Source organism: Pongo abelii, chromosome 4, assembly GCF_028885655.2.
Source record: "Pongo abelii isolate AG06213 chromosome 4, NHGRI_mPonAbe1-v2.0_pri, whole genome shotgun sequence".
Classification (NCBI taxonomy): domain Eukaryota; kingdom Metazoa; phylum Chordata; class Mammalia; order Primates; family Hominidae; genus Pongo; species Pongo abelii.
The window spans coordinates 6,735,492-6,806,010 of NC_071989.2; the positions used below are offsets into that span (position 1 = coordinate 6,735,492).

The 70,519-nt window shown below is 49.1% G+C and overlaps 1 protein-coding gene across 2 annotated transcripts; it reads left to right on the forward strand.

Moving 5' to 3' along the window:
* The first annotated feature begins 10,017 nt into the window (after positions 1 to 10,017).
* TENT4A (terminal nucleotidyltransferase 4A) lies at positions 10,018 to 53,528 on the forward strand. 2 transcript variants are annotated; one of them, XM_024247335.2, is made up of 13 exons: positions 10,018 to 11,269; positions 34,038 to 34,161; positions 35,212 to 35,258; positions 36,261 to 36,381; positions 38,969 to 39,076; positions 40,234 to 40,362; positions 42,716 to 42,929; positions 44,950 to 45,076; positions 46,044 to 46,144; positions 46,814 to 46,986; positions 47,525 to 47,683; positions 49,358 to 49,522; positions 51,234 to 53,528. In XM_024247335.2, exons 1-13 carry the CDS (start codon positions 10,557 to 10,559, stop codon positions 51,426 to 51,428), a joined length of 2,376 nt encoding a protein of 791 aa, XP_024103103.2. In that variant the 5' UTR covers positions 10,018 to 10,556; the 3' UTR covers positions 51,429 to 53,528. The 2 variants fall into 2 exon arrangements, with proteins under 2 accessions (XP_024103103.2, XP_054411370.1); XM_054555395.1 differs by having other exon boundaries at positions 51,237 to 53,528.
* The last annotated feature ends 16,991 nt before the right edge of the window (positions 53,529 to 70,519 follow it).

Below are 70,519 nucleotides of genomic sequence, written 5' to 3' on the forward strand. Positions count from 1 at the left end.
TGGCCAGCATGGTGAAACCCCGTCTCTACTAAAAATACAAAAATATTAGTCAGGAGTGGTGGTATGCACCTGTAATCCCAGCTACTCAGGAGGCTGAGGCAGGAGAATCACTTGAACCCGGGAGGCGGGGGTTGCAGTGAGCCGAGATTGCGCCACTGCACTCCAGCCTGGGTGACAGAGTGCGACTCTGTCTCAAAAAAAAAAAAACAAAACAAAAACAAAACAAAAAAAGAAAAAAGTGACCCTCCATCTCAGCCTCTGTGCCTGGCCTAAGACAGGTTGCCAAGATCACTACCAGTATGTGCTGTCCTTTCTCAAGGTGTCTTCAAGGAGAAGTAAGTACACTGTGGACAGCTCCCTGGCAGTAACACACCTCCTGCAAGCCTCTTTGTGTAGCAGGATTCGTTCTCCTGGCCTCTCCTTCCAATACCAACGCCTTGAATTACAGTTGTAAAGCAGAGTCCGGACCTAGGGTTGAGGTCCTCAAATACTCTCATGGAAGAGACCACGTTCTCCCAGCTGCATGGAGGCATTTCACAGCTAAAACCACTCTTCCAATTCAAGGAAGTAAATGAATGGACAACAGCTGTGAATAATGTCTTCTGTGTTTTTCCCTAAACATTGGTTTTGTGGTCATGTCTTTGCTGGTGTTGAAACTCTTTTTCACAACCAATGATTATGTATGTGATTAAAACCTCGGAAATGGATTGCCTCGGTCACTCACTCATTTTCAGGGATGCCACCACCATGTCTAGAATGTGGCTGTCCCATGCTTCTCCCCACCCTTGCCCCTGGCCTTTGTGCTTCTGTGCCCTTTGTGATTTTAGCCGTCATCCGGGTAATGGCTAAAATTCAGAAGGAAAGTAAAATTACAAGCAGCATTTTTCTCAACAAACAGCCCACTGGTGAGGGCACCAGCCATTGCCTATGCCTGTCCTTCTGGTGGCACAGAATTCACTGGAAAGTTCTCGGCCAGCCAGGCTCTGTGTCCAGCCTCTGTCTGTGTCTCTAAGGGGGGCCTGCACCTCCCGGGCTGCCTGGCAGGGCCTGTGAGGCCTCACTGTCATGAGAAAAGAATCCACAGGTCTGTAAACTTGCTATTTTTAGGCCTCAGTGGACTTGCGCCAGTTTCCTGAGTGTAGTAATTACCCAGATATTTTATTGAATAGGGCCTTGAAAACTTACAACACAAACCTCAAACCTACTCAGAAATTTAAACAGGTTTAAAATGCCATGCAGCGAATTCTCAAAGACAAATGACAAGCCCACATCTCCGTCCACCTCCCCCCACACCCTCAGGCTGCTCTTACCCTGCTTCTCTGTGCTTTCCACACCCATCCCCACCCGGGTGAGCTCACCCCATGCAGCTCTGCTACATGCCAGCCAGGCAGGGCTTGCTCTGTGACGGCCCTTTCCAGACTGGCTTCTCTTCTAAATGCAAGCCTCTGTGTCCAACTGTCTCCTGGGGATGTACGAGGGACATCTCCAACCTAGCGTTTCCTAAAGAGGGATGCTTCCTGCTCCGCCCAGTGTCCCCCATCTCAGGAAATAAGACTTTCATCCATGGCTGAGGCCACCAACCCGAACGGATGCTTTGTTCACTGTTTGCCTCCCTCCCCACTCGCTCCCCATGGCTGGCTCTACTTCAATATCCATGCTGCATCCAAATCTATGCTGCTTCCCATTCAACCCCCACCCCCAGAATCTCCTGCGGGACTGCCATAGCCTCCTAACTGAGCCCCTGTCCCAGTGGGTCCCCTGCCCAGTACTGTTCCACACGGCATGTAATCTTCTAGAGTATGTCAATTTGACCTTGATCGCCTGACTCACAAATTGACAAGTCTTCACCTTCTTACCATGGGAGAAGGAAAGCCTGGCCTGCGAAGAAGGCGCACAAGCCTGTGGGTGGTTTCCTTTCCGAGGCCCATGAGGCTGCACTTCCTTCTGGTTGTTGAGTGTGACGTATAGAAGATAATGACTCAAGTGCCTGGATTAGCAATTATGGGGACTAGCAATGCCCCCAGCCTACCCTCAAAGTCCGGGCTTGAACAATAGAACAAAACAGACACCCAGAGGGTTTGGCAGGGAATAGAGAATGATTAGAGAAATAGAAAAATTAATTAGTTCATTAGAGCTGGGAGCAGGAGAGCCATTCTCTTCCATTAATGGGGAAGTTGGAGCCCGAACCAAGAGCAGAAAGCATGGAGCAGAAGCCATGGACTGATTCTTCCTTCAGTTAGAGGAAGCAACAGGAGAAGCAGAAGACTGAAAGAAAACTCCAGCTTCTTCAAGAACCACGGAGAAGGAACAGTGGATGAGTAGGACGCACAGAATAGGTACGCTGCGCTGGTCCCTCTTGTAAGCACTTCACGGACATGCCTGCTTTTCATCTTCACATAATCCCAAGCATGAGTTACAACAATTTTCCCCATTCTGAGGACAGTAAGTTTAATCAGTTTGCCTGAGGCCACACAGCTAGGAAATGGCAGAATGACAGCAAAGTCAGGCAAATTCGTTCCACAGCCCCTGTTCTTAACAAAAACAGAAATCTAAACTTGAGAACGGGCTGTATGCCCTGTTGAAAGACTCTTAAAACAGGGAGAAAATCCAGCAAACTTACCCTGAGATGAATGGTCTAGGTTTCTTCCCATTTCCTAGAACTGCTTACCTGTGCGGAGCCATGCTTACTAACCCGTTGCCCTTGATGCCAGTGAGGCTTGGTGCTGGGCTGCCAATGATCTCAGTTATGGGCATGGCAAACTTGGTGACTTTAGCTGCAGGCAGTGTCTGGGGCGGCGGTGCCTGCAGTCTGGTGTGCTGTAATGTAAACACCCAGGAAGGCTTCTGGTTGTTGCTTTAGGCCCAAGGCAGGGAGCCAGGAGAAATAGAGAAGGGAAGGGGTCTTCATTAGATGAGAAACGAATATTGAAAAGTGAGGATTTTTCTGTTTCACTTTCATTTTATTTGAACTTTTACATTGTAAATTATATTCATTTAAAAAAATAAAGAAAAAGAAACATTTCTCCAATAAATGGAATGCAGGACACATGTTAAAACAGGCAGTGAGTGTTAAGCTACACAGTGATTTTAAAATGAACGCACCATCTTACTTGCTCAGGCAGTGGCTCCTGTGTTCATGATCTGAGGCATCCTGTTCTGACCTCCTTGATGGAAACCTGGAAGCTCTCTGAACTTCCTCTGTCTTTCTTCCATGTTGAATCAATTACAGAGCCCCAAAGATTTTACCTCCTAAACATGTTGTGGCAAACTCAGTGTGCTGTGTTTGCCAGACCCAGTTCCTTTTTGTTCTGGGCTCTCAGCTGGACTATATATTCCAGCCTCCCTCAACTTAGATGTGGCCAGTGTCTGAGTTCTGGCTACCAAAATATGCGTGTGAGTGATGTGCTGGCCACCCCCCAGACCTGGAGCCTAAACCTCCTGCAGGATGCTCCATCCTATTTCTTCCCCTCACCCCTTTGCTGGCCCTCTGCAGAGAGCTAGCTGAAAACTCCAGGACCCAAGGGAATGGCAGAACTTCTGCATGAAAGAGCCAGGATTCCTGAATGACTGTGTGGAGCAGAGTTCTCCTTCCCCATACCCCAGGCCCTATGCAGGCCCACAGTGGACTGGGAAGTGAATAAGAAATAAACTCTTAACATGTCATGCCACTCTGATTTGAGATCGTTTCTTATAGCAACTACAATGACTGACCCTAATTTATTTTCTCCTAAATAATCCTTTCCATACCTAATACTGTGCCCATTACTGATTTTCTATTTCTCTCAACAGGCAATGCCCCCAACCTTTACCTCCATCTTCAATCTTGGTCTCTCATAATTCCATCGTTAAGACAAAGTGAACTTTTCTTAAAACGCAAGTTAGACCATACCCCTCTTCGGGGTACATCTTTAAAAGTGCTGTCCATGGCACACCCTTCCTGTGCCTGGCCTTGGCCAACAGCCTCACATTGGATTTCTGCTGCCGTGCTTGGCCCCTGGCCACTGAGAGCCCTGGGGAATTTCTGTCCTCAGGGCTGTATCTCCGGACATTTCTCATCCTGGAATGTCCTCCCTCTGTTAGGCTAATACTCTGTATCTTCTAGGATCAGTCCGGCAACACCTCTGGGTTCCCTTGCCATGTCTCCCACTAGTACCCTGCACATGTGTGTACATCACACACATCTCCGTTTGTTGAGCTGAGAGCTTCTTCGGGCCCTCACTCAGAGACGGAATTTGTCATCTGTATGTGCTTGATGCTGGGGCCCAGCAACTACCCCTAGTCATGACAATCCAAAGTGTCTCCAGACGTGGCCACACGTCCCATGGGAGACACAGTCAGCTCTGGTTGACAACCTGCTCTAGAGTGGTTGGAAAGAAGAGGCATTTCTTGTGGGTTGTATTCTCTTGGTGGGGCTACTCTATTCAAGGACAAAAACTAGACTTCATCAGAACATTCAAGCCTCTGTAGCAGGCCAAAAAGTGTCCTCCCAAAACTCACGTTCACCCAGAACCTCAGAACAAGACCTTATTTGGAAATAGGGTCTTTGCAGGCTCTCAGAAACAGACTTGTATGGACTGAATTCAGAAGAGATTGCAGGTGGCAGACACTGGCAGGACATGAGACCCACTTCCTGCTTCTTTACTAACAGACCCAGTTTTTTTCAACATGGTCATAAGTCCACCACAAACAATGGCTCACGATTGGTTTAGGTCATTCATGATCATTCTGTGTCTCATCCTGTGTCTTAATTTCCCAGACTCTCTTGCAGTTGGGGTGGCCTTATAACCAGCTCTAATCAACAAGATTTGAGGACAAATCTAACACGAGGTTTCTTGGAAAAAGTTTGCTTTTCTGATACAAAGGGTCACAGACAGCAGACACTGTCCTTCTTCCCCCACCTCCTTCCTGTGGACATGAGGGCTGGAGCCAGAGCAGCCTTTAGGTAAAGGCCAGGGGAATGTCAGACAGGTCAGCTCGGACATCCTGGGGCACTGGGCCACCATGCCAATGGCCCTTTCTTGCTGGATTTCTTATTGCAGGAGTAAAATAACTTTCTTGTTTTATTTAAGCCTCTGTAGTAGGTTGCAAAGTGGTCTTCCCAAAATTCTGGGTGAATTTTGGGAGGACACTATGCAACTTCCTAGTGTCTGCCCAGAATGTCGGAACAAGACCTTATCTGGAAATAGGGTCTTTGGCGGTATAATCAGTTAAGAATCTTCAGATGAAATCATCCTGGATTTAGAGTGGGCCCCAAATCCAATGACTGATGTCCTTACAAGAAGAGAAGGCATAGAGAGATACACAGGGGAGGATGTCATGTGATAACAGAGGTAGAGGTTAGCATAATTCACCCCCCATTCTCCCCCTTCCAGTGCCCCACACCCCTTGCAATGTGATGCAGCTCCTTCCATCAAGAGGTGGAGGCTTCTTTCCCACTCCTTGACTTGTCAAGTCCTCGCCACTTGCTTTGTCTCACAGAATGGTAAGGAAGTGATGGCATGCCAGTTCTGAGCCTCCTGCATGTCTGCTTGCACTCCTGAAACCCTGTTCAGCCACCTGAGAACAAGCCTGAGTCAGCCTGTTGGATAACAAGAGACTGATGGTCCTTGTCAACTCTGTCAACTCTGGTGCCCCAGCTGCCAGCCAGGCTACTCTAGCCCAGCCAGCCTTCAGCTGATTGGCCAGCTGAGTGGAGCAAGATCAGCTGTGTTTGACCCAGAGCAGCAAAACCACCTAGTTGATTTGTAGACTTGTGAGCAATACCAAACACTTATTTTAAGCCACTAAGCTTGGGGTGGTTTCTTACCCAGCAGTAGCTGACTAATACCTACACACTTTCAGTTACTTGGCACCTGTGAGCAATTGAATTTGGGAACCCCGTTTTAGGTAGAGGTTTTCAGAGTTCACTGTGTTTTAGAATTACTCAGAAAATTTACTTAAAATAGAGATTCCTGGGCTTGCTCCTAGAGAGTTTCGGTAGATTGGGTGAGCTCTAGGTATCTGCATTTTGACCAGCATTGCTAATTCTGGCATGGGTAGTCCATGGAATACACTTTATAAACCATTTTTTTCATGGGAACAAATCACTAAAATCGTGGTGTAATCTCTAATATTATTCCTCTTCCAATATCCGAAGAGAGAGAGGAGAGGGTTTCGGCCCCAAACGGGAATGGGCTGCACTTCTCTGTAGAAATTGATAAAGAGAAAGATCTCCCTTGCCCAGCATCTCAAAAACTGCATTTTACATTCAGTATTGTTTCTTGATTGCATTAAGAAATACACTGCAGCCGGGCACGGTGGCTCATGCCTGTAATCCCAGCACTTTGGGAGGCTGAGGTGGGTGGATCATTGGAGGTCAGGGGTTCAAGGCTAGCCTGGCCAACACAGTGAAACCCCATCTCTACTAAAAATACAAACATTAGCCAGGTGCGGTGGCACACACCTGTAACCCCAGCTACTCAGGAGGCTGAGGCATGAGAATCACTTTAAACTCTGGAGGCGGAAGTTGCAGTGAGCCAGGATTGCGTCACTGCACTCTAGCCTGGGCGACAGAGTGAGACTCTCTCTCTCTTTCTCTCTCTAAACACACACACACACACACACACACACACACACGTATATGTGTATATATACATATATATACTGCTTTTAATTTACATAAAAATATGATCATATATAAATAACAAAACCTTGGTTTTAATTACAAAATGTTGTTTGGTGGCTGGTGGATCAAATTAAGGAGGATTAGCTAGAGGCAAACTGCAAAGACAGAGTATGAGGCAATCAAGAAAAACTTAAAATACCTAAACAATGACAACCTGTGTAACAGATCCTGGAAGCTGGACAAGGGCAACTGCCCGTGTCCATTCCTGCTGGGCCAATCAATCAGCTGCCAGTCATTCTGCCAATGTTCACCGAGGACTGATGTGTCAGACAATCCTTCAGCTGGTGCACAGCAGGGACAGGCCAGTCCTATCCTCTCTTCACGGAGCATGCATTCCAATGGGGTGGGGGACACAGATGATAAATGAGATAAAATATATATGAGGTGGTATAGTGTCCCCCAAAAAGATATGTTCAAGTCCCAACCCTGGGTGCCTGCGAACATGACCTTATTTGGAAACTCTTTGCAGATGTAATCAGGTTAGGAGGAAGACACTAGGGTGGCCCTAATCCAATGCCACTGGTGTCTTTCTGAGAAGAGACACGGACACAGGGAAAATGCCATGCGATGATGATGACAGAGAGTGGAGCGATGCATCCGCAAGTCAAGGACCCAGGGAAACGTCATGCGATGACGTGTCAGAGAGTGGGGTGATGCACCAACAAGCCAAGGAATGCCACGGTTTGCCAGCAACACCAGAAGCTGAGAGGAGAGCATGGGCAGACTCCCTTACAGCCTTCAGAGGATACACGGCCTTGATGACAACTTGATTTTGGACGTTCAGCCTCTAGGACTGTGAGAGCATGCGTTTGTTGTTTTAAGCCACGCAGTTTGTGATATTTTCTTACACAGCTCCAGGAAACTAAGGGAGAAAAAGCAAACAGGGAAGGGAAACAGCGGATGCTGAGGGTTATGTTTGCAGTTTAGACTAAAGAGCCACTCGGACGTCCTCACTAAGATGGGGAGGAGGGAACGCGTGCCAGGCAGATGGAACAGCAAGTGCAAAGGCCCTAAGGCAGGAGTGTGCCAGCTGTGCTTTTGGCTGGTATTGTTTGGGCTAGGGAAAGCACTGGGAGGTGAGGGCGGGGGAAGAGGGGAAGGACCAAGGAATAAGGGACTTGCAGGTCATAGCAAGGTTGTTCCATTTTGCTGAGTGAGAAAGAAAGCCACTGGAGGGTTTTGAGCAGAAGAGTGGCATGAACTGAATTTTTTAAAATGTCAATTTTTAATTCTGGGATACACGTGCAAGACGTGCACGTTTGTTACATAGGTAAATGTGTGCTATGGTGGTTTGCTGCACTTGTGAACCCATCACCTAGGCATCAAGCCCTGCATGCATTAGCTATTTATCCTGATGCTCTCCCTTCCCCTAACCCCCCACAGGTCCCGGTGTGTGTTGTTCCCCTCCCTGTGTCGATGCGTTCTCATTGTTCAGCTCCCACTTATTACTGAGAACATGCGGTGTTTCGTTTTCTGTTCCTGTGTTAGTTTGCTGAGGATAGCGGCTTCCACCTCCATTCATGTGCCCACAAAGGACATGATCTCATTCCTTTTTACGGCTGCATAGTATTCTCAGAGTGGCATGAGCTGATTTTCAATAGTAACATCTTTTTTCTTTTTTAAAAAGGATCACACGAGCAGCTGTGCGGAATGTGGGAAACCAGCTAGAAGGCACTGCTTTAAAATGGACGGGTGACGGGAAGGAGAGTAAACAGGGGTGGAGGGAGGAGGAGGAGGGGTAGCAGTTGGGTTCTGGATGTTTCGGGCAGTGGAACCAAGAGGATGTGTTCATTGTGGACAGAGAGAGGAGCCAGGCATGACCAAGGATTTTGGACTGAGCCATTGGAAGCAAAGAGCTCCAGAATAACGGCTGTTTGATTTGTGTGTGATTTTCTGTTTACTGAATGCACGTTCTAATCCTTGGTCATGATTTCCACATGTACAATATGAAGGCATTTGAAAACGTCTGAAACATTCATTTTTATTACTAAACACCACCACTTGCCCCAAAGCCTCTGTATGGAACACACGGACCTTTCCTGTTGGAGCGACGTTTGGAAGGTCAAGTGCTTACTAATGTCTACTCATCTGTGCTAGAGACGAGGGGGTAGCATTTACAACACGCCGGTAGGAAGGCCAGGTCCCGTTCTACTTAAAAGGCTTGGAGCCCGGGCGCCACTGGGCAGCTTCAGGGCCCTGGCCCCGGCAGTGCACTTGCGGGGACTCCCCCTGAAGACAGGTCGGCAGCCGCGGGGCCTCACGTCGCCCAGGCTCGCGGGGCACAGCGATGATCGACAACGACACTGGCGTTTGCTTTGGACCTCACAGGATGTGTGGTTGGCGCTGTATTCCAAACAGTGCCACTGTCAACCCGGCTTCCATCGCGCTCGGGACACCGGGATGGCAAACGGCAGGCTGTGGATGGCGGGCGGTTTCCCACTGACTCCTGCCCGCTCGGTGCAGCTGGAAAAATCGAAGCCGGCGGCCGGACGCGCCGCCCACCAGCCGTTCCTCGGCTAGCACTGCCCATTTTGCCCAGGGAATTAACTTGGAAGTTTTCACTTCACTTTGCGCACACAAAATCATTTTAAAAAGCAAACCAAACGCCTGTAGGCAGACCCGCTAGGCAGCAGGACTCCGCCGCGCGTCCTTCCCGGCTCCGGAGCGGCGGAGCCAGCCACCCGGCACCGCACGCTGGCTGCTCACCCCGCGAGGTGCAGTGAGCACGTGGGCCGACGCGCGGACCCCAGAGAGCGCAGCGTGACCTGCTGCACGGACCCTCGAATGAGAGACCTGGGGCGGGATCTGCGACCGGGGCCCGCCCTTACGTCAGGAGGGAGGGCCGGCCGGCGGGGGAAGCGCCTGCGGTGGCGTTCGCTGCCCCTGCCCGGCTGCTCGGAAACTTCCACCGGTGGCGGTGGCGCTGACGGCCACGCTGCCTTGCGCACGCGCAGCGTGGCTCAGGCGGCAGCCCGGCGACACCGGCCCTAGCGCGCATGTCTGCACGCCCCGGTCTGCGTGCCGCGACGGGCCGAGGGCGGCGTGCGGGCCTTCCAGCGGCTGCCCATTCCACCCAAACCCGGCCTAGTCTGGAAGGGCTCAACGCCGCCGCCTCTCCCTCCAGCCCCTCCCAGTCGCGTAGCTTCTGACGCCGTCCTCACCCCGCCCGCGCCGACTGGGCCCCAACGCGCAGGCGCGGTAACCACGGCGGCGGTGTCTAGTGAGGATTTGAAATCGGTCGCGCGTGCGCACCGGCGACACGGCCCGGCGACCGAGGCCGCGCTTCCTCCTGCCGCCCCCGTCCCCGCCCCCTCCCCCGCCCCTCATTGGAGCGGAGGCGGTGGCGGTCCCCTCCTTCCCCCGCGCTGTCGCCGCCGAGAGTGTCTTTTCACCGCCGCCGCCACCGCAGGAGCGCCGAGCCAGCGGCGCGAGCGTGACTGAGGGCTAGGCGCACGGGCGGCGGCGCCTCCCGCGGGTCCCTCAGCCGCGCGGCGCCTGGGCCCGCCCCCTCGGCCCCGCCGCCCGCCCCTCTCCGATGGCCTCTCCCCGCGGCCCGAGTGGAACGCCGCCGCCGCCGCGGCCCCCGCGCCCGCCCCGCGCCGCGTGAAACAGGAGCCCCGAGACCGCAGCCGCCCGCTGGGACGCGCCAAGCGCCGGAGCCGCCCGCCGCGGCCTGCCCAGGGCCATCACCGCCGCCGCCGCCCCACGCCGGAGCCCGACGGGAGCGCGGCTCGAGCAGGAGGCCGGGACTCGGCCCGCCCGCCGCCGCCGCCACCGGCCCAGGCCCGTCCGTCCGTCCGTCCGTGCGCGCGCGGCCGGGCCTCGGGGCGCGGCGGGGGCGGGGCCGCGTCGGGGCGGGCGGGCGCGCGGGCCCCGCGGGGGCGGCGCGTGGATGGATCCGCGCGTGGCCTGGATCCAGCCCGAGCAGAAGGGGCCGGCCAATGCCCTGTGGATGCAGATCTGGGAGACCTCGCAGGGCGTGGGCCGCGGCGGCTCGGGCTTCGCGTCCTATTTCTGCCTCAACTCGCCGGCGCTGGACACGGCCTCCGCGGCGGGGGCGGCCGGGCGGGGCGGTGGCGGCCTGGGCACCGCGCTGCCCGCCGCGTCGCCCCCGCCGCCGGGCCCCGCCGCGGCCGCCGCGCTGCCCCCCGCGCTGCTGACGGCGCTGGGGCCCGCGGCCGAGGGCGCGCGGCGCTTGCACAAGTCGCCGTCGCTGTCGTCCTCGTCGTCGTCCTCGTCCAACGCGGAGTCGGGCACCGAGAGCCCCGGCTGCTCGTCGTCGTCCTCCAGCAGCGCCTCGCTGGGCCGGCCGGGCGGCGGCCGCGGCGGCGCCTTCTTCAACTTCGCCGACGGCGCGCCCAGCGCCCCCGGCACAGCCAACGGGCACCCCGGGCCGCGCGGCCCCGCGCCCGCCGGCTCCCCGTCGCAGCACCAGTTCCACCCGGGTCGCCGGAAACGCGAGAACAAGGCCAGCACCTACGGCCTCAACTACCTGCTGTCCGGCAGCCGCGCGGCCGCTCTCAGCGGAGGGGGCGGCCCCGGGGCCCAGGCGCCGCGGCCCGGCACCCCGTGGAAGAGCCGCGCGTACAGCCCGGGCATCCAGGGGTGAGTGCGCGGGGAGGCCGCGGGGGCGGGGACGGGGACCATGGTCCTGGCCGGCGCCCGTGGTGCAGACACCCGTCCCAGGCGCCCAGGCTATTGGAGGATGGATGTTGAAGGCGAAGGCCAAGGCCCTACTCTGCACTGAAAGTTTTTTTTTTTAAATGTCAAACTCATTTATAGTGGAGTGACTTGCCCAGATCCTACAAGTAACGGTGCAAGAAAGGGGTTGCTGAGTAGGACCTGCAGGTATTTGTCTTTTTTACTCTTGAGATTGGAACGGGAAATCGACTCTCTCCCCCTCCACCCCGCCTCCAGGCAAGTGAGGAACCCCTTGTCAAAGTGGGGCGTAGATAAGCGTGGAATTTCATGTAAGTTAAGTTGCAGAATAATTTAGTATTGCCAGGAACTCAAATCACGTCGAAGGTAAATATTAACCTTTTTAATTTCATTTTTTAAAAAAATTTAACTGTCAAGTTAGAGGTGATTCATGTTTTGGGGGGTGTTGGGTGCTTTAATTTCGTGCTGCAATTAACATAAGCATCGCCTATGGTTTATAATCATTGGCTTAATTCAAAGAAAAAACAGATTTGTCATATGTGTCTATTCTTTGGAAGATGCTATTTTTATTTTAAATATTTCTACATCCGCCTAGAGGGAATTAGAGGCTCTACTTAAGTTTAGTGCACTTACAGACTGCAAGGAATGAAACGAAAGGTGGTGTGTGTGTCGGGGTTGGAATTGTCCCAGGTGAGGCTGTTCAGGTGTGATGCTGTTGACGCAGCCCCTTTGCCATTTTGGGCTTTTCTGAGCGTCTGGAAGTAATTTATGTGTAGATTGTATGTCAGTATTTTAAGACTTAAATGATAATTTTTCCTTGCACAATTTTTTCCCCCAATTTAAAAAACAATTAAGGATTTTCCGGGGTATGAGGGTTGTTGCATGCAGTAGAGTCCTACAAATAACCACAATTGCTAGGTGTTGGGAGTGCTTACAGTGAACTTTTTCTTGTAACTCTGTTTCTCATTTGAAGTATGTTGGGAAACACGAGTTGATACTTCTTTAAAGCGTGTGATACACTGTAATAGCTGCATGTTCTGTAACTTATTTCACCTGGCTTGGGCTACAAGCGATACCTTCTAAATTCCCCGAAGTGTAAACAGGCAGTGCAGACGCTGGCGGGAGCGCAGACTCCTCTCCTCTCCCTCCAGTTCTAACCTGTAGAACTTTCTGAGAGCAGGTGGTTGGGAGCAGTTTCTTCTTGATGAATAGCAATATATACCTAAGGGCTCGCTTGGGGAGGACCTTTAGGTTTCCAGCCTGTTATGTAACTGGAATGGACTCCGTTTCTCTTAGCACTAGAAAAAACAGGAAGACACGTGGTTTTTGCCAGTCTTGGGTTGTACCTCTGCTCTTAGAAAGCGGTAGCGCATCAGGCCCCGTGCACCTCACTTGGGCTCCCCGAGCTGTTTCCTCCTGGTAACTCTAGTCAGGCTCAGTAGGTAGTGTTGCTTTTGTTAGTGAATGAACCCACTAGGGTCAGGTGCTGTGCTAGGATCTGGGGATCTGGGGCAGGGACGGCATGGGAGACACAATCTCATGATCTTGACCCACCCTGAAACCTGCCTGCAAGTGCCCCCTGCCTAGAGCACAAGAGTACCCTGCTCAGTTGTGCAGGTCCCCTCTCACGCTCTTCGTCACCCACGTCCAGTCTCTCATCACATGCTGTTTGTTTGGCCCTTTTAATCTCTCCACCCCTCATCCTCCCTCATGCAGGCCTTGTTACCTCTGTGGAGATTGCTCAAGCAGCCGGAGGTGCCTTTGATGCACTCTGGTCGGTCCTGCTTGAGTCCTTTCCCATCACGGCTAATGGGGCAATCTTCTCTGCCAGCAGGTCTGGTCAGATTCCCCTTCACCCTGTGATGTCACCTCCCCCATCTCCAATCCCCCACATTAAAGACTAAAGCCTAAAACTCAGCAACACCTCCAGGGCTCTTCTGCTCAGATGGCCCTGGGTCCTGGCTCCTGGCCCCACCCCTTGCCAACCTGTTAGAACGTATCTGTAAGGCAGTATGGTGTAGGGCATGAGAGGGCTCTGAAGCCCGCCAGGAGGTCTGGTTTGATACTGCAGTCATGCTCTTGGAACTTTCCTTTTCCCCTTTGCTGGAGACCTCTCCTTGCCTGTCTCTGGGTGGTGTGTACCATGCCTCCAGTATGGCCTTGGGTGCATCCGCTTCCTGCCGTCTCTGCCCAAAAGGGCCTGTGAGGACCACCTGCTATGTGCCCAGAAGGGCACGGTGACCTCTGCTTGGGCTGCTACTCCTAGAGCTACTCTTTCAGAAGTAAATCTAAGCGGTGGTAGAGTTGGGCCTGTGGCTAGAGGAGGTAAGGTCCCCCCGGTGATCATTTCCACATGGCCCCTTGGTCCTATATGAACTAACCTTTTTGTATGAAGAAATAGTTCTGTCTAGAACTTGCTTCTGGCCATCAGCTTACCCAGAGTGTTGAGAAAGGACACCAAAAAGTCTTTCAGTTGTGGCTTAGCTAAGGAAATAACTGAGTTTTAAAGGCACACCTGGGCTGGCCAATAGTAAAGGACCTTGTTGCTGAGAAGCTGCCTGGGGTTGTGATATAGTCCCAGGACGTGCACTTCTGAAAATGCAGTGTGCATTCCTCATGGGAGGATGAGCCTGCTGTGGAGCATTGACTGAACCCAGTTGGGTCTTTGCCTGGTAGCCCATGTGGCAACCCGCACTATTTGTCCTTTTCTAGGGAGGAGTTTTCTGCCCTTGGACACTTTGCCTGGTGGCTTGGCCTTGTGAGACTGCCAGTCTGCCTTCTGCCTCAAGTAGGATGAAGAAAAAGCAGGTGAAAGAGGACAGGGTTTGGTGCAAGAACCTTCAGAGGAGAGGAGGTGAAATGCTCCTTTTGGCTCTGGTTCTTATTCCATTGTTTGATTGAAATCCCAAGCCTTTGTTTTGGGAATGGTGTGCTTAGCGTGAGCTGTGCTGTCTACCTGGGCTTCTGACCTAGAGATGTTGGTCAGGTGTGTGGACGGGCCCTGGGCCCTTTGCATCCCAGCCTCTGGCTGCTGTCACTTGGAAGTGCTCTCATCCCCTGACCCAGCAGGGCTTTGGGCTGTTGTTACTTTGTCATGGTCGTTCTAGCAGCTTTGGAAACCTCTTCAGGTTAAAAGTCTTGCATAAGTGAGAGTGGGAGCATAGCCCTCAGATATTTGGCCACATCCTTACTGGTGTGTTACAGAGACCCAGGAAGAATGGAGTTGAACGAAGACACGTGCAGGTGTCCCGGGCCCTGAACAGCTTCTATTCAGTTTGGCCTTTCGAGGGCTGTGCCATCTCAGGTGTGCCTGCAGTGTACAGCAGGTGTATGCAACTTCCTCTCTGCAGGTTTCTTGGTATTTAATCTCATCTTTTGATATCTTCTATTAACTCAAAGGAAATTCTGTTCTTAGTTTGAAGTCTGAGAGAGACCGACCACTGTCGGCGTAGGACATGGTCAGCCATGCCCCACAAGGTCCCTGGTGAGAGTCGTTTCCAACTTGGTGCATGTTTTTCTCAATTCTTTCTTGTGAAGGAGTCAGAGCTTGGAGGCGCAACCAGGATCCCCCCTCTCCCTCTAGCCTGACCTCACTGACATAAAGTAGAACAGGTGTGACCTGTCCGGAACATCCTTGTGATGCTCAGCAGGGCCTGCTGCAGAGCACGGGAGACATCACTCTAGGGGTCTTTCCCTCCCGTACTTTCCTGTGAGTGTCCAGGATGCATGAGAGAGGTTGTTGTGAGACCTGCGTTAAAGGGTGGCGGTGGCATTTGTGGACCTTGCTTTCTGAGTTTCACTCTCTGAGTCCCAGAGGTATAAGCTTGTGAAGAAAAGCGTGCATGATCACACTAAGCAGATACTTGCTCCTGCACTGTTGCAGGAGGAAGAGGAGTTAATTTCATCCATCAGCTCTTCCAACACTCCTTCCATTTAGTAATAGCATCACTTGTTCCTGTCTTTTGTTCCATGGCCAAGCTCCACGAGGTGAAATTGAAAATCGACTGCAAGACACTGGCTGTGCTGGAGTTGAGGAAAGTTTTGCTGGAGAACTGCTTGCACCGTATGTCCAGTCACTGATAGGCGAGGACTGGCCAGGTCAGGACAGCTGACACTTGGAGAAGGGGCTGCCCAGGAGGGCATGACAGACTCTGGAAAAGGAGGGTCGGAGTATTAAACTGGCTGGGAATGAGAGGCCTCCAATCTTTTAGCAGAAAAAAAAAAAAGGCTTAATGCTCGTGCTGTGGAAGTCAGAATGAAGCAAAGTGGGTTCTGTCTTGCTGCTGTGAGCGTGTGATGGAACAATAGTGTCATTTGCTTTTTCTCAGAAATATTTAATGCATGTTTGTGACATAATTTTTCAAAGTAATTTTAAGTAAATATTTTAAAGTAAAAAGTTCTAAGATTTGTGTCTCAAGGTAAAGTCTCAAACGTTCTTTGGTCACTATTTAATATGAGATTTTGTCCTCATTTTAAATGGATTCATGTAAGCGTCCTGTGGAAGAAGAGTTAATAGTTATCCTTGGAAAATAAGAACTTTTTATGCCTCAGTTAGGTCATATGGTTTAGGATCTGATTTTGTAATTGTGGAGTAAAAAAGGTTAAGAAGAAAAAAAAACAGTAAACCTTGAGATTCAAATTCAGAAACTTGATTTTTGAGGATGCAACCAGAATTTGGACTAAAGGTACAGAGGGGTGGCAGAGTCAGACCACCCAGACTTGCAGAAGATTGAAGAAGCCGCAGTGCTGCCGTGGAGAGGCCCTTTTTAGGAGGTGTGGCTGGCTTGTCAGTGCTTCCTCTTCTTTGCAGTGAATTGGATGGCAAGCCTCACCCTCTTTGAAAGCTGCCACTCTGAACCTGCCTTGAGAAGCACCTCAGGGAGGGCAGGCAGGTGGTCTCAGTCAGCACTGACAGGTGTCCAAGTTACCTGACCTGTTGTGGACATGTGCTTGAGTGAGGTGGCCAGGATGCCTTTTCTCCCAACACTGGGGATGCACACTCATGCAGCATCCTATTTTTGAGATTTCTATGTTGTGGTAGTTCTCTGTTGCTGTGTAGCAAATTAGCATAAACTCAGAGGCTTAGAAGAACACTCACTTATGGTCTGGCGGATTCTGTGTGTCAGATCAGGGATGGCGGGGCTGGGTTCTCTGCTCAGGCTTTTGCAAGGCTGAAGTCAAGATGTTGGCGAGCTGTGCTCTCAGCTGGCACTCAGGGTCCTCTTACCAGCACATTCCTGTTATTGTCAGAATTCAGTTCCTTGCAGGATGGAAGTCCTTGATTGCTTGCTAGCTGCCAGCAGGGAAGTTGGGTAGGGCGCTGTCAGCTTCTTAAGGCCACCTGCATTCCATCTGCAAAGCAAGGTACTTTGAATTTCTCTGACGTTTCCCGCCAGCTGGAGGAAGCCCCCTGCTTCTATGGGCTTGTGTGATTGAGTCAGGCTGCTGCAGATAACCTGCCTACCTGAAGGTCATATAGTAGTACAACATGATCATGGTGTGATAACCTCATCAGAGCCACAGGTTCCAAGGAGTAGGGTGTAGGACCTTGAGGGGAGGAGGTTCTTTTGTGGGTAGACTTCCCCTGGCGTGGAATCGGTTGATGAGGATGTTGTGGTTCTTCTTGTCCAACACTTTTCCCCTGACTGGACTCCAGCCCATCGCAATGACTCTTGCAGATTGCCGGTTCCGTCCTCTGGCTTGGTGGTTACTACTGAACTCAGGCAGCCATCATAACCAGGAGAACCTTTCTGTGCTGCACTTAGATGGACATTCTTTAAAATACGTCATTTAAGAAAAGTTTGCAGGACTACTCGGGAGGCAGAGGCAGGAGAATCCCTTGAACCAGGGAGTTGGAGGTTGCAGTGAGCCGAGATCGCGCCACAGCACTCTAGCCTGGTGACAGAGCGAGACTCTGTCTCAAAATAAATAAATTAAATAAATAAATAAATAAATAAATAAATAAAAGTTTGCAGGAAAGCTGTGTGAATATATGAAAATACGGTGATTGAAAAGTCCTGTTCACAAGGTGTCCTGCATTGGCTAGCTTAGGAAAGGGGTCTTTCCTATGCAGGTGGGTGTTGATGACTTACCCAAGAGTCACCTCTGGAACCCAGTTCTCTTAAGTTGATAACAGTCCATCTTTGCTTTGCAGAAGATGTGGGGAACACTTGTCCTGCAAGCCCAGGTTCGTAGGAATGTTGGCTTCCCCAGAACCTTGGCTTCAGAGCACCGTGCCTCCTTTAGGAGGCACAAGAAAACTCCCACACGGTTCTTTCCTCTGTCCCTTCCTGAGCCCCCTCTGAGTGTTTGGCTCTTGTGGAGTTGCTGCTATTGCAAAGCTGACCCCACTGCCCTCCTGAGTCTCCTCAGGGAAGGCGGGGCTGTATTGTAGCCCGCATTCTTAGTGCCAAGCACACGGTAGCCACTAAGTAAGTATCTCCCAAGAAAGAAGAGCAGGAGGAGGATCTGCCAACTCAGGAGAGCAGGTGGGGGATGGCAAGTCTTCGGAGTATTAATAAACCAAATGCTAAGGGAAACTTTTGTTGTTTGTCTTAGAATTTTAAAAAAGTCTGTTGCAGTTTATCTGCTTTCCTTCCTGGAGAGTGGCTAAACTAGTGTTCTGTTTTACAGTGTAGAATGCAAAAGCAGAAAACAGTCAAGAAAATTCTATACTGTATTTGAAAAACGTCATCATTTAGTTTTAACTGCTCTTTCTTTCTTATTATAAAAATTAATACCTAACTATGAAAAGTTAGAAAGCCTGGAGAAGTATGGAGATGAGTTGTCCACTATTGGGCCACTAGAGAGTGCCCTATGAGCCTGTCCCTGGTGTCCTGGACTCTGGTGGTGTGCACTGCATTTGCTGGCAGTGAGCCGGGGGTGGGCCACATCTGGGCCTGGGCGGGGTGGATCTCTGCGAGGTTTATCCATCTCTCGGCTGACAGGGTGGGTGAGATGGGAGCAGCTCTGAGGGGCCCTGTTGGCAGAGAATGTCTTTGATTATCAACAACATGCCTTTTTGTTGTGGGCTTGTGATCCTTTTCTTTCCTAAATCAGCTGCTGTGCACAACCAGTTAGGCTCTCCTGTGGCTTCAGATTGGAGTTAGTTTCCCAGGTGCTAGGATGTGGGTGTTACGTGATTTCTGTCTTTCTGTTTGAAAGAGATTTCAGATCATTGTAACATTTCTGGAATCCTGTTGATCTGAAGGAATGGCTAGGATGTGAAAAGTCGAATATATTTTGATGTTTCTGCTTCACACCTGCTGGGTGGAGTCCATTTCTCAGCTTCGGAAGTCCATTTCTCAGCTTTGGGAGCCACGTGCTTGGCTCTTGAGAGCCTAGCTCCATCAGCCCATGTCACACATTCACAGGTCTGGCTTTGGCTGGTTTCGCCACGGTTTCTAACTTGAGCCTCAGTTTCCCCACCTATGAAGCAGAGCCTGTGGCACCCACCTCAGAGAGCACATGCAAGACTTGGAAGCACTCTGTGAGTTGTCATGCGAGAGATTAAAAAGGCCACCGCTGCCCTTTTCTCCTCTCTTTAAGGAAATTGAAACCAAAAATTAAGTCCTTCTTGTTGCCAGCTGGACAGGAAAAGCCTTTTTCTTGGTTTTTGAAATACAACTTTCACTTTCAGACCAAAGTGAAAACTGCTAAAGACTGAATGTTCTGAGTCTTGGGAGTGGGGGGCTGGAGGGGTGTTGTGAATTGAAAGATACCTTTCTATTTTTAAAACATTTTAACAATGCCTTAATAATGAATAATGTTTGTTCTAGTTTTGTGTTTGTTTTTTTTTTTTTTTAAACAGTTCTGAAGGTACATCAGCACTGTTCTACAGCTTTAAATAAGAATCTCATCTCCCCAGAGGCAAGGGTACTCTTGATGTATTTGCTCAGGCTTGTATGTGCTGCTCTGTGTAACTCGCTTAAAGTTGGTTAAGGTTTTTTTATTTCATGCACATAGTAGGAGTGGATGAAGTGTTTTCTGAACTCTTTGCAGCTTCTAACATAGTGTTCTGTGTATAGCGAAGGAAAACAAAATTAAGGGCCAGGGAACATTATGTAGGCAACTGGAACAGCACTGTCCAGTAGAACTTCCTGTGGAGATGGAATAATTCTATTTTTGACTAATACAGTAGCCACTGGCCATATGTGACTTTTGAGCACTTGAAATGTGACAAATGCAACCGAGGAGCTGAATTTTAATTTTATTTACTTTTAATTAAAATTTAAATGGCCATGTATTTAGACGGCTCTGAACTGCAGTAACTTTAGACTCTATTTGAAGCAGTGTTTGATTCACTAACTGTTGCTGAAATAAATTGAAACTCATACAACAGTAAAAGCTGTGTTACTCAGCAAGTTACCACTGTGAAAGCTCTAGAAATTGTTTGCGTTTCCAATGCAAATCCTTTTCAAAAAGCCGCTGTTTTAATAGCACATGAAGCATAAAATAGGTTCGTAGCAGAGCGTAACACAGAGCAGCTGTTGTGACCTGGAGTGTCTCCAGTCCAGCATGCAGGTGATAGGTCTCAGCGTTTTTGCACGCAGGTTAATGATGGTGCAGACGGTCACTTCCTTCTCTCAACAGTCTTCCTGGTCACCAGCACCACTGTGGCTCATGTGTGTGGGACTCTTTTGGCTTAGCTCTCTGCACGAGTTTGCTCCTTGAGTTCCCAGAGCTGACCCATGAAATGAGTGATATTACTCTTGTTTTGTAGACAGAAAACTGAAGCCTTGACAGGCTGACGTGACCTGGCAAAAGGTGCTGCAGTTGGAAATGTGAATTCACGGCTGACATCTGGGTACTTTACACCTAGCAGTGTTCAGTGAGCAAGACGTCGCTAACATGCGGGGGATGGAACCTAGCAACTCTTTCTACAAACATGGTTCAAATATGTTGGTACAGGGCCTTTTGCTTTGTTTTCCTAAAGAGGTTAGACGCAGATGTGGTGGAGCGCTTTGACAGCCACCACAGGACAAAGTCGACAGCTGTGGGGTTGGGGAGTGTTGAGGATTTCGTAGGGAAGCCAGTCCTGCGCAGTAGTACGCTCAGGTTCGTGCTTTCTTGAGGTGTTCCAGAACTGGCCTGGAGGGAGCCTGCAGTGCGGGAATGGGATTTCTGTCACCTGGAGTATTCTTAGAAGTTGCATTCTATGAAGAGTGGAGCATCTGATGAGCTGTTTACTCGCTGTTTAATCTGACGGCAGTTGAAAGACAAAGCAGGACTGGCAGCGCAGCCGCCTCAGTCAGCACTGCTGCACTGGGGACTTGACCTGCAGTCTCGCAATCCTGGACGATAACTCATTTTGAAGAGAGAAAAATTAAGCATTAAGTGATTCAAGCGTCTTGCCCAAGGCGCTACTAGAAAATAAAGGCACTGGTGCCCAGATGCAAGTCTGCATGGTGTGCCAGCCTGGGCTTCTTCCCACCTCCCCCACAGAGAGGGCACTGGTATGTTGGAGTGAAGAACCACGCAAGACCTCTGTGAGTGGTCAGAGATGGGCCCGTGGCGCAACACAGTAAAGTGTATTTTGGTTATAGGCATCGTCTCTAAACTTACGTAAAACATTATAAAAAAATGGAAGGACAATGATGAAATGATGGCCAAAAATATAGAAAAGGATACCTTGCACGTCCTGTGAAATGCAAAGAAATTCTAAAGTGTCATTATGAGTTACCTCATGGAAGAAAGCAAAAGGTGAATCTGTCTGGAGTTTGTGGTTCTGACTCACAAGACACTGATGTTCATGCTGAAGGACAAGTGTGGCGGGTGGAAGGATAGAGCGCCGAGACCACACTCTGAAGAGTAGGAATCTATGGGAACTATTCAGGGAGATGAAAGCATGGAATGAACTGAAGCTTGCAGACTCATTGAGTAAAAAGGGCGTTTTAGGATTGGTTTTAGAATAAAATAACAAGGCCTGTGGTTGGGGAAGACGACTTGCTGTTCACAGAGCCTCCCTTAATAGGTGGGGACCTCAGCTTTTCCTTTGCTGTCATCAAGTGAGTGGTGTATAGTCCTAGCCACAGTAGTGATCGCCACTGGCCCGACTGAGCCCTCACCCTTTATACAGTGTCTCCTGCCACCCTCCTGGGAGAGGCTGTTCTCGGCACAGCTGGCCTGGGGTCACACAGCTGGTAGGTGTAAAGCCGGCGTTGGAGTCCAGGTAGTCTCACTCTGTAGCCTGTCTATTTAGCCACTGCAGATGTAGAGCAAAGCGATAATTGTCCAAAGAGGTAAGCTAATAAAGAGGAAAACAGGCTGGGTGCAGTGGCTCATGCCTGTAATCCCAGCACTTTGGGAGGCCGAGGAGGGCGCATCACAAGTTCAGGAGATTGAGACCATCCTGGCTAACACAGTGAAACCCCGTCTCTACTAAAAATACAAAAGTTATCCGGGTGTGATGGCATGCACCTATAGTTCCAGCTACTTGGGAGGCTGAGGCAGGAGAATCTCTTGAACCCAGGAGGCGGAGGTTGCAGTGAGCCGAGATCATACTACTGCGCTCCAGCCTGGGCGACAGAGCGAGACTCCGTCTCAAAAAAAAAAAGAAAACAATTATGCTGAGTTCCAGAGAAGTGATGTCTGGCTTCTCAGGAGAGATGCCGATGCTGTCTGAGGGCCTGCCCAGTCTCCAAATGATTCAGAGACTCCAGAGATGGACAGCTAGTGCCCTGATTTTCCCAAGAGGATTCTGAGGGTGACTTCTGTCAACCAAACGGGAGGACCTGGTGCTGTCATCACCAGTTGGAGAGAGGCTGCTTTGTGAGGCTGGGGACCACCTGCTGTGTGTGCCATCTTACACTGCCATTTGCTGATTGCTTTAAAGCTAGAGGTTGTTTCTAAGAGTGCTTTGTGCTAACTAACTAAAACATAATGACATTGTTTTTACAAAACTGATCCGTGGTTTGTTTTTTAAAGCAGAAAGCTCTAAAGTCGCTCAATCCCACCACCCAGAAGCACAGTCAGGTGACTGCCACTGTAGGACCTCTCTCTCTAGGCTCGTGTAGATGGACACATGGATTGGTCAGTAGAAATACTTACATTAAAAGTCTTATCTTTACATAAATTTGCCAAATTATTAATTTTGCTTGAAAGGGAAAGATGTCCAACTTCAGTTGGAAATACTAGTTTCTAAGAGATACTGCTGAGACTAAGAGCATAAAACATGATGAAAACCTGAAGTGGCTAAGTGCAGCAACGTCAGAGTAAAAGCTTTGATGAAGTCTTGGTTTGCTTGGGCTGTGTAGGTTGGAGGCTCAGCCTTTGTTTCTCCCTCCTGTGGTGCCCAGTGGTGGTGTTTCTGTGTCCATGAATTTTCAGCCTCTGTAGTTTGTTCATAGTTAAGACCACTGTTGCACCGAGCCCTTACCGAGGGCCAGGCCCTGTGCTAAGCACTTGCCAGTGTGGGTTCATTAAGTCCTCATGACAGCACCATGTAGGGGGAGCTGCGTTCCTGTGTTGTACTTGGGACGCGATCTGACCTCAGGCACTTCAGGCTTCTGAAGGGTCTGCAGTCTCGTCTCTGCCTGGGAAACCACGATTTGCAGCATATTCCACAGACCTCATGCTCATCACCAGGAGGCTTCCCGGGACTGCTGCCTGAGATTTCTAAGTTCCTAATGTGGTTCATGCTTCTGGTGAGTTTCTTTGAGGCGACGCCCCCCGTGTTGCCTCTGGTCAGCTCAGTCCTGTGGTCCTGCAGGGCATGCTGCAGTGTCCTCTGTCTGTGACTTGTGCCGCGCCACCTTGACCTGGCATCCACTGTCCTCTACCACGTTTGCAGATAGGAGCCACTGTTGGTGCCTTTTTGTCGTGTGTGTTGAATGGTCAGGGTCCCAAATAGCTGATTGGGAGTACTCTCCTTGAATCTGCCATGTGCCTGGGTCGCAGGTGACTGGGCCCCTCTTTGCTTCAGAACCCACGTGTGTTGCCTGTCCTCTCTGGCTTGGAGGGTTGTGTGGAATCAGAGGTGAGACCCAGTTCCCAGGAATGGGCGGTTGCCTTTGATTGCCCAGCTGTCCTCAGCGCCCTCCCTCCCGCGCCCAACTGCTGCCTCAGTTGCTTGCTTGAGGATCCGGATATAGACTGAGGTCAGCCTTAGCATGGTGGGGGGGTTTCTCTTGAGTCTTGGATACTTTGTTACTGGTCCCATCTTCCTGTGGGTGGGAGTGTCTGTCTTGCTTGGCCTAGCCTCCCAGAGACCTTAGCTGTCTTAGTACATGGGCTCTGCCTGCCTTGGTCCCCAGCTCACCACCCTAGTGCAGTTGCTTCTTCGCTCTTGTTCCACTCCTTGTCGCCGTCCACCCTGTGCTTTCTCAATGTGTCATTACTCGGTGTTTCTGTGGAGCAGGGCATCCTGGGCGTCCTTTCTGATCCCTGGCTCCTGTGCTCTTCCGTGCTGGGCTCCCTCTTCCCTTCCCTTTTCTGCTGTGTTGCCCTCACACAGCTGGCATGCCATGGATGTCGCTCACCCAAGCCCTTCCTAGTGTTGCTCACCGAAACCCCTCCCACCTTGCCGCCGGGACCTTCTCCCCTTCCAGGTTGCATGCAGGCTGAGGGCCTGGCATCTCAGCAGGAGGCGGTGGGGCCTTTGCTGGCACCTGGGCTCTGCATCCTGACCTTCTGAGGGCTTAAGTCCTTTTGGTCCATCTTGAATCTCCTCCAGGCTTCAGACTCTCTGCTCTGTAGGTGGCCCATGGGGACGGGTGCACTCAGGCCTGGTCTTAGACTCTGCTGCTTGGGCTGTGCTGGTGCCTTTGGTGCCCACTTAGTCCATCCCACCTGGGGGCCCCGTCCTGCTGTCCATTGTGCCAGAGTGCTATCCCCTTGTCTTTCCATAACTGGCTGCTCGTTACCTTTCCCATGTCAGCCTCAGTACCAGCCACTTGGTATCAGGGAGGCTCTCCCTGACCAACCTAAAGTTCACAGCCGTGGTTACCAGTTTAAATTTCTGCATAGCAACTTTTTGGTTTATTTTGGCTACTTATCTCCCCCATCATGCCCCCCTGTCCATCTCATCATCCTGCCCACAGCTCTACTGTCTGTATCAGCCAGGGTGCGCTGCGCAGAGGCTCATGGTAAATAACTGCAGACCACGAATCCCATCTGCTTGCTGTGCTTTAATATTGGCTTACATCTTTGGATTCAGTGAGTTCTTTTCTCTCTCTCCTTCTCTCTCACTCACTCATACTTACTTTATGTAATTGGTGATTTCCAGCCTTTTGTATAGTCCTTTCTCGAATAGTTGTTTTCTGTCATCTTGGCGGGGCCTCAAGGGGTTGACTGTGCAGAGGGCAGGGGCTGCAGAGCTGCAGCTGCTGCCTGGGGTCTCATGGCGCCTGTGAGGTGTAGGCAGGTGCTTTGCCTCTGAGCCTTCTGTAGAATGGGGTGACGGTGGTTTCATCAGACTCAGTGAAGCGTGTCATACAGTGAGTGCCTGGTCACAGCAGGCAGATGGTGAATGTCAGCTAATGAGTATTCATCACCAATGAATAGTAACAGTTTTTTCTACTAAGGCTATGTAATGTAGCCTCAGAATCCCACTCAGCACAGCCCCCTGGCAGCAGTGCCTTTGAGAGCTGGCATGATGGAGAGAGCCTGGTTGGCCTTACTAGTGTGGTTGGGGCACTTGAGAGAACACCTTCCTCACAAAGCTCATCTGGAGGTTTTTCAGGATTGTAGGATAGCTTTTTCAGGGGCCTTGCCTTTGGCAGGGCAGGGACGTGTACTGCTGCAGTCTGGGGTATGGGATAACTTTCTAAACCAGACCCAGAACTTTATGGCCGAAGGGGCCTTTTAGCCATGCGGGGCTAGGAGCTGACACAGGGTCAGCAGCATGAGGGCCTGTGGTGCTGGGCGGCAGAGCCCAGAGGGAGCCCCTGCTGGTGTGACTTTAGTGTAAAGGCTGGGGGATACCAGATTCTTACAGAAGACTTAAGACGGGCACAGTGATGTCTGCTCTTTGACCCTTGCAGTATGAATTAGTAAAACTGAAATTATTACATTTCCTTTATTAGGATTATAAAAGCAATGATGACTTATTGAAGAAAATTTGGAAAATACAGAAACTACCTATAAGTTTTCCATTGTTAACATTTGAGCATATTTCTTGTCACTTTTAATGGTGCTTTAAATATGTAGCAAATGTATCATTTTGTATTTAACAAAATGCTAGGTAAGCATTTCCTCCTGTCCTTAAAAAGCTCTTTTAAACAACTTTAAAATATTGTATAGATAGATGTACACAATTTTCTGAATAATTGGAGTTATATTTACATCTTTTCACTCTTTAGGAAAGGACTGGCCTATTTCTGTGTTGGGTTCCTTCGTGAGTGTGGCTTCCAGCTCAGTGGCTCAGACTTCAAGATGAAGACTGCGTCCTGGTTGTGTATGATCTTGGGCCAGTTACCATATGTCTAATGAATACTTAGTTTTGTCATCTATAAAATGAAAATAGTAATATTTGCCTCAAAGACTATTATTTGGGAGGATCTAGTGTGAATGTTAGTAAGGATATTGTGTAGTGTCCCAGGATATTAATGTTTTTAGCCTCTAGGCTCTTATTCTGTATTGTTGCCCTAAAAGATGATGCTCGCTTATCTTTCATCCAGTGTAAGGATATCTGGAAAGACAACAGAAAGTATAGCTCTTTTCATTTCAAAAGTGATCAGCTGCTTGAGCTAGCAAGCAAGGCTTGCGCTAGCTTCCAGGCGCAGTCACGCAGTTTCACAGCAGGTGCGGTTCCCTCGGAGCACCCAGAGCTGCCCTGCGGTAGTCAGCAGTTGTGCTGTGGCTGCACTGCCAGGCTGGGTGGCAGGTGGATCGGAGCCAGCAGACGTGGCTCAGGAAGTGCCTTCTTGGCCTCTCCTTAAATCTCTTTCAGAGTCTGTGGGCCCTTGATTGCACTGTGGGTTGTTTCAGACTCCAGTATTAGGAGACTGAACCCCTTGGTGGTTTTTTTTTTGGGCTGAGCTGGGTTGAGGACATGTTAGGCAGGTGGGGTGCCTCCCCTGGGTTTGCTTCAGGTGGTACCTGTGGTGTGGGGTGGTTCTGAGTAGTTCTGGCCCCACTGCTGGAGTATCTACCCACTCAGTTTGTGAGATGGCAGGGCTTCATCCTGGTCTGGTGCCTCATTTTCTTCTTTAGCAGTGGGCTTAGAACCAATGCAGATTCCCAAGTTAAGTACTTTTTCTGTAGCTTAATTATTACAAGCTTCTGGTACCTAAGCCCTTTCTTACTTTCTGTTCTGAGGGGAAGAGAAGATTTTGTTGTTTCTCCCCCCACCCTTCGAGTGGCCCCAGGACCTTTGCATGGCATTTGCAGCATTTGCAGTGTGCTTGGGTTTGCTTTACGAGGGTGAAAGTGTTGCACCTCCCAGCACCCACAAAGGCACCTCTGCTCACCCTCCGGTGAGGTTTTGACTGACCCTGGGACATCACCTGCTCCAGGATCCTACATGGCTCATCCCAGGAGAGATGTGGGAGGGAAGGGGAAAAAAGGCTTACATTTGCTGGGTGGAATTCGTGTAGATCTGAGTTCCGCATTGATTCCTAAGCTGCAGAGCCCTTCTGCCGTGGCTGTTTTGTGAATGTTAGTCGGTCTTAACCTTTTTAACCGAGTTAGCATTGGTTGTCTCAGGAGACTCACAGCTCCTGCTCCTCCTCCAGGGGAGTGCACCCTCCTCCTCTGTCGGTAGCTGTCAGGCGCCCCTTTCCTCTGCAGCAGACTCTCCTGGGTCCTTGCCTGGCCTTCCCCTTAAACGTGAGCCTGCAGCTTCATTCGTAGCCCCTGTGTAGAAAGGCACATCGATAGGTCCCTCCCTGCCCAGAGTGGGAGGAACTGAGGCAGGCAATAAAAGCAGCTGACTGGCAGCCCTAGAAACATGAAGGGTTTCATTTATAGTTTCAGTCCTTTTCCTTCTTTCGAGCCTTGATTTAAAAAAAAAAAAAAAAAAAAGCCTTGAAGGCCTGCTTCTGGGTTTTCTAATTTGTGCAGGTATTAGTTGCCTTGTAATGTAATCAAAAATAAATAAAAATGATTTATAATTAGCTCATTAACTGTATCAGTAAATGGATGCTTTAAAGAGGATCATTGATCCCTCAAAATAGAAGCAATGCAGACATTCCCTCATTATGCTTTACTTGTGATTTGCTTACAACCCACTCTTCCTAGTTAAAGTTAAACATTAATCCAGACCCTATCAGTGCGACGTAGTAGTGTCTGAATCAGTTGTTGTTTTGGTGTAATCGTATCAAAGCATGTTATAAAATCTACAAAATTGCAGTGGTTAACTCCAAATATTTTCACTAAGGTATTTTTTTGGGGGCAAAAATGCATAGTGAACATTGTGGAGCTGAAGTGAGGGAACTTCGATTTCTGAGAAACCACTGGTTTTAAGGGTTTTGAAGGAAGAGTTGGAGGAGGAGAGGGAGAGAATAAATTCACAGTTAATGAGTTTCCAGTATTTTCTGTCGCATTTTACGTTGTAATGGAAAAGACTGGGAACTGAACTCACATGCAGTTTGTAAAATCACTTTTTCCCTAGCATTCAGGATTGATGAGATTAACGGGGTGTTAAAGGTAAACTGAGGCACATAATTAACATGGACAGAACTGTAGACCTGAGTGTTGAGAGTTGTGAAATTTCAGTGAGTTGGGAAGACTGGAAGCACCTGTTCTTCAGAGTGCAGCTCCTCATATTCAGTGGGTTTAAGGTGCTGAAACTTTTTTTTTTTTTTTGAGATGGGGTCTTGCACTGTTGCCCAGACTGGAGTGCAGTGGTGCAATCACCACTCACTGTAGCTTCGAATCCTGGGCTGTCAGCCTATCCTCCCACATTAGCCTCCTGACTAGCTGGACTGCAGGCCTGGGCCAACACTCCTGGCTTGAAACTTCTTGTAACCAGATTGGAGGAAGAGGGCATGTTCATTTTTGTGACGTTTCCTTTCCCTTAAACATTGAATGAAATCTGACCTTGACCATCACTTTGCTTAAAAGAAGCTACTGGATTTAAAGTCTAGGAGAATGTCCTAGACAAGCAAGCCCATAGTATGTTCCTGTATGTTCCCCACCCAGAGACCTGCGTTATGAAGTGTTTGGTGTGCCTCTTCCAGCCCCACTGTTCTTTCTGTATAACACTGTAAAAGTGTTTTATTTTACATACGCTCTCCTGGCTTCAGGGCCATGACCTTTGCCTTTTTTGCCTTTTAGTTTCTTTGCCCTTTACCTACTGCAGTGCAGCTGCCTGTCCTTGGGTTGACTACAAAGAAGTCACCTTTGAACAATTTAGAAATTGTGCCTTTTGGGGAAGGCAGGGCAGAGCCTTGGGGCTGAGATGGGGGAGGAGCCAGCTCTGCCCTGGGAGGGATACAAAGCGCCCGCCTGGGTGAGGCAGTGGACGGGTGGGGTTGCTTCACCTCTTTGGCCCCAGCTTCAAAACCAGCCAGTCCTCCCTGGCTTTGGCTTTAATTCAAATTTGTACAAACTTGAAAACCAGTTAATCCCTTTAGCTCAGCTTCTAAAGCTGAAAATCATCCCCTAAATGGGTCACCTGTTGTCATCAATAGCTTTATTAGCTATGGAATAATATAGTTTTGTTCTCTAACCGTAGGATCCTTCTTTTGCTCTTAAAATAGCTCAGTAAGTTGGGTCTCATAAATACGTACAGCAAGCATATACCAGATACTAAAATACAAAAACATTGCTGATCTTGCTTTTTAGTACTAAAAGCAGAAAATCGGGAATATACTAAATTGAGAAGTCAGTCGTTACCTTTCGATGGGTTTGGACTCTTGCAAGGTAGTGATTGTAAACGAGAGTGATCTTTTGTTTTTCAATGAACTTTATTCTCTAATTTTTAGTAAAGCACACTAGGAAATAATGCTTCAGAATTCTGTTTTCGAGTAGTTTCCTGATTAAAATGAAAATTCGCTAAAAAAAAAAACTCTGCTGTCACCATTTCCTTTTTTCTTAAGATAACTAGGAAATGAATCATTCAGAGTTTGCTCCATGGCAATGGATCGGGAAGCTGCCCCTGCTCTGTGTGGGGCTGGAGCCTTGCTAACGTCCCAGGATTTCACTTCGCGGAGACAAGCATCAGAGGCTTGCTTCATTTATAGATCCTACTTCCTTTCTACACCACAGCCAACTCAAAATGGTGACAAAATCTAAGACGAGGCTAGAAGTCACCACGGAGCAGTTGGAAACTCTGCTCCTGGTTCTGGGGGCAGTGTTCCTGGCGTGGTGTCCTTTGGCCCCACCTCAGTTTGTCCGTTTAGCTCCTCAGCTGAGAATGAGATGTGTATCATATAGGAGTTTCCTGGGCCACTCACAGCCCCCAGCTGGAGAGTGCCAGCCTAATGTGTCAGGAGTAGAGGGTGAGGCCAGAGGGCTGTGTGCCAGCTCCTCCCTAAGAAGCCTCCAGGGAAAGCCCTCCCAGGCACTTACCAGGTCTCAGTGGCCGCCTGAGGCTGCAGGGGAGGATGGTCAGGCCGCCTCTTGGCTGGTGCTGCTTCCCGGCGTGCCGCCAGCCTTTGTCGAGGGGAATGATGGCATGCCTGGGGGGCAGCAGGGCCCCGGGGCTGCCTAGGGCTGTCACTGTGTCCTACTGGTTCTGAGATGCCACCTTTGTGATCCACTGTAGAGGGATTTATTCTATTATGGTCGATGCATAGAAATTTCTTCAATTTGGAGACTGAACACTAGTGAGCAGAACTGAAATTGAGCTTTAAAAGATATTGTTGACTGGTCTGTGGATAGGAGACTTTAGTGTGGTTTTTATGCAGACGTCCTACCAGCTGTAAATTCCCTGGAGGTTTGGTATGTGAGAACATAAGACTAAACTTATTTCTGTTTTGTTGAGGAGAAATGATTAAAACTTTTCATTGATGTACTTCTGTGGCAGACTTTTGGAGAATTGAACCAGTGGGCGTATTCAGTATTTGAAGTCATAGATGAGTAAAGGAGGTATGTTGTAGTTGGCGCTGGCGGCGTGGCCTGTGGTCAGCAGGGCTTATCTGTGAAGGTATGTGCACAGCTTCCTAAGGCAATGAAAAGTCCTGGCAGTGTTAGTATTGAATGAGATAATCCAAAAAATGTAAAAATGTTTACATTTTTAAAGAGATAATTGGCGATTTAAATGGTTTCTGCTAACAAATCAAATTATTCAGTGCAGAGGTAAAATATTTTCAGAATGTTAATTTTAGATGTCATCTTATAGAGAGTGTACATCAGCAATGACAAGGTCAGCAGAATATCTTAGCAAAACTTGATTGATTGATTCCATGCACCGGCAAGTGCTGTTCTGGGCACCGGAGATGGAGCCAGTGTGCCGTTGCGTCCGTCCACAGATGGCCTCCAGAGTCGTGCAGTTGCAGGGAGGCCGAGGGGCCAGGGAGGCCGCTGGGTGGGCACGGCTGGGCGGTGGCCTCACGTGGGTTTTGTTGGGCTGCTCTTACTGCGCACTTTTTCTCAGTTTGGTCAGTGTTCCGCCTCGCTGCCCGGCCCCCACCCCTCGCCCTCTGAGGGCCTCACAAAGAGCCAAGCAGAAGGCAGGCTGGGGGCTTTTCAGGCCGGCCCAGAGGATGTAATGATGATGGTTGGCACTGTCCCGTGGCCGCCACCAGTCTCACGCTCTGTCTCGTGGGCAGTCCTGGAGTCGTGCGGCACCTTGCTGGTCCCTGCTCTCCTTGAAGAAGGGCCAGTGGGGTGCTTCACCAGAGCCTTCTTGTCTGACTCCCTCATCCAAGAGGCATGGATGGCCGGGCCCCCGGCAGTTTCCATTCTGTTCTGAGAAGGCAAAACAAAATTATTCTTGGCTCTTATTATCTAATATTTGTTAAAGCAGTTGCTCACTTTTAGGTGCATTTTATTACAGATTTCAGACAGGTGTGGTTATTAGTGCATCTTATTGTTTAGACACAATGCCAAGGTCAGGAGGACAGTGTTCCCCTGAGCACCACTTCTGCTAGGAGCATGGGCAGGCCACGCCTCGCCATTTATCTCTCCTTATTTAGGGGAGGAATACCAGGCCACCCCCTCTTCTCCCTGTGCAAGGGAACAGACATTTGACAAAAACGGATGCTGTGTTACGCTGATTTTGTGTGTCTAAGGCAGACTGCAGCAGGTGTTATCTCCGTGCTTTTCCTTTCCTGGAGTGTTGAGCATGTCTTGATAGTAGGGGATGCCCCTGAGGGTGGTGAATGTGGCTGCACAGGTCGTGAAAGCTATTTGATGTTGCCGTTACTTCAGGTAGAACTTAAAGTTGACAGTACATTCTACTCTGCAGGTGGAAACGTGGAGTGCCATTTTGACAAATTGGAATGCCCTGTTTACAGTATGCTTTAATGAGTTAAATCTGGGGGATGTGGATAGAATTTTAGCATCCTAGCTTTGGCATTCTTCCATGACTTTGGGCCAATTATTTAATAATTCCAAGCCTGCATCTTTGTTAGAATCTCTCTAAATTTCTCTACTCCTGTTATTATCCTCAGAACAGGACTGTGAGGTGCAGAAGGCCACATGGTGTAGTGGTTTAGGTGGACAGACTTCCCAGTGCTGTTCTCATGGATAGCCTAGGACTGTCCCTAGCTCTCTGCAGTGACAGTGATAGTGACTGGTCAAGGTGAAGGGATCCACCCAGACGTTCTTCCTGATGGAGAGAGGCTGGCCTGTGGCTCTTCCCTGGGGTGGATGTTAACCTGCTAACGTGGCATATCTAGTCCTGCTTACATTACTAAGTGGTAGGAAATTTTAGGTAACACCTCAGACTTTAAAGTGGCCTACTGAGCTGGTAGGAAAGTATGTAGTTGGTGCTCAGTAATTGTTGAAAAGATAGAAGCTTTACTTCAAAGCTCTTGTAGTTTGATCAGTTTGGAAAAAATATTTTAATGTTGGGATCTGTTAACAGCTGGACTGGTGGCTGTCTGAATTGGGACCATGCTTGGGGTGAGGTTTTTTTCTTACTTTTTTTTTTTTTTTTTTTTGGTGAGACGGAGTCTTGCTCTGTCGCCTAGGCTGGAGTACAGTGGTGCAATCTCAGCCCACTGCAGCCTCTGCCTCCCAGGTTCAAGCGATTCTCCTGCCTCGGTTTTCCGAGTAGCTGGGACTACAAGCATGTGCCACCACGCCTGGCTATTTTTTTTTTATATTTTTAGCAGAGACAGGGTTTCACCATTTTAGTCTGGATGGTCTTGATCTCCTGAACTTGTGATCCGCCCACCTCAGCCTCCCAAAGTGCTGGGATTACAGGCGTGAGCCACTGCATCTGGCCACATATTTTTTTAAATTAAATGTGATAGATAAAATTAGGCTCCAGGCATGGCCTGATTTGCAGGTGCTTCATAAGCAAGCGTGCCCAGCATTTATTTGCTGCTACTGGAGTCTCGTGTGTGCTTGTAGCCTAGCCTTAAACCCTCTGTGGACGGCTTGGAATGCTTACTCCAAATGACTCTTTTGGCGGGGTGGGAAGTGGCAATACTTTAGGTGAGAGACCGTTGAAATTAACCTTACACAAGAGCCAAAAACTGTAGGCTGATGTGGGGCCACTCACCTTTGGACTCACCCCTGGCAGGTCCTGTAAGAGGTGCTACTTGCTTCCACTTTGCCAGCTGTTCGTTGGCCCTGTTTTGTCTTCTGCTGTATGAAACTTAGAATGGAAACAGGCGAGTTTGATTTGTTATAATTCCTAGGAGTCATAGAATGGAAGCAGGTGAGTTTGATTTGTTATAATTCCTAGGACTGGATAATTTGCCTTCCCCTCGCTCCATCTTTAATTAATCCCTTAAAGGAAAAGAGGACGACAGCACTTTTCCTGCAGTCATCTGTGTAGGCCTCAGCCTTAACTCATGACATAGGCTGGTGGCACTGGCCACAGGGCTGACCTCAGCTCTTGGAGCCCATGGGGTGACAGGAGATCAGCACCTTTGAGGTGGCGGCATGAGGCGTCTTCCAGGCCTTGCTCCTGGTGCTTGAAAACACTGCTTTAGAGCTTTGTTAAGAGAGAGAGGCCCTACTTACTGCTGTCCCACAGGCATTTGGGTTTTGACCTCCTTGTTGGCCTCTTAAGGAGAGAATACTTGAGTATTGAATTAGATCAGCTTTTCTGCCTCCAGGGACCCTGTTTCTCTCTGCTGAGACTGTGGCAGATGAAACCAGGATTTAGTAGATGGTCACCAGGTAGCTTGGGCAGACCTGGGCCGCCGGGCCCCTGAGGACTCATATATCTTTTTCCTGTTCGCATGTTCCTTCCCCACACCTTGGCCCATTCTCAGTCCCTCCCATGCTCCTTAGCGTGAGGCACTCAGGGAGGTGCCGATGGGGCCTTGGGGCATGTGCTGGAGCTGGTTCCCACCCTCAGAACTGTGCCTGACTGTGCCACGTTCACTGGAAAGCTGCTTTCACATTTCCGTGGAATTCTCTCATTTTTTCAATATAAAGTCACTGAGATGATTTTTTTGGATAAGTCTTTAAAGGCCAGTTGTACATTTATTGATACTTGGTATTGACAAAATTCACTTGTTTAGTGTTGCTAAGTCATACTGTGTAAGTTTGTTGAGCACAGAGTTTTCATTTTATACTCTCAGAGGAGAAATGAAACTGAATTTCGTGGCCAGAAATATGTTTGAGTGTCATCCTGATGTAAGAACAGAACAGAAAGTGTGGTGACGTTTCATTGTAACTCTAGTATGTTTTCTCTTTTGTCCATTAGACTACATGAGGAAATAATTGACTTTTATAACTTCATGTCCCCTTGTCCTGAAGAAGCAGCTATGAGAAGAGAGGTGGTGAAACGGATCGAAACTGTGGTGAAAGACCTTTGGCCGACGGCTGATGTGAGTATGTTCTTTGGAGTTCTGTGTTGCACGTCACGTGCAAGTAAATTTAAATACGCTGTGATGATGATGTGTCGGCTAGATCCACACAGACCTTTTCTCGTTGGCCCGAGGCAGCAGTTCTCCAAGTGTGCTTTGAGAAGGCCTGCGTCGCCTGGAATGCATGGCCCCTGGCCCACCTGCACCTGCTGCCTTAGACACCTGTGGTGGCCGCACATCTTTGTGACGCTGGCGCACACTCAAGTGCGAGGACCATCGGCTGAGGGATTTGTTGGGTTTTTTTTTTTTTGGAAGGGGGAGAATGGTGTGATTGTTTCTCTTAAGTTCACCTTAAAATTTAGAAATTTCACCCTGTCACCCACCCCTGCTTCTCCACCACCACACATGGTAGCATATAATGTGTTCATTTTTGTAAAACTTGGAAGTGTTCCCTCATCACACACCACTCTAGCAGTGAAGGAACAAGTGTTTTTTGACATGTGGAGTGGGGCCTTCTGGAATGCTTGGTGCAGGCAGCGTGAAGCCTGCCCCGGCCAGCTCTATTCAGCAGCCTTCCCTACTGCTGGCTGGGCTCAGTGGACCAGCAGGGCTGGCCGTGCCCCAGCTCTGAGGGGCATGTGTGCTCTTGGTGGGCGGTGGGCAAGGGAGACCCAGTTTTCTGCGCCTCTTTTAAAATGATACATATTTTTGGCTTTAAACTTCAGAGCCCTAGGACAAAGCCCTGCCCCAGTGCCTTAGCTGTGGGTTTAAGAAGAGGTTGAAGGGTTTGAAGCTAGCTCTGAAAAGTCCTCAGCTTTGAAGGGTTATAGGGTGAGGACAAAACTTGTTTCACCTCTTAATTTTGAGTTTTTAAACATTCCTTTTTGGGGCATGTCTTTAACTTAAAGGGAATTTTCTGGTTGATTGTTACACGGTCCCCTCCATCAGTTTCCAAGGTAGTTTTATTTTTTACCCAAGGGTATAGTGAGGGCTTTCTTTTAGTAAGAAATAATGGTAGTGTGACTGCTTGGTTTGTGGTATACATTTTAAGGCAACTACTCTTTCTTTCAGGTACAGATATTTGGCAGCTTTAGTACAGGTCTTTATCTTCCAACTAGGTGAGTACCAGACTGCATGGCATGGGCTAGTGGGGGGCTGGGATGGTGTCCATGCAATATTAAGGGCTACAAATAGATTCTTTGTAATTGAATCTAAGGCGAGAAATGCCAGCTAAAGGAAAAGACTGTGGTTACAGAGGAAATTGGCAGAAAGATTTAATTTAGTGTTATGATGAATTCATTGCTTTGCATTTTGCTTCTCACACTTAATTTGTTGGGGTGCAAAAATGCTTCATGCTGGAAACATGAAGAAGACAGGTGGGAGGACTGTGGGAAGTAAACGCAATAGAAAACATTCTGCTGATATTTTAGGACATGTGTTTGAAAAATTGATCTTATGTTTTGATGAAGATTCAAGCAAAAATTCTCTTTAAATAGTATTTTCTAAGTATTTTTACCCGATAGGAAAATGTCAAACAAGTTTGCATTCTAAAATACAAACTAGTATTTTCTCATTAAGGATTCTTGATAGCCAAATACATTTCCTGTGCACTGTCTGATTAAAAGTTTACCTTCTATTAACCCACTGCTAGTTAGCATTTGGTGGCTGAAGAGGCTATAATCTCAGGATTTGGGGGTTGACGTTAGCAGGGTCAGTGGGTAATTGAACAGGTTTGGGTATCCAGGAATCTCTGGGTCCGCAGAAGTGATCCAGTGTAGGCAGTGCCGGAGTAGGTGCTGGGAGAGCGGGGCCTCAGCCTAGTTTGGAGGCAGGCATTTTCATCTGAATCCCCTCACATACCTAGTGCTGTTGGGAGAATCATTTAACCTTCTTGCTTTCCATCTTATGCTACAAATACGGAAGTCTTCCCTTGAGTTCAGCGAGGACTTGCTGTAGTTCATGAACTGCATTTCACCTCCTTAGGGGCCATAGGCTAGTGGGATTGTGTCTTGGCCTTTGGGGGAGACACAGGCACATGTGCCATGGTGCTTATCCTCCCCACACGAGTGTGTGGGCTGTGGCGAGGGGAGCAGCGGCTGACGTGCGTTTTCTTCTGTCAGCGACATAGACCTGGTGGTCTTCGGGAAATGGGAGCGCCCTCCTTTACAGCTGCTGGAGCAAGCCCTGCGGAAGCACAACGTGGCTGAGCCGTGTTCCATCAAAGTCCTTGACAAGGCTACGGTGAGTGCCTGGCTTTGGCCCCTCTGACTGGGCAGGAGCCTTGTCACATCCCAGGTGGTCACAGGTTACGCCTGTGTCACGAGCTTGTGGTATTTTACACAGTTATTGGCTATAGTTTTGAAGATTAATCTGCTTCTGGTATAGACGTATGTTTTATGTTTTTGTTTTACAGTCATGATCACCAGCTGAGAACATGTGTAGTGACAGTCTGAACTTTTGGGATTTGTGAGCCCATTAAACTGTTCTTGGAATGAAAATATATGATTGTGTCTACTTATGTTAGGATGAATAGGAAAGGAGAGTCATCTGAAACTGGACACTGACATTCGGGTGCTGCCCATTATGGAGAGTGTGGCTCAATGATTAAACCATGGTTTTTATGATTACCATTTGCTATGTTCTATTAAAGAGGAACAACTTAGCTGTTCCTTTCATTGTTCCAAAAAATATACATATATGAAAAGCCTCTTATCTTTGGGGGAAGTTTGAAGATGAGACTGTTTCTGGTTGTGTACTTGTTAAGGTTTATGTCAGTTCAAGATTGTAAGCCCCCCAGGGACTATGAGGTACTTGCCTGTTGTAAGACAGTTCTTAGCTCACCTGTGCGACCGGCTAGCATTTCATTTTTAAATTTGTGTGTCAACTTGTGTGTGATTCACATCCTTATAGTGTTTAGCAGAGTGTAAGTTAAGGCAGGAGCTTCCTCCTGCCTGTGTGGTGATAGGGGAGGGGGCATTCACATGTTTCTCATTGTCAGGTGCTTTTGATTGAGGCTGGGGGCAAGTTTTAAAACATGATATATGCACTGAAAAGTGCACATGTACCAGGTGCACCAGTTGGTGAGAGTTAACGAAGTGCACATGCTCATGTCACAGTCATGTGGACCAGAGCGAGCAGGCAGCACCAGAGGATCCCTCCAGGCCCAGGTTCCAGAAGGGGCTGTTGGCTCTTCTCATTAGCACGAGACAAGCCCTGGCCGGCCACTTTCTCAAATGCTTACGGGCCTTATTGCACTTAGCTCTCCCAGCCACTCTCATCAGCAGATGCTGTTGCTGTTCACATTTTACAGGTGAGGAAACTGAGGTGCGGAGAGGTGAGGTCATTAGCCCAAGGTGGGTCAGCGGCGTAGCCCAGGCCGCTGTTGTCTGCTGCTCCTCTGTGTGTGCCAAGGGGCAGCGGGGAGGTGGGTGGGAATCCTGACCAGGCGACCACCTTTGGAGTAGAGGAACTAAGGCGCGGCTGTCCTGAGGACACACAGTAGGTTGAGCAGTTACAGTAACTGCTTAGTCCCAGTGACCTCGTTACTGTCGCATATTGGCTACTAAGTATCTTTTCCTCTGGAGCCTGCCACTGCTCCTTTCCGGGGAGCACCGTGCAGCCGGCCAGTCATGGGCACCAGAGCCCCAGGGCGAGGGCTGAGTTTAAGGTGAAATCTTGTCTATTTGGAACAACAACCCAAAACTGTGTTACAGTGTTAACTCCTCACCTCCAGGATTTGGGGTTCCTGCCTTGAGTGAGTGTGTACAAGAGTAGGGCAGGAGAGTGCCAGGAGTGATTGTGGGGAGGAGTCCATGAGATGGAAAGGAAGCTGCTTCCTGAACTGTGGGTGTCAGGGAGGCATAGCCATTGAGTGTTGGCTTCTTCCAAAGCGGTTTCTGATGAATTCTGTGGGAAAGTATTTTGGTTCTGTGCCTTCTTAAGAACATACTGGCCTCAGGGCTTACCCTGCCTGGTGGTCGCAGTGGTGTCCAGGTGACACTGTCCCCACTGGCCTGTCCTCACATGCTGAGTCCTTGGTTGTTTGCCCTCAAGTGTAGATATTAAAGCCCCGAATAGGTGTGTACTGAATGCACTGTCCCTATGTTGCCTGTCACTGGCATTTAAACTTTTTGTTAGACCCTGATTGTTTTGGTTAAAGGAATTCCTTTTTTATCAAGGCTGAAGGAAACAAAACATTGCCTTTTCTTCTGGAAGAACGCAGTTTTACTGGTGGGGTGGAGGGTGGGGCATGAGTGTGGTCTGGACAGTTGCTCAGGCAGATTTTGAGTGCCATTCGGTGACAGTTCTTGTTGGTGAGAATATTTCTAAAATAGCCTTTTATTTGCTGAATTTTTTAGGGGAAAAATGTTTTTAGTAAAGTTGTCTTGAAGGGTGAAAACCCAAAGTGAGAAACAATATCAGTATAACATACAATTTAAAAAATGGCTTCGAAATTACATTAAATGATTTCAAAAATTCTGCCAAATAGAAGTCAGGGGCCAAGCACCTCTCTCCATCCCAGCACATAGGGTGGGCGTGGCAGAGACTAACTCCTGTTCCCTGTTGGCTCCCTCCCCTCACTTCTCTTTGATGCTTGGTCACCTCCGGTGCTGATCCAGGGGCTGGGCAGAACGTGGGTCGTGCTGTGAGGGGCTGGGGCCTGAGAGTCGTCCTGGGTTCAGGGACTACGGATGCTGACAGTGTTCTCTGACCCCCTTTCATTACTAAGAAAAAACACCAAACCTCTGTACAGCTTTGGCAGCATTTTGATGCCTGGCTGTGGAGAGTCCTGCATGTTAAAGCAGTTTTTAAAATGAAATCTTTACAGGTACCAATAATAAAGCTCACAGATCAGGAGACTGAAGTGAAAGTTGACATCAGCTTTAACATGGAGACGGGCGTCCGGGCAGCGGAGTTCATCAAGAATTACATGAAGGTACTGCGCTTGGTGACCCAGCGTGGCGAGAGTGCAGGACTGGAGTGCTTGTGCTTGGTGGCATCCTACGATGTTTACAGCTGTCAGCTGCACACGGGAGTCTTTCGTAACACAGACTACACTTACAGTATTTCTCCTACAATATTATTTCTAGAGATACTTTGAAATTACATAGCTGTTTTTAAAATTTGCTTTTCCTGAGTAACCATTTTATAAAGTTAACGATTATTTTAGAGAGCTTTGTTAAAATGTTCTTTCTAGTTATTACAAAGAGACTTTGCTTCTAGCTCAGCGTGCCTCAGTCGCAGGTTTTACCCAGGTGGAAGTTGGTAAATCATGAGGTGCCTTAAATACACTCAATTTGGGTGGTCTCAGTGCCTGAGGATGAGCAGAGAGACTTGGTTGCGCTGACATATTTGGGACTCTGACCATGTGCCTGGTCTTAAACGGGTGGTCATGACCTCCTGTTACAGTAGAGGCCGTGCAGTCCTTAGCAGGGGCAGACCCACCCCCGGGTGGTCATGACCTCCTGTTACTGTAGAGACTGTGCAGTCCTTAGCAGGGGCAAATCCTGTTACAGTAGAGGCCGTTGCAATCCTTAGGGGCAAATCCACCCCTGCAGTCTGGTCCCGTCTTGTTCCATTTTCAAGGGCCTTGCCCTTCAGGTTCCCCCTTCCCCCTTGTCATCTGGTCTGAAGGAGCATGTCTGCCCCCAGCGCAACATGAACAGCAGCAGCCAGGCTTTCCCTCCCTCCCGCCATCTCCTGCCGCTCTGCCTTCCTTGCCACCCTCACTCTGCTCTCCTGCTCCAGGGGCCCCCACTGTCCTCATGGCCTGTGTAGCAAGCACATAAATACTCCAGCGAACGCGCCGGTCTCTCCCTGAGTTCCTTTGTGCCTGTGGACTCTTCATGGTGGGGGTGCACCCCTGCTGAGTTGTAACTGAGGGAGAGCTCCACAGTCTCGATTTTCACAAGCCCCTCGGGAAATTAATTCTTAGCGTTCCCCAACCAAAGTTTGAGACTTACTGGCTGAGAGCCTTCAGATGGGCGAGAGGATCGAGGAAACTTCCCTTTCTGTCTTGTGTGATTTGCTATGTGAAATCTCTTTGAAAGTATGGTAACTACTCAGTAAATCTTTTTCTTTTGGAATTTACAGAAATATTCATTGCTGCCTTACTTGATTTTAGTATTGAAACAGTTCCTTCTGCAGAGGGACCTGAATGAAGTTTTTACAGGTGGAATTAGCTCATACAGCCTAATTTTAATGGCCATTAGCTTTCTACAGGTACGTATGCTTTCTTGAGACCGTTTCTGTTGAGACATGTGTAAGAGTAGACTCTCCCAACCAGTTGTCTGGTGGGTCCCAGCAGCCTTTGCTCTCCTTTTACTGTATTGTTTCAATTTGGTAGAGGCTGATTTCTGATTCTTACAATCAAACCCTCTTGATCAATGCACCTTTCTGGATGCTCCTTTGTAGCTCATTTTGTACTGGGTGTAACTGTTAGTGCAGGGGTGCCCATCTGGTTCTGTGAGTACAGTGCACATCAGTCCAAGCTCAGGGAATTCTCTGTATTCAGAAATGTCCATTTCATGGTAAACAATAAACATTTCTTGGTGCTTGTCTGTGATTTATATTGAAAAAAATATGTCTCAGAATAAAGTTGAGTACCACATATGAGAAAAGGATTTATAAGAGAGCTTTCTCAGACTGATGAAACATCATTATTTTGTCTTAAATTATATGTGGTCCTTATTTTGTTGAGTAACATGGAAAATCTATCAATAGAAAACCTACGAGTTTTGAAAAGTATTGTTAAATGCTGTGATGTATTGATAAACTGTAATTATACTTTTTAAACATGTAAAATTATCTCTAATTGAAACTGATTATTCCGTTTATATTTTCTTGAGTGAAGAATTCTGTTCTTTACAAAATCTTGCCTATATAATTTAGCTGCACGACTGTATTTCTCCATGTTTACCCTTAATTTTGTCTTTGTGATTGTGCTGAGATTACCAAATCTGTCCATGATTTGGTAATGTTCTCACTGTCATGAATGCTGTGATAGTAGAATCACTGGGTAACCACCTGTGATGATCGCAGCTTCCTTGGTCTGTCTCTGCAAAGATGCTTTAAAAGTAGTGAAAATGGAATTCCATGTCTGTTTCCTTACAGTTCTAGTCACACTGTCCTGTCTTCACTTTCCCCTCTGAGATGTGGCCGTTATATATAGCCTTTTTTCCATAGTTTTTGGACATTATTTTGAATTAAACATGGGCCTCTGTTCTTTACTGATATACTCCTGACTTGCACTATTTTCATGGCCTTGTAGTAAAAACAGCTACTTAATACTTTGATCATGCGCGTGCCATGTGCCAGGCCTGGGTCCAGGGCTTCCTGCCACCCCCTCAGGGGGTCCTTTCAGTGATCCTGTGACCCCACAGGAGGCCACCATAGCATGGGTGGGATATCCTGTGTTCACTGCCACATCCCTGTGCCTTGTCCAGTGCCTAGAGCTTGTCCTGCCTCAGCGGTGTGACTAAGTGAGGGGAGGAGGCCCACCCTGGCACCGGCCAGGCTCTTGGATATGTGATTTTGGCTAAAAGACAAGGAATAAGAAAGGGAATAAAGATGAGGCCAGAATTGGAATCCTCCTCTTGCGTGGTGGAAATATGCAGAGAACTCCGGGATTCTTCTGAACCCTAAAAACATTTGTGTGCTTTCGAGCTGCAGCTCCTCCTGCACTCTGTGTTATAAATAGTTTCAAGCACCGTGCTTCTCTGAGGGCTTTCTCTCATGTGCACTTGTCCACCCCTTTCGAGTTGGCACTGTCCGATAGAATTCTGAGATGGTGATGGCCACTTCTGCATGGTCCGGCAAGGGGCTGGGCACCACACCTGGCTACTGAGTATTGCAGCGTGGCTGGTGAGAGCAACAAGCTGGATTTTTAATAAATTTGTTTTAATTCATTTAAATAGACATGTGGGCAATGCAGGTCTGGACAGCTGAGAATAGTGACCCTCAGGTGTGGTGGACAGTGGTTTACTTCCGAACAAGCCCAGTGCCTGCCTTTGAAGATGATATGGCACTGAACTGAGAATGGTGCTCATCTGTGTGACAAGCAGGATGGAAGCTTGCTATAAATATTGTGATATAATACTAATGACCTATACACAGCTAAAATCAAGCCTTTCACTTTCTGGTTTTATGTGATACTGCCATACTTTTCAGTCTAATACTGACCCCTGTTGGTTGTGCTTCAGCATAACGAAATTAGGATGATGAGAATCTGAAATTATATCTACCATCCAGGTGACTTAAGTTATGCAGAATATAGTCAACTTATTTGCCAATATTTGCTTAATCAGATATCTGTGTTTGCAGGAAGTTTGCTGTATGGATTACCAATTTCAAAAATTAAACGACACTAAAATTCAGATTAGTACATTGTATTGCTTTTGAACACTCCTCATTGAAGAGGCTGCTGTTCAGGCTTCCTTGTGGTGCTGGTGAGTGAGCGAGTGCCACTCACTGGTATTGCCTTGAAGAGGCTGCTGGACAGCAGACTTCGTCGCATGCTATTTTCTTTAGAACATGCCATGAATCCATACAAATTGTGGGTGCATTGCTTTTACAGTTGCATCCAAGAATTGATGCCCGGAGAGCTGATGAAAACCTTGGAATGCTTCTTGTAGAATTTTTTGAACTCTATGGGAGAAATTTTAATTACTTGAAAACCGGTATTAGAATCAAAGAAGGAGGTGCCTATATCGCCAAAGAGGAGATCATGAAAGCCATGACCAGCGGGTACAGACCGTCGATGCTGTGCATTGAGGACCCCCTGCTGCCAGGTAAGGGCGCCCTGATCTCCACTGCTGGGAGCTAGGCCAGCCTCGGGGGCGTGCTGGTGACGGGGGCTGTGTTGGGGCTCTGAGAGCCCTGGGCAGTTCATTTGCTCTTGATGCAGGTTTCTCTTACACTAACCAGTTAATAATCACACTTTGAGAAATCATTGTTTAATGCTTCTAATTAACTTTTGTCTTTCCAAATGTTTACATTCTATAATAAAGCAGAATTAAGGAAAATCTTTTTTTCTGATTATTGAAGTATAACATATCCACCCTAAACCATTTGTTTCCCAGAAGTCTGTAATGTAGAAAAACCATGGATGCCATAATCCCCTTTTATTTGGACATGTATTTCTCCACTTTTTCCCTATATGGATATTAATGTTTATTATTGTTATCTTGTTGAACACATCCCACAACGCAAACACGTTTGTCACTTGGCTTTTGACTTAACACTTACCCTCGACCCTTTCCTATGTGTGTGGGTTGTGTTTTGTCGTGAGGGTTGCCGCATTGAAGAGTCTAAGGCTGGGCTAGAGGTTTCCTGGTTTTATTCCCATTGGCGTATTCAAGGGTACTTAGGTCCTCATTCCTTTGGTGACCGCCTTTTAAAATCTTTGCCAATCTGATAAAACCGTGTGTTACGCTTTTAAATTTACATTTCTTTAATGAATAACACATTGTTATGAATTCCACAAATATTGATTGAGCGTCTGTTAAGTGAGATGCCATTCTTACTGTTGGTGATAAAATCGTTGACGGACAGGTGACAGAACAGGTGGTGGAGAGCCCAGCTCCAGGCGCATGGCCCTGGGCCTTCTCCTCTGTGTGGCTCTGTGTGCTGTCTGCCTGGTCGCTGGCTGCCCTCCCCTGCTGTGTGCAAGGCCTGTGTGTGTTGGGGAAGCCTTTCTCGTCACACATGTCATACTTTTTCCAATTTGTTTTTTGCATTTGTATTTTTTTATTCAGCTCCTATACATTTAAAAAAACACCTCAGATTTAATGGTTATTTTTGTTTTACGGCTTCTGGGATGTGAGCTTTATTTATTTCCTAAAGATCATCTCAAGGAAAACACATTGGCTGATGTGTTTTGTTGTTGTTTGTAGATGGCGTGATTTATGCAGGCTCTTGAGTGGTTTTCTTGGTAGCACGGTGTGGCAGTGTATCATCCATCTTTTTGTCTGTTGGATCAGTCACATTGGAGACATTGGCATTGTTTTCAAGTGTCTGCTGAAATGTACTCAAAAAACAAAGACCCACATAATCGTTGAGTTATAATATAAATGTAGAAAAGATAAAATTCCAGTACTTAGAATATATGTCCTTTAAAAGAAATCCACACTTAACCTGATTGTGAAGAATGAGTTGTATGTAAATTAAAATTCGAAACTGTGCTTTTCTTATGAAAATTAAGCTTCTCCTGACTGGCTTCCTTGGTGACTTCTGTGACAGATTCCTTTGATTTGCTGTCCCAGTTTTCCACACATGAGAATTCACATTCCGTTCTAAAGGATTTACTTCCTGTAGGTTCCATTAGTGTTGACTGAGTTGTGATGCACTTGGGGTGAGCTGCCCTTCTACTTGCCCTGTTGGGGCATTGTGAGGCCTCCTGATTGTCAGATCAGCGATCACAGTGGGTCGGTGCTGCTGGTCTGCACAATGATAGTCTTTGGCTTCCTCATGTTTCTGCCACCTGGAGAGGTGGCTTTTTGTGGGCTGTCACTCTGTCTGTGAATGGCAGCTGCCTCCATGAGGTGGGCCATGAGCACATGGGCACTGATGATGCAGACCACTCCTCTTGACACTCACAGACCGTGCCCTGTGCATGGTGATTGACAGGGCCTTTGCCAGTGCCAAGTGCCATGCGTGCCCATTGTGTTCGCCTATCTGGGCTTTGCTGGTAGGGTCTGGAAGAGTTTCAGTGGTGAGGGTCTGCTTCAGAGTCACTTTTATGAGAAGATCTGAAACATGTGGACAATGGTGTGCATGTGGGGAGAGTCTGACATAGCCTTTTTGCCGCAGGGAATGACGTTGGCCGGAGCTCCTATGGCGCCATGCAGGTGAAGCAGGTCTTCGACTATGCCTACATAGTGCTCAGCCATGCCGTGTCGCCGCTGGCCAGGTCCTATCCAAACAGAGACGCCGAAAGGTAATGGGTTGTGTGTCTGCGTATGGGCTCAGCGTGCCTGTGGGATGGTAGTTAACCCCTTTCCTGTGTCATGTACCTCCATGAAATTTATGAAGGGATGTTCTGCCGTGTTTCAGTAGAATCTAGATATGTTGGTGAAGGAAGGCCTTCTAGGAATGTGGGATGGCTGTGTGGGATTCATCCATGGTTGACAGTTGAAAATTTCTTTCTTGGAGATTTGACATTTTCTTCAGGGTCTTTTGTTTTGGGGAGGTGATTTCTGGCTTTTAAAATTCAGTCCCTACCATCTTCTCTTATGTACACTCGTCCCTTGTTCTACATTTTGGGGCATTTTTACAGTCCCGAAATGTTGTCAGAAGTATTTACTTCTCACCCAGATCATGCTGTGGTGACGGAAGTGGTGGTATTTGAAGGGGTGGGAGATGAGATAGGAATGGGAAGGAAGAGTAACGTGGTCGTCAAGAGTGGAATTCCAAACAGTTTGATAGATCTGTTCCATGGTGGATGATGGAATAAACAGGTTTCACGGCCTGGCTCAGCAGCTGCTGCTGGTGCTGGTGGTGCTGGAGCTCTGTGTGTTCCTGAGCCGCTGTCTGCTCGGTGTTTTCAGGCGGAGCTCTGGGCCCCGTGTAGGGCACTCGTCTCGGTACCGTCTCCATTCTCGCCCGTGCAGTGGGAAGGGAAATGTCAGCACTGTGTGATCATCGTGGGTGGGAAGGCCCCGCTCCCTTACTTGGAGCTGCATTTCACAGTGGTCTTTTGTAGGCAGATGTACTGCGATCCCAGGGTATGCTTGAGCTGAATCATTAGAAGTCATAGATACTTGTCAACGTATTTTAGCTCCTTTTCTACTGTCCTTCACCTAGCGAGATGATCTGTTAGGGGTATAAGATAGCTGCTCGAGAGGGGTTCTCAGCTCCCTGATACCTGTTGTACTCTGTTGATCTCCAACAATGTCCCTTTGCAGTACTTTAGGAAGAATCATCAAAGTAACTCAGGAGGTGATTGACTACCGGAGGTGGATCAAAGAGAAGTGGGGCAGCAAAGCGCACCTGTCGCCGGGCATGGGTGAGAGATTAATTCATTTGTGTTCATCCTAACCACTGGCTGGCGTGTTCATGCAGGAGTGTCTCTATTCCTCTGTGGTAAATTGGTCAAATTAAGAAAATCACTGATTTTTCTGATGAGCATTAATTAAGAAGACAATAAGATCTAGAGCAGCACTGTCCAGTAGAAACAATATAATGCATGCCACACATAGAATTTCAAAGTTTCTAGGGCTGTGTCAAATGTGAAAAGAAACAGGTGAAATAATTTTGATAGATTTTATTCAACTCAAGTCAAAATATTAACATTTCAACATGTAATCAACATAAAAATAATTGAGATATTTTATAGCTGTTTTTTGTACTGTCTGAAATCCAGTGTGTATTTATTTGTACTTATAGTACATCCTAATTAGGATGCTAAATTTTCGTAAAAAATACTTGATCTATATTTAGATTTTAGAAAGTTCACAGTTGAAGATGATTTGCATACCCAAGTTATTACAAACATGTTTAATGTTTTCCAATAACTGATTGAACGTGATTTTTAAAATTAAGCAAAACCTAATGTTGGGTTTGTCAGTCACATTAGCAGCGTTCCCGGCTCAGCAGAGCCCGTGACTGATGCTGCCGGGGTGGCTCCACGCTGCAGTTCTCAGGAGTTATTAACCAAGTCTTTTTCCCTCCACAGACAACAGGATCAAGATCAAAGAGCGAATAGCCACGTGCAATGGGGAGCAGACGCAGAACCGAGAGTCTGAGTCTCCCTACGGCCAGCGCTTGACTTTGTCGCTGTCCAGCCCCCAGCTCCTGTCTTCAGGCTCCTCGGCCTCTTCTGTGTCTTCACTTTCTGGGAGTGACGTTGTGAGTGCCCTCCCCTCCTCTGTGTGTCTGTTGGACAGTTTGTGTCCCTGGTAAATGTCCATAGCTGTGAGCTTAAAATCTCCCCCTTGGTTTTGCCCAGGTTTTGTTTCCTTGTATGTGTGTGGAGGGGGGGAGGGGGGGCAGCCCCGTGATATCGGCACCAGGCTTCCTTTCCCCTGCCGTGAACCTTCAGAACCTGTCTGTGTGGCTCATGCGGCTGTCGAGGGCAGTAATCCTCTTCATGGTTGAACTACAGTGGACTTTCTTGAGTAGTTTTTAAAAATTTATTTGAAGATTAAAAAAAAAAATAAATCCAAGTATCTCTTCTGTATTTCCTTTAACATTCTTTTTCAGTTTTGAGGAAATTACTTGAAAGGAAGCCTGGGTAGGTTTGGGCTGCCTGTTCAGAAGTTAGACTTAATTTGAATAATCTTTCATAGCCAGCCTGGATGCAGGCGTTTCTTTTCATAGCTTTCAGGAAGTAGTAGTGCGCCTTTGTGGTACAGCTGTCCTTGTTGTTTTTTGTACCGGGTTCAAGGATTCAGACACACCACCCTGCACAACGCCCAGTGTTTACCAGTTCAGTCTGCAAGCACCAGCTCCTCTCATGGCCGGCTTACCCACCGCCTTGCCAATGCCCAGTGGCAAACCTCAGCCCACCACTTCCAGAACGCTGATCATGACAACCAACAATCAGGTACGTGGCCCTCTGGCACCCTTCCCGCTGGTGGCCCCTGGGAACAGCATCCGAGCTGTGATATGCACTAGAGAAGACAGATGGTCCTTTGAATTAGAAGAGTAACTTTTTGAGTCTTTGGCCATTGCTGTGTTGTTCTGTGAAATCCTCTGTTTTATGGTGTTGAGGTCCCCCATGTATAGTTTCAGCAGCGAGGAGACTGGTTCTTGAGTGCTGCTGTGGCTTTTCGCGGGGGCCAGGTCGACTGCCCTCCTGCAAGTTTCCTCACTGCCCCAGCATGAGACTGCTGTCGAGGTCATCTTGAGAGAGCGACTCAGTCGCGACCCACTTAGCCGGGCGCCAAGCAGCGCCAGACACTTGTCCCTACTTCCTCTCAGAATCTCAATGAAAGTTTTAATGTGAACTTATTAGACTTTTTTCATGTTTTAAATTAGGCATAATTTCTAAGGCTTTTTCTGTTAGAATATACTGTTTTTAAAATTTAGATAAAATTAGAAATCTAAAGGATAATTTTATAAATACTAAATTTTATATCTACTTCCGATTATACATCACTTGAATGTGTGCGGGTATAAAACCCAACATGTTAATTGACTTAAAACCATTTTCTGAAATGTGGGGTATAATTTGAGCATAAAACTATGTAGGTACATGCAAAAGTGTTTTGACTCATTTCTTTTGACTCATTTCTTGGAGTTTTGCACTCTGCTCTGGGGAAGACATTCTCACAGGATCCACCCTGATTCTGGCAGAGCTTCTGGATTGCTGGCTCTGTAATGACCCACAGAGTTGATGAGCAGAGCCATGGCCCAGCCAGACACCATAACGTGTCTAATTACAGCATAAATGTAAAATTCTGAGGCAATTATTTATACTCTTAATGAATTATACCACAGATAAACTTGGTTGCCTTTTTATGGTCATTACAGTGGCCCTGACGTCCTGGCCATGTGTCACAAAGGTGTTTGTTTTAACCACCCACAAGCCTTGGGGTCCTTGAGAGCCCAGTGCGGCTGCTGAGCTACAGACCCACACTCTGCAGCTGCTTGTGTGGTTCGAGTGTGAAGTCTAGGGACGCTGAGGGTTTCTAGGTTTTTATCTAAGAAGACTCTTGGCCACAGTCGATCTCCAGAGGTGGTTGGGGTAAATGCATGGGATGCCAAGATGCAACCAGGTCAGTATTGCAAGAGAAAAGGGGTTCTCGTTAGCGCCCTTCTGCTGCTGACAGTAACAGGTGATGCTGACATAGAAGCAGCCTGGGACCTGGACAGCAGGCAAGGAAGGAACTGCCAGCTGTCCCACGGCCCCTCAGGCCACCAGGTGGGCCAGCCTCGGGCTGTGACCCGAGTTCAGCGTGCAAGTAGGGGATTCACCATGGGGATGACAGTTGTTATTCCGATGACTCTGATGTCTTGATCGTTTGATCTTCAATGAGTTTTAAACTTTATGACTTGGATTACTGGGCATACTTTATATGCCAATTGCTGTTTCAGAATATGAGGTATTTCCAATTCAACACAATATTGTTAGGTTATAGTAAAACAGACTGCTCTATGGAGCCCACATGCAACTGTGCCATTTATGAGCTGCCCTTTGGTGGTGCTGAGCTTAGAAGCCGGATGGTTTTCCTCTGATTGATTTGGTACCCATGGCTGTGTCTCGTTTTGTTCCTAGACCAGGTTTACTATACCTCCACCGACCCTAGGGGTCGCTCCTGTTCCTTGCAGACAAGCTGGCGTAGAAGGAACTGCATCTTTGAAAGCCGTCCACCATATGTCTTCCCCGGCCATTCCCTCAGCGTCCCCCAACCCGCTCTCGAGCCCTCATCTGTATCATAAGGTATAGCTCTGTCCTGGTGCGTTCACCTGTTCAAGCTGCCATGTGAGAGGCCGTGCTGAATGTTTTCTCCTCCAAAGAGAATTCCAGAGAGATCATTTGAAAATGGAATTTGCTTTGTTGTCATTCAGCCTGTTTGCTTGTCTTTCCAAACAAAACTTTAAAAAGTTAAATTATTTTAAGATGTAATATATAGTTTAATTGGTTGCCACAAACATCTCTTAATTCCTCTGTTGAACTGATTAGCATAAAACTGAAGTTTGAAATAAGGCTCAAAATGAAGGCTTTTCCCATTTACATAATTATTTATATGCTAAATACCTTGGTTTTCAAGAAGCAAATGATAAAACGAAGAGCAGATCTTGCCATGATGTCCCATGTATGCTGCTGTCATTGCCACGTTGCCTGATCCCTGCCTGGGGCGGGAGCAAGTGTCAGGGCGGGCAGAGCTGTGTGCTGGGCCTCAGCAGCGCCCTGGCATGCCTGCCCCTGTGGGTCCTCTCAAGTCCAGCTGTGTGCACAGAGGAAACAGGTCACGTTAAGTCCCTATATTCTTGAAGTACCTGAATGATTGGGAGAGCCATGGCGAGGATCTTCCAGGTCAGCCCCCATCATGTGTGATGTTCCCTTGGGCTCTGCAGATGCTCAGTGCTTTCATTGGTGTCCACATCTCTTTACTCCGCTCCTCCTTTGCTTGTCTAATCCTATTTTGCCAGTAAGTTTTTTATTCTTGAGGCTTGCTTCTTTGGCCCTGTGTTGTATGATGATTGTTTTTAGGAGTTAAGTAATAGAACATTTCCTCTTGGATTTATCCATCCCCGATAGACACATTCAGGGTGAAAGAACAACTTCGCACAACGGCCCCTTCTTTGCATTTTGGCTTTGCATTCCCAGCCTCCTCCTGCTGTTTGTCTTGCTCTGAGACTTTCTGGAAGCCGGCGTGTGTTTCCTCTCAGTCTGCTTGGCCGTGACTTTGCAGTGCAGGGAATGTGCTTTGGGTGCAGCCCAAGCACAGGCTGCTGCATGCTGGGATCGACAGGCTGCTGAGGGCGAGAGCGCCAGGCCCTGGCACGTGTGACTCGTTCGGTTCTTTCTAGAAGGTCACAGCTGGGAGAAGAACATGACAGGGACCTTCTTGCTTCTTTTTTTTTTGGAGACAGAATCTCACTCCATCACCCAGGCTGGAGTGCAGTGGTGTGATCTCAGCTCACTGCAACCTCCGCCTCCTGGGTTCAAGCAATTCTTGTGCCTCAGCCTCTTGAGTAGTTGGAATTACAGGTGTGTGCCACCACACCCAGCAATTTTTGTATTTATAGTAGAGACGGGGTCTCACCATGTTGGTCAGGCTGGTCTCAAGCTCCTGACCTCAAGTGACCTGCCTGCCTTGGCCTCCCAAAGTGCTGGAATTACAGGTGCAAGCCATTGGCACCCGGCTAGGGACCTTCTTATTTCTGTGGATAAGTGGAACAAGTTAGAAGTGAGGTTCTGCTGAATTTGTGTGGTTTGATCCTGGTACATGGTTCTTGCCTTCAGTCATTCACGGAATGGGAAGAATGCTTTTCTCTCAGATGGAGGAGTTGGGAAGTCCCAGAGGGCAGGTGTCCATCCCTCCTCCCTACGTAACATCACGTCGGTGTTTAGTGTGGTCACTGCCCGAGGACGTGGGCATTGTGCCTGCTGTCTGGCTCCAACACTGCTGTCTCTCTTTCTCCAGCAGCACAACGGCATGAAACTGTCCATGAAGGGCTCTCACGGCCACACCCAAGGCGGCGGCTACAGCTCTGTGGGTAGCGGAGGTGTGCGGCCCCCTGTGGGCAACAGGGGACACCACCAGTATAACCGCACCGGCTGGAGGAGGAAAAAACACACACACACACGGGACAGTCTGCCTGTGAGCCTCAGCAGATAATGGCTCCTGGCTGCGTCAGCCTCCCCCACCCCTCCGCAGACTGCCCCGCGGCCTCGGCCACCGGCAGGGGAACCGAGACCAGCACCCCGCACATCAGCCGGGCTCGCGGCACGCCCGCCGCTGATCACTCTGCATGTTTCTTTGTGTGGTGGTCGCGTCCATCTTCAAGAACAGCTCGTTGTGCTCATCTGTGAAGCCTTGTTAAACGTGGACGTTGTTTTCTGCCTTCCCAGGATTCTTCCTTCAGTGCTGAGGCAGGTCGGGCTCAGGAACTGCAGGGACGTGAACATGCGCTTGCGGTTTGAGGTAGCCGTGTCTGTTCCTTCGCGGTTTGCTATTTTCATTTCCTGTTTGTCAAAGCAGCAGAGGAGATCAAACCCCATTCGTGTGTCTTTCCTCCACGGATAGGCTTGGGAGGTCATTGTTTTACTGCCCTCACATTTTGTTTGAAATTTCAGAACTGTTTTTCTATGTAAATATTGAAAACTTATGATTTGTGCAATAACTCAGATATTTTTTATTTAATTTCCTATTTTCACATAAGTTATATTTAAGGGAGGAGGGAATTTTTTTTAAACAAGCTTAGGTCCTTTCCCGAGCTGCATTTTCTAAGTTGGGTCATCGTGTCGGCTGGTTGTCTGACAAGCATCGTTACAAACACCATGATGAGGGGTTTGGGGTTTTATTTTGATGTCTTTTCTTTTGGTCGGAAGTGAGTGAAGGAGCCAGGTCGCCCTGAAGGTTTTCCAAAGGGCTTGGCTCTAGAGCCACCTGACGGACTGCCCGTGGCTCTGCTGTAGGGCCCCAGGCCGTTGTCTTGCTCTGACCACAGAGTTTTAATGTTTTGGTTTTCAGTTCTTTTAAACTGGACAACAAATCCAGCATTTCAAGTGCCAGAAGTATAACTTTCTAAGGAGAGAAGGGTTGTCACGTTATAAAATCTTTAGGAAAATGTGGACTGGAAAATGCTTCGGTCAGTTTCAGTGACATAGCCTGTGATGATGGGTCTGGTGACTATTATTGCGGACCGTGGTACCCAGTTTTAGGAATGTGGAGAAAGGAATTCTGTTGATTCCGTTGAGGAATCTGTAGCGTATGCATTCGTTCTGTTAAGAGCAAATCTAGGAGAAGTGCTTCAGCTGCCCAGTGCGCCGTGGGGAGTGTTTTAACGGATCGTGTCGCAGGAGAGCACAGCCCAGCGTTGGGGCCGGGACCGCTGGCGCCCGACGTCGGAAGCATACAGGTATACTATGCAAGTGTATTCTGCCACAACAACCACTGTCTTTGTTACCTTTTTTTGAACAAGAATATATCCATCCTGCCTAACCCTGAGTTTTTGGAGCACCACAGTTGTCCTGGGAGTTGGTTGCATCTTGTAGGCCATCTGACTTCCTGTTTTTAAAACGGGGGTCTGGTCTTGCTAAACACTACAGGTAGGTTGGTCTTTGAAGTCCACTAGTGGAGAATGTCGAGACAAGATACTTATTACCATGACATCTGATGGATGTGCAGCAGTGGGGAGTTCTAGATTGATCTCTGAATGTGATCGACGCCCAGCAAGGACAAGCTTTAAAATGTCTGCGGTCTGCCCTGTTGAAGCAGGACTGGCTCACTCTTGTCATTGGGAGCTGTCAGCTGTGACTGCCGGTTCTCTAGGAGGCATTCCAGAATAGAGTAGCACACTGTGTCTGCAGTTCTCGATGACCGAAAGTTATCAAAAATATTTAAAATATTTAAATTGTGAACCTATTGATAAAGAATATTTATAAAAACTGATCTGTAGGCCTGTACTAATCTCTACACATTAGCAATATTGACTGTAAACCCACATTAAGGAAACCACTACGGGGCCGGCAGTGTGTGTCCCGTGGGGTGTGCATTTTAAAGCTCGATTCATAGACACAGGTACCATGTTCCATTTCCGTCATGGTGAAGCAAATGAATTGGCCTGGCTACCACTGTGGTCGCGTGCTACAGGTTTGACAAAAAGATATCATGTTTTGATTTTTTTGTGTGTGGACAACAATATGGAAGCTAAAATTGACATATTTTTATGTAAAGTTTTTCTATTCTTTGATTTTTAATAAACTTTGGAAACCAGTTTTGTGTTTGTGTCCAAGTGTATGCTTTCAAGGGCAAGAGTGGCTTCTACATTTTCCGTATTGAATTTCTAAATTAGGGCAGTGCTTTAGCCAGTTATTCTAAACAAGATTCCAGAGAAGGCAGATGACTCCAGTCCTATAAAGCAAGTTGCAGCAGGGAGATTATGTTGTCACTGGTCCATTGAAGTAGGAGGAGGTAAAAATACAAAAATTAGCCGGGTGTGGTGGCTCACACCTGTAATCCTAGCTACTCGGGAGGATGAGGCATGAGAATTGCTCAAACCCGGAAGGCAGAGGTTGCAGTGAGCTGAGACCGTGCTACTGCACTCCAGCCTGGGCGACAGAGCAAGACCCTGTCTCAAAAACAAAAAAAAAAGGTGGGTGGAGGTTCTAGACTCTGCATAAGGCCTATGTAACAGTAACAGAAACCTGCCCTCTGTCCTCACATTCTGATGCTAACAGGAATTCAGTAAAACTGTTTAAATGATTCTTATATGCAGTTTCTGGCAAGTTGCTATGTGATACTATGTACTTAGACTGCCCAGGGGCAACATTTTAGTTTCTTCATTTCTTTTAGGTCAGCATTGCATCACTTGCAAACAAGACATTACAAACCAAACAATCATAATGTAGCTTAAAAGGTAACTGACGTTTGGGATTGATTGATTTATTTATTTTGAGACAGAGTCTTGCCCTATCGCCCAGGCTGGAGTATAGTGGCACCAGCTTGTCTCACTGCAGCCTCCGCCTCCCAGGTTCAAGCGATTCTCCTGCCTCAGCCTGCCGAGTAGCTGGGATTAGAGGCACCTACCCCATGCCCGGCTGATTTTTGTATTTTTAGTAGAGGTGAGGTTTCACCATATCGGCCAGGCTGGTCTCAAGCTCCTGACTTCAGGTGATCTGCCCACCTGCATCTCCCAAAGTGCTGGGATTACAAGCATGAGCCACCGTGCCCTGCCGATGTTTGGAATTTATAAGGAAAGATACAAGAGTTCTTGTAGGCCAGTAAGTGACAGAACTTCATGTCCCAGCCTGCGCAGCCCCTGGAGTGCATGTTCTAGAGCCATTGGCTCCAGAGTCCTTCTGGTTGTCAAGGTGGGTGTTGTGGGTAAAACACACATTCCTTCCCCCTGGAGAACAGAGCAGCCCTATCCTCATGGCACCTAGTTTCTAGAGTCCTTCCAGTTGTCAAGGTGGGTGTTGTAGGTAAAACACACATTCCTTCCACCTGGAGAACAGAGCAGCCCTATCCTCATGGCACCTGGTTCCTAAGAGTGTGCAGAAGCCGCTGACAACACCATATGGTGGTGCTGTGGGAAAGACGACAGGCAGCCGCCAGGTGGGACTCCAAAGCCTCTCCAGGGGGCAGAGCCCTGTGCAGCTTCTGTATGAGCTGCAGTGGGCAGGGTGGGGCTGGCAGGAGTTGAGCAGGGCCTCCGAGGGAACTGGAGGGCTTATAGCTAGGGGCATCTGGAGGAGGAGCCCAGGACAGTGCTGAGGTGCAGGGCACTGGAGGCGGGAGACGTGGCTGAGTTAGCCTCTGTGTTGGAGGTGGGACTGGTGGGTGTCGGGGGGAGGCACTCTTGACCTGCCCTGGATTTCCCCGTGAGTTGTGATGCTGCCTACTCAGCCACTGATACCTGCAGGAGAGCTGCCTTTAGGAGGTTTCCAGGAGCAGCCTCTGGAGCAGCCATGTTACCAGGGAGCCTGAGGCCCTACAGAGGCACCTGAGGTGTCAAATGGGTCCCAATCTCCTCGGAAGCTGGGAGTACTGGAGGGTAAGGGCTTTCTGAGGGCAGAGTGAACCTGTCCAGGCCACTGCGTGAACATCACCAAGCCCACCACGTAGTCTCGGGACCCCATGCGCTGGATCTCCTGGTAACAGGTAACCCTCTCGTGACTAGCTTCCGTACGTTCCTTTTGATTTGCCCAGGGTCTTGAGTGCCACCTGTCTACCCTGTGAGATACGCAGAGGACCCTGTAAATGCTGTGCCCAGTGTGCCTCGGCCTGGGCATGAGCCGTACGCAGGGGAGGTGGCGACGTTTGTAATCCAGACGTGGTTTCATTGTGGCTGGGTCACCTGTGATGCCCTAAGCCCTGAGAACTTGTCAGGTGTGTGTCATTATCCTCCTGCTGTCGATAACTTGTGAGGTTCTTGCCAATCCTTAGGTGACTTTGACTACCTTTGGTCAAAGGTAACTGCCTAGAATGGACAGTGGCTCCCGTTAAACAGACACACATCCCAGACACCACGCTAGGGGCTACGCCTGTTGTTTAAGAATGGCCGGAAAATGTGTTGCCTGCATTGTGTCTCCAGGGCCATATGGGAGGGTTAGCTTGGGAGGGGCGGGGTCCCGCTAGCCCTAGATTGCAAGGGTAAACTGCCTGGTGTCATTCATGGTGAGTCTTACTCCATGACTTGATCCTAGAGAAGGACCAGCTAAGGACTTCAGAGGTCTTGGAGTGAGTTCCAGGCAAGGGCAAGAAACCAAGGCTTTTCATGGGGTTCTTAGGTAAAGGATGGGGGGTATGGACCAGTCGCACTGGGAGGTTGAGTCCTGTCTCCTGGGAAGCCACGTGGCTGTGGGGTGATCTTGCCCAGGGTTCCTTCCCGCCAGTGTGGATATGGCGCCCTCTGCCCAGGCCTCTGAGACGGAAAGCTTGGAGCTCAGCCAATGCTCAGGTCATCATAGGTGCTGTGAGGTCACTCACACTTGGTTGAGAGGTATGTGACTCGAGGCAGATTCCTGTCATTCCTGCTTGTATTTCATCAAGTCCTGAGTGAGGTTTGTGGTAATGGGTGCAGGTGGCTATGGCCAAATCCAGGTCTCAACAGACAGGAAACCTCCACACATCCTGCCATGTCACTGTTGGAATTTTCAAGTTGGGAGGAATCTTAAGGACCAGCTAGAGCAGCTCAGCCCTGAAAATGAGAAACTGAAGTCCTGTGACGTGACAGGCTTCCAAAGGTCATGTGGCACATCCGCCAGGCCCCCGAGAGCGCGCTGGGCCTCGCTCCCACACCACTGCTCTTTGCAAAGGCCTGTGGCCCCTTTTTGTTGTCTGACAACATCTAGAGAAATTGCTGTGAGTTTAGGTGGAACACTGGTGCTTACATTATGCTTGAGCCCCACCAGGTTCTGAAGATGTGTCTTGTGCCTGTGGCTCACGTCAGGGGGAGCCTTTCAGGGACACAGCGGCATCACCAGCCGGGCCCTGTGTGTTGAAATGGTTATGGTGGAACTACGTGGGCCCATGAAACGTGAGAGGCTTCCTGTTGGACTTTTTGTGGCCAGTGTTTATAGGATCCTGCCAGCAGAGAGCCCGGGCCTAGGGCCCAAAGGCTGGAGTTAGGAGCTGAGGTGTGCAGAGCCCTGGAAGGGTTTGGCAGGGCAGGGGAGAAGGGAGTAGCAGTCTCACTCTGTGCTTCAGACTTTTTCTTGCTGGTTCAAGTGTCCACTGAAAGCAGCTAACATAATCAGTACAGCTCCTCTATTTTGGGAAATCAAACCCCAAATCTTTGATTTAAAAAGCTTTCCAGGATCTTGCCTTTGCCTCCCTTTCCAATCCTGCCACTCGGCAGTTATTTCTGTTAGAAAATAGATATTTCCCTCTCAGTGTCCCAAAAGTGTGAAAGAAAAGTCATCGTCATCAATAGTCTTGGGTATAAGAGAGAGGCAGAAGGGGACCAGTGAGCAGGCTGTTCACAGAGCAAAAGGGAGGGTGGATCTCCACGGACAATCACCAGCTTCAAGTCTCGCTTCTGCTGCTTCCTGGCTGTGTGTCCTTGGGCATGTCACTTGACTCCTGTGCTCCAGTTTCCTCATCCCCCACAATGGGCCGTTGTACAGACTAGACGAGTAAATGCACATAAAGCACCTGGAGCCGCGCCAGGCCCGATGTGAGCACTTGGCCCGCATGGACTCATGTTATTAGACCTGGTAGGCCCGGCGCAGAGAACCAAGCCTGTCAATTTACAGGTGAGTGGCAGGAGGAACTCATTTTTAATGACAGGCAAAAAGGGAAAATATTGTAATACATGGCTTCCTATTTTCCTTTCCCCCTTTTCTTACCTTTGAATTTATAATGTTGCTTATTTGGTATTTAAGATTCTTGCTCTAGAGCTTTGAACATTTTGAAAGAAAAAGTGTCGTTTAATAAATGCTATCATTTGACATTCTGGTTACTATTTTAGGGCAGCATGGTAGGTAGATACTGCTAGTTACTTACCCAGTATCTATTTTCCTTTATTTCTTCCAGGATGGCCAGATTTAGAAAATGAAAACGCAAAATTCCAAGTTAAATTTGAATTTAAGTAGACAATGAATACTTTTTTGGTATATGTTCCAAATATTGCATGGGCAATTTAACTGGGTGTCCTGTATTTTATCTGGCTCAATTTTGTTTAGACAGCAGCATGCACAGCTGAAAAGATAACTTTTATAACATCCTTGCAGCTAGGGGTGGTCACAACAGAGTGCTTTCCTTTGGAATGAAACTTTTCTAGGGAAAAGTACTTTGCTTCCCTCCTTGGATTCTGGCTGGAATTCAAACACAATGCCTGGCGACACAGCAGCCATGTTGTAACCAAGAAATGGCTAGCTGTGTAGTAAGGCTGACAGAGCAGGAAGCTGGAAAGGACCCAGAGTCCTGAGGCTTTGGTCCTTATTTATATGTTCATATATAACATTTGCATGAAGAAGACACCCACATCTGTTTATGCCACTGATACTCAGGGCTCTCAGCTGAATGCAATTTTAACTGATATGTACAGGAAACACATATTTCAAACAAAATCTCATGTGAAACTCCATATGGGTTGAAGTTCTGGTTAAAGCAGTCTGGTAGGGAGGAAAAAGGGGACATAGCTTCATTGCTTAAATTTCTGCTCCACTCCCTCTCCCTTTTCCTGGATTTTGGGGGTTGCCCTGTGGAGCCCCTCACTTTCCATGGAACACATCTTTAAGCCAGGAAACCACCAACTCTTTCCCACTGTTATTTGCATTTTTATTTTCTCAACTCTTTTGGACAGGGGTTGAGGAGGGTGTCCTGCGGATTGCACAAATGCCTGCTGGACTGATCAGAGCCCTGGATCTCATACCTGGAGTCGGGAGCTTCCCCCAGGGCCCTGCAACTCCCACCCTGGTTGCTGTGCACCGCGGAACGGGCCCGTCAGGAAACGAAGGGAGCCTGCTCCACTCAGGTCATTTGTCTGCCTCCTAATCCAGCTAAGGCATAGGCTGGAGACCTCAGGGGAGTCCCTTCCCTGCCCCCTTGGGAACGCTGGCCCCACCTGGGTGCTGGTTTCACCACTTTGTTACCAAAGTCTGTCACAGACAGGCATCGGGTGAGCTTACAGCTCAGCCTGCAGACGTAGCCCCAGGGCAAAATGGCTGGACTGAGCTGTGCACAGACTCCTGCTGCGTGCTGTGGCTCCCCTGCGGGTGGAAGTCTTGGCCCCTGGACCCGGCATTCGAGGCCTTTCGAGACACTCTGCCCTTGGAATGCTTGCCTCTCAATTGATCTGTCCTGAGTGGCTTCTTATTATTTTTTAATATTCAATCGGTCATGTATCAGTAGTTATGTAAAATGTGGCAAAAATGAATGACTGAAGAAAAACGAAATGGAAAAAAAAAAATCTGAAAATACACAAAATAAAAGCCCACACTGTTTTGCCATTGGATTCAACAGACCTGAAACTATCCTTGCAGGAGCCCCTCGGTGCCCACCCGTAGGCCACGCCCACCAACCACTGGAGCCATGCTTCCAGCACCCACAAGCTCCCTCCCTGAGCCACACCCACGCCTGCTCCCCACTCTCCTCACCAGCTGCACCCGTTTCTCCCACGGCCCACCCAGGGTACTATTGATCCTTTAGTCCTCTTCTGCCAGTGTACCCCGTAGCTCGGGACAACCGTTAGTACACAATGGCTCTTTCTTGTGGGCAATGCCTGGAGGCACACATCAGGGCCCTGCTTTTAAGAAGGAAGTACTGAGACCTGGGTGCCGCCTCTTCTAGGAGCCGTGGATGCCGGGGCTCACCTCCAGAGACTCTGAATTGAACGGTTAGGAGGGAGCCTGCACACCGGAGAGCTCTGAGCACCAGGCGAGTCTCCCATGTGGCCAGGTTGGGAGCCATCGCTGTTCACGTGGCCAGGGCTGACTTGCCAGAGGAACTCATCTTACTTTGCCACCGTGCGAATGTAACTGTTTGTGTTTATCACGTCATGACCTCCCTTGCTACAGTCGCTCTTGTCTTTTGTGTTCTATTTAATTTTTTAAAATGCTGGTGGCCTCAGTCACTAAATTTTTTTTTTACCACCACTCATGGGCAGGACCTGTTACGTGAGACATGCACCAAAGCACGGAGAGGGACAGCCACGATCCTGCCCGGAACGGGTCTTCAGAACTGGGCAGAGCATGGCTCCTTCTGGTGGGGGCCCCAGAACTCCTTTTCAAAGGCAATGGCAGGACGGGATCCACAGTGCTTGGCCCTTTGATAAGGAGGTGTCCTCTGGCCAGAGGTGACACCACGTGGACAAGGTCTCAATGCTGCTTAACACTGTTTTGGGTGCAGAACAAAGAGCGGTTGGAACATTTCCCGTCTAGTCTCCCCCCTCTCTACGTGTCCTGAGTTTCTAGCTTGTTCAAAGTGGTCAAAGACCCAAGGCTGGTCTGGCACACAAGGGGTCGTGCCTACATGTAGGGAGGCGCTGACCCTTCTGTCTCCCCTTGTAAGTCCCCAGGGACAGGACAGCCCCCTGCCTGTTGTCCCCAGTGTCCTCTGTGAATGGGGACCAGCTGTCCTTCGGGTAACTCCCTCCTCCTTCACCTCTGTCCACCCGCTCCGGTAGCCACCCCTTCCACGTGCAGTGCGGCTCTGCATCCCTGAGAGCCTCGATGACTCTTTTCTCTTCTCTAGTGTTGGGTCCCATATCTGTCAGTTAATTACCTATGCATTATAAGAGCGTATTTCTCTTGGGTCATTATTTAACTTTTCAAATTTATCTTCTTTACTCAATAAATTGTGAGCGTGGGTGTCTGTTCCTCATGGGCTCAACACTGCCAGGCATGTAGAAATCCTTTGATGCAGTTTCACTGGCTTGTGGACAGGCAGTCATGCTTCTCTGTGCTTCTGTGATTCCATGCCAAAGAAAGTCAGTAGCAAGCAAATAGCAGAGCTTTAGTGAGTAAGGACAATATTTTACTTTGAAAAAGGCAGCAGGAAAGAGAGTTAAGACTCAAGTTTCCTTTTTTAAGGAAAATTGAAATCTAGGTACCTACAGATGCTCTTTGACTTATATGATGTGGTTAGGTCTCAATAAACCCATTGTAAGTCAAAAATGCTTTTAATACACCTAACCTACCGAAAGTCTATGTTACATGTGCGTAGAGCACTTATATTAGCATCCAGTTGGGCAAAATCATCTAACACAAGCTGATTTTATTAATATTAAAATTGATGTAATATATGTACATATTTTAGTACATGCGATAGTTTAATATGCTCATATAATTTGTATAGGTCAAATCAGAGTAATTGGGAGATCTATCACCTTAAATGTTTCTTTTCTTTATGCTAAAAACATTGGAATTATTCTATTTTGAAATATACAATAGATTGTTGTAAACTTTAGTGTCCCTACTGATCTAGAACTACCATGTGATCCAGAAATCTCACTATTGGGCATATATCCAAAAGAAAAAATTATTGAAGAGACATCTGCACTCCATGTTTTTTGCAGCACTATTGACAAGAGCCAAGATGTGGAATCAACCTAAGTGTCCATCAGTGGATGAATGGATAAGAAAATGTGGTGTAAATACACAGTGGAACACTCTTCAGCCATTTGCAACACAGATAGAACTGGAGGCCATTATGTTAAGTGAAACAAGCCAAACAGAAAGGTAAATATTGCATGTTCTCGGATGTGGGAGCTGAAGTGGATCTTCTGAAGATAGAGAATGGACTGGTGTTACAAGGGGGTGGAAAGGATCGGGAGTGAGGGGATGAAGAGAGGTTGATTAATGGGTACACAATCTCACATAATGTATGCTTTACTGAAATAAAAACAGAATGGTTGTATGGGTACTCTTAAGTATGGTTTCTCCTAAACACATACGGCTTCCACACCATCATAAAGTTGAAAAATCATTAAGTCAATACTGTCTGTAATATAATTTAATACAATGCTAAGGTCCTTCATTTAATTGTAACGTAAGTCACTCAAGTGTTGCCATCCTGGATGATTTTCTTGGATTTTTTTTTTTTTTTTTTTAGACAAGGTCTTCTTGCTCTGTCTGGAGTGCAGTGGTGTGATCACAGCTCATGGCAGCCTCATACTCGTAGGCTCAAGCAATCTTCTCATCTCAGCCTCCAGAGTAGCTGGGACTACTGGCATGTTCCACCATGCCCAGTTTATTATTATTGTTTTTTGTAGAGACGGGGTTTTGCCATATTGCCCAGGGTAGTCTCAAACTCTTGGGCTCAAGCGATCCTCCCTCCTCAGCCTCCCAAAGTGCCATGAGCCACCATACCCGGCCCCTCTTTGATATTTAAAAGTGCCTGCTAGCTCATCAGCACAGGAGGAAGGCAACTTGGAGCCACAATGAGACAGATGATTGCCAATGTTGTTTCATTTCAGTTCTTAAGTTCCTGGATGGGGTGCTTATTGATGAGTCTGTCTCGCCTCTCAGGTAAGCCAGGCCTCCATCCACTCCTGCACAGCAGGGAACGCTGCACGGTGGCCCAGGGTCCGGGGTGGGCATGCCGTACCCCTCACCCACTCCACGTAGAGTCTGGCTGAGGGCTCCCTCCCGCCTGCCAGGCCTGGCGCTTCAGTGCAGGCCCTTGCAGTTCTGGCTGTGCTGCGCAGTCTCACCCTTGAGAAGAAGGGGGCGCTGTTGCCTCAGCCTTGCAGAGTTTCTCTGTGGTCAAACCACTCTGCCAGCCTCCCTGCTGCAGCCGGCAGCACGTCACTCCATGCAGGAGGGGAGCCCCACCTAAGGTAGGCTGTGAATTAATATTTTTTAAAGCTCCAGGTATTCAGGTTTAAAAAAGGCCCAGGGACATGAGGCTGCAATTTTTTGCTCTATTGAAGAAAAGAAAAACCTGTAGAATTTTAACAGTGACAATGAGGTTGAAGCTACAGATGCTGCACCTTGTGGATCTTGGGGTCCCTCCTGCTCCCCAGGGGGTCCATCAGTTCCCACAGAGGGTCTGCTAGAATTGCTGAAATCAGACTTGCACCCACCCAGCGAACCTGCACCAAGTTCTGGGGCCACATTCTGGTGTGGGCAGGGGATTGGTGGCCGCTTTGTCATTAGGGTCCCTGATGTGCTGGGAGGGGGACATGAGCTTGATGAGTGGAGGAGCCGGGCCCCCTGAGGATGCTAGTCTGTTCTTCCCCAGAATCTGCCTATGGCTCAGCCTCAGAACCTCAGGAATGGAAACAGGAACAGAGAGCTGCCTATGCGAGGAGGTCCTGGGTCCTGTTTCCGTCTCACTCCCCGATGAGCTTGTGAACTGAGGCAGTGGCATTCTGTGTCTGGCCCTTTTGTCTGGTTGGAGAATGAGACCTACTGCCTGGAGTGGTGGGGCCTGGATGCAAGCCTTGGCGCAGGGCACTTTGCAAACTGCCTGGTGCTTTGCAGATGCCTCTCACCGTAACCTTCCCCTCCAAGCCCGCAGCCTTTAGGACTTCCTGCTCCTCTGCTGCTCCCTCCTTCCCTCTCCCCTCCCTGGCACTCTCTGTCTGGCTGCCTGGACACTGACTCACCGGAGGGCCCCTGGCTCACCGCCAGCAGACATTTCCCTGTCACCGCCAAGGGCTGAGGAGGTGGCTGAGGCTCTGACTGGCCCCGGAGCCTGGAGTCCGGGGCAGCTGCAGAGGAGCAGCTGGGTGCCACGCGGGCCTCAGGGAAATGTCCCAGACACCTGCCTTGGAAGCCCCGGGGGCAAAACAGCCACTGAACTCTACAGGAGCCCCACCCTGAGGCCACTTCTCCCTCAGGGAACCAGTGCACTGTGTGGGGTGGAGCGAGTGAGGTCGGGAAGCCAGGGCCATGTCCGGTGACAAGGAAGATCCCTCCTGGACATGGGCGAAGCTGGGAGTGGGCAGCCAACTAGCCAGCCATGGGTCCTGGGAGCTGGCTTATTTTGGTTGTTAGGTTTATGGCCATATTAAGAGAACAGCAATTTTGGCGAATGCCCCACAAGTAGACACTCAAAACCTACATTGGTGGAGAATAAATATTTCTTATTTTATCAGTGCAAAAGAACACAAAACTGCCTTTTCTCTTTCTCCACTTTTTTTTTTTTTTTTTTGAGACAAAGTCTTGCCCTGTCACCCAGGCTGGATTGCAATTTGCAATGGCACGATCTCGGCTCACTGCATCCTCAGCCTCCCGGGTTCAATCGATTCTCCTGCCTCAGCCTCCCGAGTAGCTGGGATTACAGACGTGCACCACCACTTCTGGTTAATTTTTTGTATCTTTAGACAAGGTTTCACCATGTCAGCCAGACTGATCTCGAACTCCTGACCTCATGATCTGCCCACCTTGGCCTCCCAAAGTGCTGGGATTACAGGCGTGATCCACCACTCCGGGCCCTCTCTCTCCACTCTTTAAAATAACCTTTGTCTCCTTTTTGCTGTGATTTCACGTCCTTTTTGCTGTGATTTCACGTCCTGCAGGTTGGAGGTACTGGCAGGTCTGGACAGGTGGGACTTGCCTCGTGTCTTCCAGGCTGGGCTGGCTCCATGGCTGCCCTTCCCACCAGGCCTCCACATTGGTGCTGGGGGACGAGGCAGCAACTTGGTCCCCAAGTTGCTCTGATTTGTCCTTACGCAGTAGCCCTTTTCTCCAGCAGGCGTGTCAGGGTGGTCAGGAGACAGGAGATGGGAGCTGGGGAGGGGTTAGGCCTCAGCCCGCATGGGGGATGTCTTCTGCAGGGAGGTGAGCAGCTTAGCATCCGCCAGCACTAATCATTTGGTAAGCTTCAGGCTGTAGCAGGGCTCTAGTTGCCTGCTTCCTGGCCCTGGAATGACTTGGGTATGGGGAGTGTTGGCTGGACGTGCAAGAGTCAGATAATGGAGGTGGGTGGGAGATAGGGCTGAGATGTTTTGTCCCCTCCAAATATGTTGAAATGTGGCCACCGATGCTGGAGGTGGGCCTGCTGGGAGGTGTTTGGCTCATGAGGGCTGACGCCTCCTCAGTGGTTGCTGCTGTCCTTGTGGTAATGAGTTCTCACTACGAGTTCACGCAAGTTCTGGTTGTTTAAAGAGGCTGGCACCTCCTCCCTCTCTTGGGCTCCTTCTCTTGCCAGGTGAGGCGCCTGCTTCCCCTTTGCCTCCTGCCATGAGTGGAAGCTTCCCAAGGCCTCACCAGACTCAAATGTTGGTGCCATGCTTCCTGCACAGCCTGCAGAACTGTGAGCCAAAGAAACCGCTTTTCTTTATAAATTACCCAGTTTCAGGTATTTCCTTGCAGCAACATGAAGGACTAATACAGTGGGGCCCACCAAGCTGCCTCGTAGCCGGAGGGAATCTCTTTGGCCAACAGTTGGCCTTGTGGATGTCAAACAGACATGCAGAATCTAAGAAAACACAGGACAGGCAGACAGCGGGCTTTTCCTTCATGTTGGGTATTAGAAAAGGGGAGATTCCCATTCCTGAGGCTGTGTCAGGGTGTGGGGGTGTGGCCTGCCCTGGCCTGAGGTGTGCTGCTTTTAAGACTTCCCACTCGTTGGTCAAAGCGTCCACCCTGAATGGACTAGGTTGCTGGCGGACACTGATCCCTGTAGCCGGGGCCTCCGAGCATTTGGTGTTCAGCTCATCCGGGACTCTGTGGACACCAGAGGGCAGAATGGGGTCTGACTGTCTGCCCCAAAGCCCCATGGGGAGTGAGCTTGAATTACCCCAGAGTCTGTGTAGGGAAGGCTCCTGGAGCCTGGCGCTTTCTCCTTTACAGTGGCTTTCAGTTTGTGGATTTTTCTGAAGTTATTGGCCTTGGAGCTTGTGTCAAGTTTCCCGAAGACCACCCCCAGTGTTGGTGATTTTCTCAGGAGGACTCACAGCCCTCATCATGCGGTGCTATCCTCACAGCATGGTTCATTACTATAAAAGGACACAGAGCAAGCCAGCAGGGGAAAGGCATGTGGTGGGGAGTCCGGGGATCTGGGCACAAGTTCCCAAGAGCCTGTCCCAGTGCAGCTACACAGGACAAGGTTATTTTCTCCAGTGTCAGGTTATGACAACACTTGTGAACTGTCAGCTACAGGGATATTCTTAGGGACTCAGCACCCAGGGTTTTTACTAGGGGCGGGACTCTAGGCACCTTCTGCCTAGCATGTACCCAAATTCCAGGCTCCCTGAGGGAAAGCAGGTGTTCAGTGGAAAGCACGCTCGTTAAAAGTGGCTGAGACACAGGGAGCCACCTGTACCATCTGGGGACGCCGGGGACCCTGCAGCCCACTGTGCAGGGATGCGGGTGCCGTGCTGCATCCCAGGGTTGAGGAGGGTTGTTTGGCTGGGGGGCTCTGTCAGTAGAATGCAGAGGGGAGGGTCCCTTCTGATGTTCCCAGGAGTGAAGGCAGCTCTTCATAGTGAGTCTAATGTTGGGCCCTGCACTAACACAAGCAGGTGCCCGGCAGGCATTTGCCGAGGGAGGGGAGGAATGAAGCAGTGTGTGGTGGGGTTTCCAGAACCCTCCCTGGGGATGGCTTCTCCATGGAGGGTAGTGAATCCCACAGCCCCACAAGGCCCTCAGCTTGGGTGAGTTTCAGGCCACACCGGCTCGCTGGCCCTATGACCTGATGTGAGGGCCACCAGGGCAGGGCTTTAGATGCTTACCCTGTGCTGTGTTCCCGGAGGCCTGAACACACAGAGGCTCACTAAATACTTGCTTGTTGAGAAAGGCCAATCCCTAAACAAACCACTGTGATGGGGGCTTAGCAGGTGCAAGTTGACTTAGCTTGTCCCCGCTGTCCTTGGAGCCTGAGGCAAAGGGAGCTTCCTCTCATGCATCAGAGACCCTTCCCTTCTGTGGGAAGAGGAAAGGGTTACCTGGGAGACTGTCCTGTTCTGGCACAGGAAGGGGGAAAGGATGTGGCTAGCAAGCTTGGCGGGGGCCACTGCCCGTGGCTTGGGCTGCTGCCCATAGGCTGAATGTCCTCTGTGGCCAGGGCCCAGCTAATTTCCGCCTTGTGTTTTTGCCTCTTTGCTCTTCTGGGAGGACGAAGCTGGATCTGGGAGTGGGGCAAGGGGAGGTTGGCGGCTACAGGAGGGATGCCTGAAACCCAGCCTTTCTTGGTCTGTGGCCTGAGGTGGGGCCACACAGGGTGGTGATGGCCTGCCCTTGCTGGAGCACGTGCAGCTTCTGCATCATGAGCTTGGAGACTTGGGCCACACTCTGTGTTGTTATCTGTTCTCCTGCTTCCCTGTCCCCAGGGCTACTTAGCCTCTTCAGGAACTGCCCCTTCCTGCAGGGGTGACAGGGATCCCTCCCTGAGGCAGAACTCCACCCCCGAGGACCATGTGGCCCTCCCCTGGCATGTGCGCCCTGCCAAGGGAGTGACTATGGAAGGTGTCTCATGGGCTCCTGGGGGCTGCCTCTGAGCTGTGCAGGCTGTTCTCCACATGAGGGCCCTGGCAGAGGGACCACTGGGCTGGAATCCATGCTCTGCACCCTGGGCTGGGGCTGTTCTGTCCGGAGGAAGGGGCTCCTCCTCCTGCTTCTCACAAAGGGACCCTGTGGATGAGCAGGGGCAGGGGAGCCTGGCACAGCCCAGATGGGGCAGGCTCTTCTCCCTGTAGTGCCCAGATTATGACGAGTGGCCTGGTTCCTGGGCTGCTGTTACATGTGCGGGGCTCTGAGCTGCTTCTGCAGGTTCTGGTGCAACCACAGTATTAGGGTGCAAGGAACATGGGGTGAGGGTCTTGGAGCTTTGTCCTTAGCGCTTGCCAGGTTTGGAGAACTTGCCTGCAGTTCCCAGTGTGGCTGAGAGTGCAGACTTGAAGGACACACAAAGAAAGGGCAAGGTCGAGCTTGGCCTTTGCATCTGCATGGTGGCCAGGCTGCTGGCCACGCCCTGGGGGTAGTTTATGTGACAGCTGTTGCCTCCACTGGTTGGGGCAGGACTGCTGGGTGGTAGCACTGTGGAGAGCTCACGTTGGCCTCACTGCAAGGCGCGCAGTTGCCCCTCATGTCTGTTCCTCTACTTGTCCATCTGGAAACTCTACCCAAGCTCCAAGACTCAGCCCAAAGTCACCTCCTCTGTGAAACCACCCTGCCCGTAGCCTGACTCTCCAGGGAGAATTCATTACTTTTAGAAGAAACGCACACTCATTCCACCTTCCTGGGACAGCATCTTGCTCTAGTGACTCAGTCTGGGAAAGACAAAAACTGATTTGATGGAGTGATTGTTGGTGCTCTTGGCAGTGTGTGTGTGTGCACATGGAGGTTGTGTGTGTACATGTGTATGTATGCATGTGTGTACCAGCACACACAGGAAAGTGCATGGGTAGGCTTAGTAATCCAGAACCTGTTAAGCATCACCCAGGGCTTGTGATGGGGCCTGTTGATTTATCATCTTATCATGATGTTTTTACCTGAAACCATTTTCAGCTCAATTTCTGTTTGACAGGGTACCGAGTGAGACCCAGCTGACCTGAAAAGTGACAGGGACACTCTTTATCCTTCCAACTTAACCTTTCCATCCTGACTTAACCTTTCCCTCTTTGATACAAATGGAGAAATTAGGGCTCTTGACTGCTACTGATTTAAGGGGATTACAGAGGCACCGCCAGTGAGCATGAGCACAAGAGTTTAGCACAGCTGAGAGAGGATGCTCCACACTTGGGGCCTGGGACCTCGAGAAGACCTTCTTCAGCCAAAAGCACACCTTATTCTTGTCCCCGTTGAAGGCTTCCCAACGGTCTTCATGTGGCGCTTGCTGTGTGCCAGGCCCCACTCTGGGCACTTGGTTTATTTAATTCTAACCACGGCCGCAGGCGATGGGCACTGGTATGACTGTGGGAGAGGGACAAGGTGGGAGATGTGAACGAACTTCCTGAGTCCTCCCCCGGGCAGCCTGGCTCCCCGCCTCCTCTGCCTCCTTCAACACCTTCTGTTGCTTTTCCAGCACAGCCAGTACTGGGCTCTTGGGTTCAAGCACGGGGCGGGGTGAAGGGTGCTGGGAGGTCACATTCTTGCTTCCCAGCACTGAAGACTGGAAGAATGAATGGCACAGATGAACAAGGCTGTCCCGCATCTGCTGCTCACTAGAGGCTTCACAGCTGCGTAGGGACACAGGGCATCTGTACAATAAACACCAATGGTATTAGTGCCCTAGGGCTGCGGGAACAAAGCACCACAGACTGGGGGTGCTGGAACAACAGAAACTCAGGCTCTCCCATTTCTGGATGCCAGAAGTCCAAAATCAAGGTGTTGGCAGGGCTGTGTTCTCTCTGAGGTTTCCAGGGGAGGAGGTTTCCTTGCTTCTCTGGCTTCTGGTGGTGGCTGGCAACGCTCGGCATTCCTTGGCTTGTGGATGCAGCACTTAAATTGCAGCCCTTATCTTCGTGGGGCCTTCCTTGTGGTGCTCTTTGTCCAAATGTCCCTCTCCTGTAAGGACACCAGTCATCAGACTAGGCCAGCTCTAATCCAGTGTGCCTCATCTTGATTTAACTAACTACATCTGCAAAGACACTATTTCCAGATAACGTCACGTTCCAAGGTTCCTGGTGGATGTGAATTTTTAGAAGACGCTGTCCAACCTGGGACACCAGCCAGCCCCTCACTGGCTCCCTCGGTCCTTCCACCCTTCAGAGGTGGTAAATGGTGGCTTGCTAACAGCGTCTGTAGCAGCTGCCTCCTGGTGATGGCAAAGGAAGGGCCCTCTCAGTTGTAGGGGCCAATGGTGAGGAGGACCTGGGATGCGGTGTACTGAGCATTGTCCCTTCTCAGCAGCTCACTCCTTTGTGTGTCTGTGATGTGAAGGCTGTGACATCAGTCAGCCTCATGGAGAACTGGAACAACGGGCTCTCTGTGTCTTTGGAGAACACGTCAAGCCCAGGGCCCCTTCTCCTGCTCCCGTGGTTCCCAGTGTTCTTGTCTCCTGAGAGAGGATGTAGTGGGTGTTATGTCCAGCATCGCAACTGGCCTCCGTGGAAACCAGGGTGGAGCTCAGACGGGGGTGGGGGGAGCATGTGACTGACTGAGCTCCTTCCCACTCTCTCCCAGGCGCACACGGAGTCAGTGTAGGGAGGTGATGGGTAAGGGCTTGAGTTTTGGGGCTGCACAGCTTGTGGGGACCCCACCTCATTTCCTAGCTAGGCAGACCTGGCCCGGTGTCTGACCTTTCCCATCTGTAAATTAGGGATGCAAACAGCATCCACCTCCGGGGTGTGGTGAAGGCAGAGCCAGTACCCAGCCAGCCCAGCTCTTTTTCGTTAGGATTGCCCCACTGCGGCCACACCCTTCCGTCTGCCCGCTCCTGTTCCCGCAGGTAGACTCACAGCCTGTGGGATTCCGGCCTGGCTTCCCGGCAGTGAGCAGACACTTCAGACGCTCATTCCTGCCGCAGTCGGCTGTGGCGGCGTCTCGTTCCCGTTTCTGCTCGAATGATGCCAGCTGTCCTGCTGCGCCACCTTCGTCTGTCCTCGCATCCGCTGATGGGATTTCGGGTTGCTTCTACTTTGTGGCTCTTTTGAAGAATGCCGCTAGGAACGTTCACACGCAGGTTATTGGTGTGGACGTATGTTTGTATTTCTCCTGGGCACACCTGGGATAGAGCTGCCGGGTCGCACGGGAATTCCACCTGTGACTTACTGAAGAACTGCCAGGCAGTTTTCCAGAGTGGCTTCATCGCTCTGCCTCCCCCTGCCACTTCTCACACCGCCACTCCTCACCCCCGCCACTCCTCACCCCGCCACTCCTCACCCCCGCCACTCCTCACCCCCGCCACTCCTCACCCCCGCCACTCCTCAC

Bases quoted from the DNA above. Each gene is read 5' to 3' on its own strand.
- TENT4A (XM_024247335.2), top strand. From the start codon at position 10,557: ATGGATCCGCGCGTGGCCTGGATCCAGCCCGAGCAGAAGGGGCCGGCC. The intron at 35,259-36,260 runs GTGAGTACCAGA...TTCTTCTGTCAG, and splicing joins GGTCTTTATCTTCCAACTAG to CGACATAGACCTGGTGGTCT. The intron at 49,523-51,233 runs GTATAGCTCTGT...CTCTTTCTCCAG, and splicing joins GCCCTCATCTGTATCATAAG to CAGCACAACGGCATGAAACT.